We start from the raw sequence: 56,013 nt of genomic DNA on the forward strand, positions 1-56,013 counted from the left end.
ATTAAAGTTATCCATCACTACGACAGATATCCCTGGACCTAAAAAAAAAATTCTGTGAATGAAGGTCCACTTTAGCAAAAAAAAAAGAACCCCCCCCCACCATTTCTCACCCTGGCTACAGGCCTGAGATTTTAACTTGTTTTGAATTAAGTAAAGTATGTTAAAGTCTTAAGATAATTTGATGTTGCATTAGAAAAGAGCAGCAACGGTTAGTGAGTGAAATATAATCTGTTCAGCAGGAAAACAATTTGATCTCTTAACTATCGCCACCTTGTTTTACCTTAAACTCGGATGCAATCACAAAAGATTTTTTTTAGAAAAACGTCAATGGTGAACAGATAAAGATAAGCATTCGGCATTCAAAATACGATCATGCCTGGTATCAAATCTAAAACCACCTTGCTTTCTGTACCAGGTCCACGGTGGGCGTCCTGGAATCTGGGAGTGTTCATCTGCATCCGGTGTGCTGGCATCCACAGGAACCTGGGCGTGCACGTATCCAGAGTCAAGTCCGTCAACCTGGACCAGTGGACCATAGAACAAATCCAGGTACTGTTTGCAGAATGCAATCCGGTTTTTCTGCACGTTACCGGGAGGTGTTCAGGAAGGTTCATGAGGTTTATTTCTTTAACACGCAGCTGATTTAAGTGGACTCTGACAGAACTTTGCTCTCACAAGACACAGTTTTGTTCTGTGAAGGATGTTTAGCATTAGCGCAACCTGCTCCTCTACCACTGCACCAAATGTCTCTGTATAAACTCATGGTTTGAACCAGTGCTGATCTGTGGCATTCTGGGAAATGGAAATGCAATTTAATGTGACTTTGAATACATTTGTTGTGAATGATGGGGCCAGCAGACAGTTTCAGTAACACACAGTTATATTAGCGCCCCCTAAAAAATGTCATTAAAAACATTCGAAGTGGATATTTTGCCGGATACGGCAAACATGCACCTAGTGCTATTTGACCGGACCTCCTTGCTGATTGGCTAGTTCAAATGACGTCATTGAGTTTATTTCAACATGGCAGTGCCCTCAGCATTGAGTGTTGGTGCTAATTATTCATCTTTTAATGCCGTTTTGGTGCCATAAAGTCATTTGAATCGGAACAGAAAATCACCTACTGGTAGAGGGATTCTCGGATGCTAAAAGAAGCTCAAAAACGTGGCATAGCCGTGCCCAAAATTATTTCCACTGGCCATTTTGGGGTGCCATAAAGTCCCTTTGAATTGGAACAGAAAATCATCAACTGGCGGAGGGATTCTATGCCGTTTTGGGTGCCACCACTAAAAGGAGCTCAAAAACGTGGCTTAGCCATGCCCGAAATTATTTCCACTGGCCATTTTGGGGTGCCATAAAGTCCTTTGAATTGGAACAGAAAATCATCAGCTGGCAGAGGGATTCTATGCCGTTTTGGGTGCCACCACTAAAAGGAGCTCAAAACGTGGTTTAGCCATGCCCGAAATTATTTCCATTGGCCATTTTGGGTGCTATAAAAGTCATTTGAATCGGAACAGAAAATCATCAACTGGCGGAAGGATTCTGTGCTGTTTTGTGTGCCATTGCTAAAAGGAGCTCAAAAACGTGGCATAGTCGTGCCGAAATTATTTCCACCGGTGCTTTTCATCACGCGGTGGAAATAATTTTTGCAGTCTTTTTTTGGCCTTAAGTGGTCTCATTTTGTGTAGCTAACATGGTAAGATATTCAAAATGCCACATGGTAAACAGAAATAATCTCTTAGATTGTGATTTTCAAAACCTGCAAAGTCAAGACAGAATAAAAACGAAAATACAAAGTCCATGTTGGCACGTTTGTTTATCCTGTTTTTTCTCTGTGTCGTGTCTGCAAAACCTTCGATCAGTCCACCCCTGAAAATAATGAATGGTAAAATATGCCAATTTTCAATAATGAAAATCACCAATATCAAGCTACTGTCATGAATGTGAAATAAGGAGATCTTAAACTCTGATCGCCTTTAAGTTCCCACCCGACTGCAGCCGTTCCGTTCAGTCTGTCATGACTAAATTAAGACAGCCAGCAAAACAGCGCAACCCGCCGTTTTGCCAGTGCCCATACAGCAAAATATCATCCAGTTCAACTTTGCTCAGGGCACCGCCATGTTGAAATAAACTCTTTCATGATGCCATTTGAACTAGCCAATCAGCGAGGAGATCCAGTCAAATAGTGCGAGGTGCGTGTTTGTCGTATCCGGCAAAATATCCACTGCCAAAAACATTTGGCCCTTTTCACAAGAGAGCAAAGTGATTTTTATTAAAAAATCAAACATTTATTTGACATCTGCTAATAAACAGCAGTATTTAAATCGTGGACATAAAATCTTTAAAAATTATTTTTTCATTCAACCGTCCTGCAGATTGTGACAGTTGTGATGGGTGTCAATCTTTTTTGTCTTGTGTCCATGTATATAAATACTGTTTCTATTATTATAGTTGTTGTTGTTGTTATTTCAAATATTAAAATGGTGCTGTAAATGAATGTGGCCAGTGGAGTTTTATTAGCAGGACTTGACCAAATGTGCATCAGGTTTGTCCAGTATCCTCAATGCTCAGTGTTTTTCACCGCTCTGTTAATGATCCAGTGATTTGGATCAGTGTGCACCTGCGTCACCTGAGCTGAGGCTTTTACTGTGTGTGTGTGTGTGTGTATATATATATATATATATATATATATATATATATATAGACAGTTGTATGTAAACGTTTGGGCCCCCCTGATGATTTCCATGATTTTCCTTTATAAATCATTGGTTGTCTGCATCAGCAATTCAGTTAAATATATCATATAGCAGACAAACACAGTGATATTTGAGAAGTGAAATGAAGTTTATAGGATTTACAGAAAGTGTGCAATAATTATTTAAACAAAATTAGGCAGGTGCATAAATTTGGGCACCCCAACAGAAAAATACATCAATATTTAGTAGATCCTCCTTTTGCAGAAATAACAGCCTCTAAATGCTTCCTATAGCTTCCAATGAGAGTCTGGATTCTGGTTGAAGGTATTTTGGACCATTCTTCTTTATAAAACATCTCAGGTTTGTTGGTTTCCGAGCACGGACAGCCCACTTAACATCACACCACAGATTTTCAATAATATTCAGGTCTGTGGACTGAGATGGTCATTCCAGAATGTTGTACTTGTTCCTCTGCATGAATGCCTTAGTAGATTTTGAGCAGTGTTTAGGGTCATTGTCTTGTTGAAAGATCCAGCCCCGGCGCAACTTCAACTTTGTCACTGATTCATGAATATTGTTCTCAAGAATCTGCTGATATTGACTGGAATCCATGTGACCCTCAACTTTAACAAGATTCCCAGTACCTGCACTGGCCACACAGCCCCACAGCATGATGGAACCACCTCCAAATTTTACTGTAGGTAGCAAGCGTTTTTCTTGGAATGCTGTGTTCTTTTTCAGCCATGCATACCGCCCCTTATGTCCAAATAACTCAATTTTAGTTTCATCAGTCCACAGCACCTTATTCCAAAATGAAGCTGGCTTGTCCAAATGTGCTTTAACATACCTCAAGATACTCTGTGGTGTGTACGCAGAAAAGGCTTCCTCTGCATTACAGCATGATACAGCATCTCTTTGTACAAAGTGCGCTGTATAGTTGAATGATGCACAGAGACTATCTGCAGCAAGATCATGTTGTAGGTCTTTGGAGCAGGGCTGTGGGTTGACTAACTGTTATCACCATCCTTCACTTAAGCTTATCTGAGATTTTTCTTGGCCTGCCACTTTGGGCCTTAACTAGTACTGTGCCTGTGGTCTTCTATTTCCTCACTATGTTCCTCACAGTGGAAACTGACAGCTGAAATCTCTGAGATAGCTTTTTGTATCCTTCCCCTAAGCCATGATGTTGAACAATCTTTGTTTTCAGGTCATTTGAGAGTTGTTTAGAGGCTCCCATGTTCCTACTCATTAGAAGAGATGCAAAGAGGGGAAACATTTGCAAATGGCCACCTTAAATACCCTTTCTGATGATTGGATTCACCTTTGTAAGGAGGTCAAGGGTCAGTGAGCTTACCAAACCAATTTGTGTTCCAAAAATTAGTGCTAAATGTATTCAAATCAATAAAATGACAAGGGTGCCCAAATGTATGCACCTGCCCAATTTTGTTTAAATATTTATTGCACACTCTGTAAATACTGGAAACTTCATTTCACTTCTCAAATATAAGTGTGTTTGTCTGCCATATGATATATTTAACTGAAATTTCTGATCCAGACAACCAATGATTTATAAAGGAAAATCATGAAAATTATCAGGGGGGCCCAAACTTTTACATATGTCTGTCTGTATGGACTAGGTGGGACGAGCATTTCACCAAACTCCTAAATCGTCCTCCTTCAGTTGACAAGTCAACACTGCCGCAACTCCCACAGAGGACTATCCAGGAAAACCTTGGCCTACCACCGTTTGAGGAGGAAGTGAACACTGCCATCAGACAAATGAACAATGGCAAAGTGCCAGGAAAAGACGGAATCCAAGCAGAACTGTACAAGTCCTTGGGTACAGCAGCTTTCCAAGCTTTCCATGATATCCTATCTACGATCTGGGAAAAAGAATGCATGCCGTCATACTTCAGAGATGCCACAGTTGTAGCACTGTACAAAAACAAAGGATCAAAATCAGATTGTGGTAACTACAGAGGAATATCTCTGCTCTCCATCACTGGAAAAATCCCATCCTCCTTAACAGATTGATCAGCACCGTGTCTGAGAGCAACCTCCCCGAGGCACAATGTGGGTTTCGCCCAGGTCGTAGCACCACAGACATGGTGTTCACTCTGCATCAAGTCCAGGAGAAGTGCATCAAGCAGAGAATGGACCTCTATGCTGTGTTTATCGATCTGACCAAGGCTTTCGACAGCATCAACAGGGACGCACTGTGGACTATCCTCACCAAACTGGGATGCCCACAGAAGTTTATTACACTAGTGAGGCTATTCCATGACAACATGACAGCACAGGTTCTGGTCGGTGGGGACTTCTCCAACCCCTTCAATATCTCCACAGGTGTGAAGCAAGGTGTACTCGCACCAGTGCTATTCAACTTGTTCTTCACACAAGTCCTTCTACACACTGTGAAAAAGCTTGACCTCGGGATATATATCAAATACCGCTCAGGCGGATCGGTCTTTGATCTACGTCACCTGCAAGCCTGAACAAAGATTGTGGAAAGACTTATCCTAGAAGCTCTGTTTGCTGATGACTGTGCTCTTGTGGCACACATGGAAAATCACCTACGACACATTGTACCGTTTTGCGGAAGCGTCAGAACCCTTTGGCCTAACAATCAGCCTTGGAAAAACTGTGGTGTTAGTGCAACCTGCACCAAATACAACTTTACCTGCGCCTAATATCACCATTGACTCAGTCTTACTGCAAAATATGGAACACTTGACATATCTTAGACGTATAGTCTCAGCAGATGGATCGCTGGATAAAGAAATCACATGCAGAATCTGGAAAGCCAGTCAGGCATTGGGCAGATTGAGAGTTAAGGTTCTTCAGTACAGAGGAGTCAGACTGTCCACAAAGCTTAAAATCTACAAGGCCGTAGTAATCCCTACACTCCTGTACGGATGTGAAACATGGACTCTGTATGGCTGCCACATAAAGCAACTAGAAAAATTCCACATGAGGTCACTGCGTACAATCATGAACATCTGCTGGAAAAATTACCAACCAGGAAGTACTGGATAGAGCCCACTCAACAAGTATTGAGGCATTGCTACTGAAGGCTCAGTTACATTGGTCTGGTCATGTCAGTAGGATGGATGACAGACGTATCCCTACGCAGCTGATGTACGGGGAGCTCAGGTTGGGCTCCTGCCGGAGGGGTAGACCTAAACTGAGGTACAAAGACCTTCTAAAGAAAAACCTTCAGTGGTGCAGTATCCAGCCATCTGAGTTTGAAGCAGCTGCCACTGATCGACCAGCCTGGATTGCTGTCATCTCTAAAGGAGAGGAGGAAACGTTTAGAAGCTGCAAGGGACAGGCGGCATAAAGCAGCATCGGCCAACCCAGTTACATCAACCCATCAGTGCAGGAGGTGTGGAAAACTGTGTGCTTCAGCCTTTTGGTTGAGAAGTCATCAGAGGATCCATCCCCCCGAGGGTCTGCACAGATGTCATCATCCAAAGCGATGGACTACCAGAGAGATGAGATGTGTGTGTGTGTGTGTGTGTGTATATATATATATATATATATATATATATATATATATATATATATATATATATATATAATATGAGTGTGTTTTTTCCTCAAAATTCTACTCACAATACCCCATAATGACGAAAATGTGAAAAAGTTTTTGTGTGTGTGTGATTTTTGTGAATTTATTAAAAATAAATAAAAACTAAGAAATCACATGTACATAAGTATTCAGTCTTTGCCCTGAAGCTCACAATTGAGCTCAGGTGACTCCTGTTTTCACTGATCATCCTTGAGATGTTTCTACAGCTTAATTGTTGTCCACCTGGGGTAAATTCAGTTGAATTGAACATGATTTAGAAAGACACACACCTGTCTAAATATAAGGTCCCACAGTTGACAGTCAGAGCACAAACCAAGCATGAAGTCTAAACTGAGCAATTGGGGGAGATGGGCCTTTGTCCGGGAGGTGACAAAGATTGAACTCTTTGGCGTCATGTTTGGAGGAAACCAGGCACCATCCCTACAGTGAAGCATGGTGGTGGCAGCCTCATGCTGTGGGGATGTTTTTCAGCAGCAGGAACTGGGAGACTAGTCAGGATTGAGGGGAAGATGAATGCAGCAATGTACAGAGACATCCTGGATGAAAACCTGCTCCAGAGCGCTCTGGACCTCAGACTGGGGCGACGGTTCATCTTTCAGCAGGACAATGACCCTAAACACACAGCCAAGCTATCAAAGGAGTGGCTTCAGGACAACTCTGTGAAAGTCCTTGAGTGGCCCAGCCAGAGCCCAGACCTGAATCTGACTGAACAGCTCTGGAGAGATCTGAAAATGTCTGTGCACCGACGCTCCCCATCCAACCTGATGGAGCTTGAGAGGTGCTGCAAAGAGGAATGGATCAAACTGCCCAAATATAGGTGCACCAAGCTTGTGGCATCACTTTTTTCATGTTGACATTATGGGATGTTGTGAGTAGAATTTTGAGGGGAAAGGATATTTTCTCAGTTTTGGAATAAGGCTGTAATATAACACAAAGTGGGGAAAAGTGAAGCTCTGTGAATACTTTCTGGATGCTCTGTAGTTCAGTTTGACACATTCATTGTGCTGATGAATCTGTTCTGTTTCCCTCCACACCTTTCTGATTTCAGAGTATACAGGATATGGGTAACACCAAGGCCCGGCAGCTTTATGAGGCCAACCTTCCAGAAAGCTTCAGAAGACCTCAAACAGACCAGTATCCTTCACTGCCAGCAGGCAGAATGCTTCCTTATCAAACATACGCCCTCACTGTGCCTGTATCTGCCTTAACTTATACTCAAGAGCCGTGGAATTTTTCATCAGGGACAAATATGAGAAGAAAAAATACTACAGCAAGAATGTGACCAACGGAAGCAGCGTGCGTAACGTCTGGTTAATTCTCACGTGAAAATATTTAGTGAGAAGCTGGAATTCATGACTGCTGGGTTTGACCCATTTTGTTGTTTTTAGCCAAAAGATACAAAGAAAGAGAAGGATTCAGAGAGTGGCCACAAGGTGGCGTCCTACAGCAAGGTAAACTTTAAAAAGCTCCACGGGTGTCTCTTCTTCTTACGTGTTTGACTTATCTGACCTGTGACTTTTTATTTATCTTTAGAATGAAGACTCTCGGCCGGTTCCTAAAATCAGTCCAGCTAAGAATTCAGAACCCTCAGTGAACCTTTTAGGCCTTGGTAAGTGTGGTTCCTGCTTCAAATCGATTTTATCACTCAGCAACCACGTATAAACTCTGCTTCCCCGCATCAAACACTGAATGTCTTTCTCAAATAAAACTGCACAAGCAGACGTCCAGATGTGAACTTATTTGACATAAGTCACCGAAGTCCAAAATGAGCCATTTTTGATTATAGCAGGAGAATCTCTACAGTCTGGCTCAGGATTGGGCTGAATTTTAAGTACACAATTTAAAATATATTTGATAATTGGTTTCGTCTGGTTTTGATGTTAGTTAAATGGACTGCATTTATATAGCGCCTTTCTATCTGCATCAGATGCTCAAAGTGCTTTACAATAATGCCTCACATTCACCCCGATGTCAGGCTGCTGCCATACAAGGTGTCTACTACACACCGGAAGCAATAGGGGATTAAAGACCTTGCCCAAGGGCCCTTAGTGATTTTCCAGTCAGGCTGGGATTTGAACAGAGGATCTTCTGGTCTCAAGCCCAATGATTAAGCACTAGACCATCACCTCCCCCCTCTCCAGGTTATGTGAGGATCACTCATAAGTTGTTAGTGTGACTGTGCTGTGTTACAGTAAAAATGGCCGGTGCTGTTCTTTGTGTGTGAGCTTCTTCAGCACCCGTAAAGCCGGTCTGTGTGTGTGTTTTGTTTTTTTTATGTTGCAGATGCACCGGCAGCCGCGTCCTGTAACGACAGTAGCACAAGCACATCCCAGAACAACGACCTGGATATATTTGGCCCCATGGTGTCCAATCCCCTGCCTGCTTCCACATCCACAGCGGCATTTCCTCAGGTAATGTCCAGCAGCACTCGCACGGTAAGAAGACCGTAAAGGCTGCGGCAGAAACTCAGAGGGAACTGAAGAATGAACAAAGCAGAAGTTTATGATTCTGCAACTGCAAAAACTGAAGTCATTGTGTGCAGGACTCTTTGTTTGGTCTATTCAGGGTGGGGGGGGCAGGTCATGGTCACAACCTTGAATAAGTTCTGGACCCCCCTCCAAGAAAACAAAGCACAGAAGGTGTGTAGGACTCCTGTTAGAATTCTAAGGATTATTAGTTATAGTTTTGCTCCTGTCACTGTCGGCTCACTTTTCCCTGCACCTGCAAGTCCTGCACCTCTGTGGAAACTGCTCTGACCTATATGGATTTTTTTTATTATTTTTTTTTTTTGGTGGTGGTGTTGGGGGGGGGGAATGGAATGGTGAAAAAAATAAATAAATTACAATACCAATTTATGTTTGCTGATACATTATCAAATTCTGACTAAAGAATGTTACTTGGGTTTGATGTTGAACGGTTTAAATGTGAACTTTATTATAAATTACTATAAATACAACCAATCAAAGCACGTCTTTATGCAGCTGTCACTCAGATTTTAAGTCGCCCTGCCATGGGCCGAGGATCCTCTGGTCTCCACCTTTCGAACCACTAATTTTACTAAAATTGGACACATTTAGACATCTTCAGGCAGTTTTTTCTCTCGCTCTCTTTAAACACAAAAACTTTGAACTTGTTTCAGGTGAGCTCCAGTCACACAGCCAGCACACCAACACAAGCTCCAGTAACAGGAGGCGGAGCCAGTTCAGGGGCCGGCCAAGCAGAACTCGACTTGTTCAGTGACGGTGAGAGCAGTAAGGTGGACGACTCGGCGAAGAAGCCGCTGTCCAAAGACTCCATCCTGTCCCTGTACGGCACAAACACCATGTCCCAGCAGCCCCCCGCCGGTGAGAACATGCTGATGATGTTCAGATGCAGCTTTTCTTTGGTTGCTCAGTATTTTTATTTTTGTCTCACTTCAAGAGCAGTCTGATAAAATGCAGCGTGCTCTTTGTGGCTTGACAGGAGCAGGAAATCGCTTTCATCACTTTATTGGATTATATTTGTTTGAGACCGTGACCTGTGTTTTGTCTTCTTTCTCTCTCAGCCGGCATGTTCATGGGTCCGTCCCAGATACAGTTTCCTGTCCAGGCCACTACGGGCTATCAGGCTTTCCCTGGTATGGGGGCGGCTTTGCCACCCACCACTGTCATGGGTGCCATGATGGCTCAGAGTGGGGCAGCCATGATGGGGCCCAGCGCGGGAATGATGGTTGGGATGACGATGCCCAACGGCTTCATGGGAAATGCCCCCGGCACCGGTGTGATGGGCATGGCCCCCAGGGTGATGGGTGCGCAGGGCGGAGCCATACCTGCAGGCATGATGCCGGCTCAGGGCATGTACACCATCCAACCTGGACCTCAGGCTCAGTGGAACATGGCTCAGGTACGGCCGGCATTCTCACACTCCCTTTGTCAGCTCATTATTATTATTATTATCATTATTATTGTAATCTTCATTTTCATTTAATGTGGAAACCTGACTCTGACTCAACCGGTCGATTCAAACACGTGACTGTAATAAATAACACACAAAGTGGTCAGTCTTCATCATGTCAGTGGTGCAGCTGAATGCACTCCATGTCTTGAACATTCAACCTGACCTGTGCGTGACTTTTTCGGCTGTGTTTCCTGTGTGTCTCCTTCAGCACGCTGCAGCCACAGCTTCCTCTCGCTGTTCCTAAAGACTCTGTTTTATTTTGAGGCCAGGAATCAGCTAGATTCTGCTGGGAAAAGGTCAAAAAAGCCTTTACTGCATTACAAATACAAAGTGCTGTTCAAAAAATATCACATCATTTAAGAAAAATGGCAAAGATTTTGCAAAATTAATAAAATCCTAAATATCAAACAGTTTCCACTGGTGTGAAAGATGAAAGATTTAACTTTTACATCCTTTACACAGACTTAACACTTCTATATTGCTTGAACATTATGTAGTGAAACTGAAGTTTAACTGACCTAAAATTGTTTTTAAATTTGTTAGATTGATGTGTTCCTTAATTTGAATTTTTCACCAGTTAAGGCAGATTTTCATGGAAAACTGAAAACTTTCTGCTTATGTGTTTGGTCCTGAGTTGGTTTATAAAGTGAACGCATGAGCTGAGTGACCAAATGCTGTTTCTCCTTATCACCGGTGACTTAGAAAAGGTTGGAAGCTGCAGAGACTGTGTCTGGGCGCTAGGGGGAAGAACGGAGACAACTAGATTGGAGTGCCTTAATAGAGAGAGTGGCGTCAACTAAGAGCATGGCGCCATTTTGGTTCCAACTGCGTTGAACTACTGAATGAACCTTTAATGGTTTCAACATTTTTTAAAAATCATGTAACCACATACATCAACACATCCATGTACAGGTGCTATCAAAATAAATAAAAAAATAGTTAAGCTATCAAATTAACATAAATTTACAATTTCTAATGATTTATTTAATTAATTTAAAGGCTGATTTATGCAGCTGCAGTTCTGTAACTCCATGTCTTATAATGACGTGACAGTTTTAAAGTTCTGTCTCTGGATTACACTTTATTCTGGATTAATTTGATCCTCAACAAGCTTTTCTTTCTACAATGATCACCTCCAAATCAAAGACAAGCTGAACATTTTCCTCCTTTACCGACTTCGTGCTGTAAATGTGCAAACTTTTCTGATCCATTTATCAGCATGTGCACTGTTAAAAACTAACCCTAAAATATGAATGAGTGAAATGAAAGCAGCAAAGTGTCAAATCACAGCCTTTTGTGTCTGATTTAACAGGTGCACGTCAGGCTGCGGGTCCGAGTCTGAACACAGTGTGGGAAAAAAATAAACAAACACTCAGACTTTTAATCACAGAAATGACTCTGGTCCCACTTTCCTCAAATTGGCGCGTGTCAGAGCTGAGCTTTAATTTGTACCTCTGTTATTGTGCACATCCAGACTGCTCGGGGTTTTTAATGGAAATACATTGTGATCGGACGAGACATTTTATCCGATGTGAGCAAAAAATCTGTTGTACAAAATCTGATACATATGGTGCTTATTACATGGAAAACAACACAAAAACATCTGGACTTTTTTGTCCAGTGACTATCTGGTTTATACGATGACAGTTTAGGTGAGTGATGATGAAGTCGCTTCCATCCCACACTGCTGACTTTATTTTCCCCAATGTTTCTTCTGTTCGGATCTGAAGGGAGTCTGTGTATCTTGAAGCCCTTGTTGTGTCTATTTGTGCTTCCAAATGCACAACAACCCGGCATTTTCAGCGAATAAATAAAATATCTGGATTTACATACATTCACATTAACAGTGAACACTATTTTGTATCCAAGATGGCACCTGGAGTCACATGACCGATTTTGTTTTTTTCAACTCATCATGTCACCACTCTCTCAAAGCACACTAAACCAGATCAGATGTGACTGGGCAGAGTTTTTGAACATATTGTGGTGTCAGTTTTTCACAGCAAGCGGTGAATGTGAGAATGTGATGGCCTGGTCACACGGCACTAACGAAGGGCAACGAAGCCCAAACGAAACAAGAAATCTGGACTTTCATTTACTTTCTTTGGCGTTATTTAACCTTTGCTCAGCTTCATTCCGGCAGCTGGCACTTTGTCGGGATTTTTAAACTGTTGAAAAATTTGAGAGGATGCCGCCGAAAACCTCAATTCGTCCGTGTTTCGTTTTTCTGCAATTCTTGACGTTTTTTTATTGTTTGCTTAGTTTTTGTAACGTTAGCATTTCGTTCAGCTTTGTTTACACTTCGTTCAACCTCACAAGTCTGACGTATTGAATTTTTGCTGTGTGTTTATGCCACACAACAAAAAAAAACATTTCCTTCTCTGCTGCAGAGAAGGGCCGGCACTGGTGACAGAGGTGGGAAGACACATAACTCCTTCTTGTTCATCAGTGGAAAACACATGTGCTAACCAATCACAAGTCGCGAACACCATGTGTGTTTGATCACAGCCCACTCACCTCATGTGGTTTTGTTTGTGGGTGCACACTTCGCACATGACGCAAATAAGCGGAGTTTCTTAAATCCTGGTCCCACTGAATAATGAACAGTGAGTAATGAGCCATGCAGTATGTTTTTGTTTGTTTGTTTTTGGTACAAGTCCAGTTATTCAACAGTTGTGGTAGAATGGAGGCTTTTAGAGGCAGAATATTCGGCTAACGAGGCTCATCTCTGAGCGTGGTGCTGATTTCAAGAAGTTCAAAATTTTGCAACAACAGCGTGGGACAGTTTGTGCATAAGGTACTATGAGGACAAACGAGGATTTTAGAGGCATGCGTGGTGAGGACGAGGCTGTTAAAAGCCCGTTAACCGAGCACCTGGTGACTACGAGGACCAGACAGGCTATTTTTGGAGCGGCTCAGCCCTGCTTTGTGCACTGGACAGTGGACACTGTATATAAAATAATTATTTTGTAGCTGATTAATCATTTTTTGTCAGAGCTTGGATGTTGAAAACGCGTCTAATCACTTCTGGAGCCACAGAGGACTGTTTCATCTGGACCCTTTTTGTCCCTCTCTCTCTCTCCTGCTCCATGAAGTTGAGAGCATATTTTGGAACAGCTTTAAAGGTAATTATTAATTATTGTAATGGCTTGGTAAAACAGTTGCATGTTCATTCCTTCTTTGTAAGCTGCTGTAAAATTATGTTTATGATAGATTTAACATCTTGTTAATGGATTAGATGAGGCGCGCTCTGTGCGCACTGATGCACTTCCTTCCCTCTCTGCCAGAAGCAACACAAGTAAAAAACAAAACATGAATTTGTCATCACTGGTGGAAAATAAACTACATAAGTCAATAACAGTGATCCCCAAGCCACGTAATTTGTTTGACAGAAGGAATATTGTGGATGATTCAGTGAGGTTTGGTATTTGAGAGATTTGAGAAATATTTGGAGTGTGTATTATTTTGGTAGAGTATTTAGCATGTGTGTGTGGTGGTGTTTTTGTTTTGTCAAAATGAGGCTTCTTATAACTTGAGCAAACACTTTTTTTTTTTATTGTAGCAAGACAGCGCGTGCTGCGCATCATCGGGGTCTGAACCAGACAGTGAGGATTCTGATGATGGAGATGATCCCTCTGTTGCTCTGAATGAGGAACAACAGCAGTTGGATCCACTGACGTGCACACTGTGCACAGATCTCCACAGTGGGTCGGATCGCGCGCTTCTCTTTGCAGCTTCTCCAGGACTTAGTTGCTACAGAGCTCCATCCCAATGCAGAGTCCTGGGATGCAGACACACAGTGCTCCAGCAGTGGCTCCAGGCGCATTTTGTTTAAAGTGTGGAGATCAACATTAGCTTCGGTTTCATTTTGTTCCTCTTTCATTACGTTTGCGCTCTCAAGTCACAGGTTATTCGGTGATGGGAAAAGTCATGAGCTCATTCGTCCACCTTTTCTCAACGATTTGTGACTTTGTGGCTTTATTCCTTTGTTCAGGAATCGTTGTATGCCATGTGACCGGACTGAGATACGTTATACAGGGGCGCGTTTGTTGTTTATTTTTGTTGGGTGGGGGGGGGGGGGGGGGGTGATTCATCACAACTGGGCCATCTGCTCATTCATGGAATGAGAGTAATGTTACTGATATTAAAAAATATATATATATATACTTTTAGTTACTAGTAGTAATTAACTCTTTTCACTGTGAACACTAACAAAGTCAGATTTGCAAAGTAAGATATTTATTTTTATTGTAAACCACAAAAGTGATTTGGCACAATATGAAGCCTTTGTAATTATCCTTTTGGATTCTTTTTCATATCTGCCCATTGAACATTAAAATCTGGATGAAAAATATCACAAATCAGACTATTTTACATGGTTTTAAACCTGTAAGAGCTCCATGTGGCTATTGATTAGGTTATCAAACTCAGACATGGGTTGTTTCAGCTTTACTTTAATCAGAAATACTTTAATCCCATGAGAAAGTATTAGGGTTTTTTTTTTTTTTTTGAGAAGTTCACACTCAGAAATAGAAAAGAAATATAAAGTACTTGCATAGAAAAGAGAGAAAAGATGAAAAATTAAAAGTACTGTGTGTGTGTGTATTGTAGTGATGAGTTAATGTTTCTCAGTTTTCAGTGATGGTGTAACTGTTGCTCTGCCTGCTGTTCTCAGGTCAACCAGCAGATGTCAGGGCTGACTCTGAACAGTGCAGGGGGCCAGATGGCGTTCGGTCAGCCGGCGTCAGCGATGGGGGGTTGGGCTGCAGCCGGACCGGGTCAGACTCTCAGCACACAGTTATGGAAGTGAGCCTTCAGTTACGGTGGGGGTGGATGAGTGGGCGGAGTAAGAGTCGAGGAGGCGGAGTTGTGCTTCTCTACTCCTGACTATGAACTGATGCCCTCTCGCCATTCACATGAAGAAATTGTGTTTCCCAAACACACACACACCCCCCCCCACCCCCACCCCCACCCCGTGTAAGTGACCTGGGAGTCATACGATTACAGCCTGGCAGTTTCTGCCTGTCATACTCTTTTTCATCATAACTTTATTTTCCTTTTTTTGGGAAAACCAAACAGTCCCGACATAAGATGATATTGACATATCAGGAAGGCTGCAGGACCAGTTACACAAGCTTTTATTGTATCATTCTGAGATTATAGAACATTGTATGACTTGTATTTAAGGGAGAGGAGTTGCTGCTGCTTCTCCCGGTGTACAGCGCTGTATAACCTTTTAAAGTACTTGTGGTTCCCTGATAAAATAAAGTGCTAATCAGTCATTTCTTTTCATGTTACTGCTGCCTCTGTTGTTGTTTTTGTTGTTGTTGCAGTTTTTAAAAAGCTTCTCCATCAAACTGCACACAGGTACGTATGCTGACCTTTGACCTCACTCTCTGATGGGAGAAAAAGTTTATTTTTCCTTTGGGTGCAGTCAGGTTCACATACATTTTAGACAGGTTTGTGTGACTTTAGCTGTTTGAGCATTTTAGCTTTAATTTGAGGCTAATTAAATCCAGATCAGGTGAATGTTTTCATTGTGTCACTGCAGAAAACTCAACATGAAGAACCTGGGTGTATTTCTTTAGGTATTGGTGTAATTTGAGTGTTGACCGTTTGCAATTCATCTCCATCAGGTGCAGTGATGATAGCATCCACATGGTGGCAGTGTTGCACCTTAAATGGAAGCTGAAGCCGTTTCAATCTCAGATTGTGGATTTTATTCTGGAAGGAGTTGCTGCCTGAATTTGTGTTTCTGCTTTGATTTCTCAACTTTTTAAAGTATTTTTCTATTCATTTTGAAATCAGGCGGTTATATCTTCAATGGCATCTGGACTTTATGACGTCAGCTTCCTTCCTTTCTGCAGCTCTGCTGTTAAGTCACATTTACAAACTCAGGATTTGGAAAGTCGCAGTCATCCTACATGCACACTGTGCACGTTTGTTAGGAAAGTGCGTCACGACGTTTCTGCTGCTGTTTTCTTCAGTGGTTCTCTTCAGCAAATTATACCATTTATAGCTAATTAATTTAAACAAGAACCTTATCTTTGATTTGAGTGGAAAATAACCCGATTCCAACATTAGTATATATCATAACTAAATCATCACTTGTTACTTAAGACTTTTAATTTGGATCATGTTGTAGCTTATTTAAACGTTTTAACTGTCTTAATTTAAAAAAAAGAGAAACTTTATTGTTTGGAGTTGATTTAATTGATATATTAAAAAAAAAGCTGAAGCCGGTGAGTATATTTTACAAGTGCTGCCTACTCGAAAAGTTTAAATAGGTGTCACATGTTAGTTTCTTTCTTTGCCTCACCCTCTGCATGCTGGGATAAGTTGAAGCCAATTTGTTTGAGCAGGGCGTGGCAGGGGGCGTGTCCCTGCAGTGCTGCTGGTCAGCACTCCCACGTGAACCCGCTCACACCTGCATGCTTCATTAATGAAGGCCCGCCTGCCTGGTGCGGTCGGTTCCGCCCGTTCTGGACGTGGCCGCGGTCTGTGTTTGTGGCCTTGCAGCAGCTCGTCAGTTTCACACTCAGATCTGATAAGGTTTGGTGTCGGGAGCTTCAGCATTCCTCTGAGCTGATGTCACACTGACACGACTCCAGCCGAGGCTGCAGCATTCCTGCAGATATCAGCGCTCACACTTCTTACGTTAACCCCTTACCATCTGAGGAGCACAAAAAGCATGTGGGACAAAGCCTCTGAAGTAAAACAGTCAGCTCCTCTGTCAGCTTTTAATTTCCTAATGTGCGTCCTGTAGCCTGATGGCCGTACAGGCGGTGAAGGTTAGTCCCACCGTTTCCTAGGTGTGGCTGGTTGTACCTGTCTCCTGCACTGCTCCCAACTCCAAAGAGGCTTACGTCCCCATTTGCTGCTTGGTTGATCAATGAGTTTTGCAGTGGGATTCAAACCAGTGACCTTTTGCAGCACAGTCATTTGCTCTAACCGCTCAACCACGCATCCCTCCATCGACTGCCTTTGATTGTAACTGAAGTTTTTACAGGATTAAATTGGAGACCACAGCAGAGATTTATGGATCAGTTCTGACTGTTCTGTGTCCATCTGGATCAATAAGTATCTGGCCATAGTTTTAATTAAAAAACAAACTAATTAAAAAAGCACATAGTTTTTGTTTTGCAAGTGGTCCAATCAAACAGACGCAGCACTCTGTGGGTGTTAACGTGCTGACCCTTTCTGCACTGCAGACTGAGCTTTAACAAAGTTAAAAAAAAATTGAATTTGTGGTTCTAAATGGACTGCATTTATATAGCGCTTTTCCATCTGCATCAGACACTCAAAGCGCTTTACAAATAATGCTTCACATTCACCCCGATGTGAGGGTGCTGCTATACAAGGCGCTCACGACACACCGGGAACAACTAGGGGATTAAAGACCTTGCCCAAGGACCCTTAGTGATTTTCCAGTCTGGATTTGAACCGAGGATCTTCTGGTCTCAAGCCCAACGCCTTAACCACTAGACCATCACCTCCCCCGAATGTGTCTCCTAAGTCAGATTCAGAATCTTGACTTAGGAGACAACTGGAAGTCTTTCGTACCAGGTGTCTTTGGAGGATCCTTGAGTATCGCTTTGGATCAAAGTACAATGTATAAAAGTTTGGGCCCCCCTGATGATTTCCATGATTTTCATTTATAAATCATTGGTTGTCTGGATCAGAAATTTCAGTTAAATATATCATATAGCAGAAAAACACTGATATTTGAGAAGTGAAATGAAGTTTTTAGGATTTACAGAAAGTGTTCAATAATTCTTTAAACATAATTAGGCAGGTGCATAAATTTGGGCACCGTAACAGGAAAAAATACATCAATATTTAGTAGATCCTCCGCTTGCAGAAATAACAGCCTCTAAATGCTTCCTATAGCTTCCAATGAGAGTCTGGATTCTGGTTGAAGGTATTTTGGACCATTCTTCTTTACAAAACATCTCAGGTTTGTTGGTTTCCGAGCATGAACAGCCCACTTAACATCACACCACAGATTTTCAATAATATTCAGGTCTAGGGACTGAGATGGTCATTCCAGAACATTGTACTTGTTCCTCTGCATGAATGCCTTAGTAGATTTTGAGCAGTGTTTAGGGTTGTTGTCTTGTTGGAAGATCCAGCCCCAGCGCAACTTCAACTTTGTCACTGATTCATGAACATTGTTCTCAAGAATCTGCTGATATTGACAGGAATCCATGTGACCCTCAACTTTTCCCAGTACCTGCACTGGCCACACAGCCCCACAGCATGATGGAAACACCTCCAAATTTTACTGTAGGTAGAAAGTGTTTTTCTTGGAATGCTGTGTTCTTTTTCAGCCATGCATACCGCACTTATGTCCAAATAACTCAATTTTAGTTTCATCAGTCCACAGCACCTTATTCCAAAATGTTGTCCAAATGTGCTTTAGCATACCTCAAGAGACTCTGTTTGTGGCATGTATGCAGAAAAAGCTTCCTCTGCATTACAACATCACACAGCATCTCTTTGTGCAAAGTGCGCTGTATAGTTGAATGATGCACAGACACCATCTGCAGCAAGATCATGTTGTAGGTCTTTGGAGCAGGTCTGTGGGTTGACTATGACTACTCACCGTCCTTCAGTTTATCTGAGATTTTTCTTGGCCTGCCACTTTGGGTCTTAACTAGTACTGTGCCTGTGGTCTTCTATTTCCTCACTATGTTCCTCACAGTGGAAACTGACAGCTGAAATCTCTGAGATAGCTTTTTGTATCCTTCCCCTAAGCCATGATGTTGAACAATCTTTGTTTTCAGGTCATTTGAGAGTTGTTTAGAGGCTCCCATGTTCCTACTCAGAAGAGATGCAAAGAGGGGAAACATTTGCAAATGGCCACCTTAAATACCCTTTCTGATGATTGGATTCACTTGTGTAAGGAGGTCAAGGGTCAGTGAGCTTACCAAACCAATTTTGTGTTCCAAAAATTAGTGCTAAATGTTTTCAAATCAAAATGACAAGGGTGCCCAAATTTATGCACCTGCCAAATTTTGTTTAAGTAATTGTACACTTTCTGTAAATACTAGAAACTTCATTTCACTTCTCAAATATCAGTCTGCTATATGATATATTTAACTGAAATTTCTGATCCAAACAACCAATGATTTATAAAGGAAAATCATGAAAATTATTAGAGGTGTCCAAACTTTTACATACACATGTACCTGATCACTGACTGAGGGAACATCAGCAACAACATTTTGTCCATGTGGTGTGTTTCTCTGGACATAATTCAGCATGCAAGTGTCTCAGTGTTGAGGACCCCAGAGACTGGAAAAGAACGAGTACAAGCCCGCGCTTCATCCAGCTGCAGCAGATAGATGGTTAAGTTGGAGAGTTTGCAATGGACCAGTTCTCTTTCTGCATGGCTGCCATCCAGGACCCCCGGTGTTTCCTTCGTTTTCCTTGAAGCACAGAACCAGTCTGTGGTCTTGTCTTGAATCTTTGTACACCATGAAGGAAATGTTGCTTGTACTTGTCCGGTTTTTGGAAACGCTGCATAAAGACTTTATGAAGACGAAATGAGTCAAGCATGCGAGTTCACGTGTTGTCACCTTGTCTGTCTGTCATATGTTTCTGGCTTCAGGCACCTTTTAGAAACCAGACGACAACAAGACACTGAAAACAGGCTCCACGCAAATCATTCTTGGCAACTTTGCAACATTCAAGCTGCAAATAAACTAAAAAGCAGATCCTGATCCAGCTAATCTGTCAGGATTCTTTTGTGTTGACAGTTTATTTTGTTCCTGATGACAGCTTGCCACGCCCACCACGTGACCACGCCCATGCATCTGTTTCTCAGTAATGATTGTGACCTTCTGCAGCTTCCCCGTGGCATCTGATGGCAACTAAAAATATAACGCAATGCTAATAAATATATATATGTGTGTGTGTGTGTACACACATAATTATCATATTGTCTTAATTACAATTTGTACATATGTAATAAAACCCCTCTATCAGTCATAAACAATATTTGTTTGAGCTTTTGACAAAAGTAGAGGTTAGCGGAAGTTAGCCTGCTTGCACACTGACGTCCGTAAAATGTCTTGTTAATCCTTCCAGAAGTGTTATCAGGTTACAGAAACAGCATTTTCAGTTTTAGAAGTGTTTATTTCTCACTAGCTTTTACATAATATGTGAGAAACAATATATATAAACACACACAGCGGTTTTGGAGAGACCAGCTACTGATGTCACAGTGCAGCTGTGCTCTGATTGGCTGTCACCCCCGCCACTCAAAAAAAAAATACAATGAGATTTTGTAATCTCTTAAAATAGGTCAATGTTGGCCATCTTTGAACTTGTCCAAGGTCTGTGTCCCAAGATATATATATATATAGTAGTGCTATGTGACTAAAGATTAATCCAGGTTTTGAGTATATTTCTTATTGTTACATGGGAAACAAGGTACCAGTAGATTCTCACAAATCCAACAAGACCAAGCATTCATGATATGCACACTCTTAAGGCTATGAAATTGGGCTATTAGTAAAAAAAAAAAGTAGAAAAGGGGTGTTCACAATAATGGTAGTGTGGCATTCAGTCAGTGAGTTCGTCAATTTTGTGGAACAAACAGGTCTGAATCAGGTGTCCCCTGTTTAAGGATGAAGCCAGCACCTGTTGAACATGCTTTTCTCTTTGAAAGCCTGAGGAAAATGGGACATTCAAGACATTGTTCAGAAGAACAGCGTAGTTTGATTAAAAAGTTGATTGGAGAGGGGAAAACTTATACGCAGGTGCAAAAAATTATAGGCTGTTCATCTACAATGATCTCCAATGCATTAAAATGGACACAAAAACCAGAGACATGTGGAAGAAAACAGAAAACAACCATCAAAATGGATAGAAGAATAACCAGAACGGCAAAGGCTTAGCCATTGATGAGCTCCAGGATGATCAAAGACAGTCTGGAGTTACCTGTAAGTGCTGTGACAGTTAGAAGACGCCTGTGTGAAGCTAATTTATTTGCAAGAATCCCCCAAAAAGTCCCTCTGTTAAATAAAAGACGTGCAGAAGAGGTTACAATTTGCCAAAGAACACATCAGCTGGCCTAAAGAGAAATGGAGGAATATTTTGTGGACTGATGAGAGTAAAATTGTTCTTTTTGGGTCCAAGGGCTGCAGACAGTTTGTGAGACGACCCCCAAACTCTGAATTCAAGCCACAGTTCACAGTGAAGACAGTGAAGCATGGTGGTGCAAGCATCATGATATGGGCATGTTTCTCCTACTATGGTGTTGGGCCTATATATCACATACCAGGTATCATGGATCAGTTTGGATATGTCAAAATACTTGAAGAGGTCATGTTGCCTTATGCTGAAGAGGACATGCCCTTGAAATGGGTGTTTCAACAAGACAATGACCCCAAGCACACTAGTAAACCAGCAAAATCTTGGTTCCAATCCAACAAAATTAATGCCTCGCAGATGTAAAGAAATCATGAAAAACTGTGGTTATACAAATAAATACTAGTTTAGTGATTCACAGGATTGATAAAAAAGCAGTTTGAACATAATAGTTTTGAGTTTGTAGCGTCAACAGCAGATGCTACTATTATTGTGAACGTCCCCTTTTCTACCTTTTTTTTTACTAATCAATCAATCAATCAATTTTATTTATATAGCGCCAAATCACAACAAACAGTTGCCCCAAGGCGCTTTATATTGTAAGGCAAGGCCATACAATAATTACGTAAAAACCCCAACGGTCAAAACGACCCCCTGTGAGCAAGCACTTGGCGACAGTTGGAAGGAAAAACTCCCTTTTAACAGGAAGAAACCTGCAGCAGAACCAGGCTCAGGCAGGGGCAGTTTTCTGCTGGGACTGGTTGGGGCTGAGGGAGAGAACCAAGAAAAAGACATGCTGTGGAGGGGAGCAGAGATCAATCACTAATGATTAAATGCCGAGTGGTGCATACAGAGCAAAAAGAGAAAGAAACACTCAGTGCATCATGGGAACCCCCCAGCAGTCTAAGTCTATAGCAGCATAACTAAGGGATGGTTCAGGGTCACCTGATCCAGCCCTAACTAAGCTTTAGCAAAAAGGAAAGTTTTAAGCCTAATCTTAAAAGTAGAGAGGGTGTCTGTCTCCCTGATCTGAATTGGGAGCTGGTTCCACAGGAGAGGAGCCTGAAAGCTGAAGGCTCTGCCTCCCATTCTACTCTTACAAACCCTAGGAACTACAAGTAAGCCTGCAGTCTGAGAGCGAAGCGCTCTATTGGGGTGATATGGTACTATGAGGTCCCTAAGATAAGATGGGACCTGATTATTCAAAACCTTATAAGTAAGAAGAAGAATTTTAAATTCTGTTCTAGAATTAACAGGAAGCCAATGAAGAGAGGCCAATATGGGTGAGATATGCTCTCTCCTTCTAGTCCCTGTCAGTACTCTAGCTGCAGCATTTGAATTAACTGAAGGCTTTCAGGGAACTTTTAGGACAACCTGATAATAATGAATTACAATAGTCCAGCCTAGAGGAAATAAATGCATGAATTAGTTTTTCAGCATCACTCTGAGACAAGACCTTTCTAATTTAGAGATATTGCGCAAATGCAAAAAAGCAGTCCTACATATTTGTTTAATATGCGCATTGAAGGACATATCCTGATCAAAAATGACTCCAAGATTTCTCACAGTATTACTAGAGGTCAGGGTAATGCCATCCATAATAAGGATCACCATGTTTCTAAGATTTGTGGGGCCAAGTACATAAAAGCAGGAAAAGCCCAATTTCATAGCCTTAAGGGGAGCCTCTGCTCCCCTCCACAGCATGTCTTTTTCCTGGTTCTCTCCCTCAGCCCCAACCAGTCCCAGCAGAAGACTGCCCCTCCCTGAGCCTGGTTCTGCTGGAGGTTTCTTCCTGTTAAAAGTGAGTTTTTCCTTCCCACTGTAGCCAAGTGCTTGCTCACAGGGGGTCGTTTTGACCGTTGGGGTTTTACATAATTATTGTATGGCCTTGCCTTACAATATAAAGCGCCTTGGGGCAACTGTTTGTTGTGATTTGGCGCTATATAAAAAAATTGATTGATTGATTGATTAAGAGTGTGCATATCATGAATGCTTGGTCTTGTTGGATTTGTGAGAATCTACTGGTATCTTGTTTCCCATGTAACAATAAGAAATATACTCAAAACCTGGATTAATCTTTTTAGTCACCTAGCACTACTATTATTCTGAACACTACTGTGTATATATATATATATATATATATACACTCAACAAAAATATAAATGCAACACTTTTGGTTTTGCTCCCATTTTGTATGAGATGAACTCAAAGATCTAAAACTTTTTTCCACAATATCACCATTTCCTCAAATATTGTTCACAAACCAGTCTAAATCTGTGATAGTGAGCACTTCTCCTTTGCTGAGATAATCCATCCCACCTCACAGGTGTGCCATATCAAGATGCTGATTAGACACCATGATTAGTGCACAGGTGTGCCTTAGACTGCCCACAATAAAAGGCCACTCTGAAAGGTGCAGTTTTGTTTTATTGGGGGGGATACCAGTCAGTATGTGGTGTGACCGCCATTTGCCTCATGCAGTGCAACACATCTCCTTCGCATAGAGTTAATCAAGTTGTCAATTGTGGCCTGTGGAATGTTGGTCCACTCCTCTTCAATGGCTGTGCGAAGTTGCTGGATATTGGCAGGAACTGGTACACGCTGTCGTATACGCCGGTCCAGAGCATCCCAAACATGCTCAATGGGTGACATGTCCGGTGAGTATGCCGGCCATGCAAGAACTGGGACATTTTCAGCTTCCAAGAATTGTGTACAGATCCTTGCAACATGGGGCCGTGCATTATCCTGCTGCAACATGAGGTGATGTTCTTGGATGTATGGCACAACAATGGGCCTCAGGATTTCGTCACAGTATCTCTGTGCATTCAAAATGCCATCAATAAAATGCACCTGTGTTCTTCGTCCATAACAGACGCCTGCCCATACCATAACCCCACCGCCACCATGGGCCACTCGATCCACAACATTGACATCAGAAAACCGCTCACCCACACGATGCCACACACGCTGTCTGCCATCTGCCCTGAACAGTGTGAACCGGGATTCATCCGTGAAGAGAACACCTCTCCAACGTGCCAAACGCCAGCGAATGTGAGCATTTGCCCACTCAAGTCGGTTACGACGACGAACTGGAGTCAGGTCGAGACCCCGATGAGGACGACGAGCATGCAGATGAGCTTCCCTGAGACGGTTTCTGACAGTTTGTGCAGAAATTCTTTGGTTATGCAAACCGATTGTTTCAGCAGCTGTCCGAGTGGCTGGTCTCAGACGATCTTGGAGGTGAACATGCTGGATGTGGAGGTCCTGGACTGGTGTGGTTACACGTGGTCTGTGGTTGTGAGGCTGGTTGGATGTACTGCCAAATTCTCTGAAACGCCTTTGGAGACGGCTTATGGTAGAGAAATGAACATTCAATACATGAGCAACAGCTCTGGTTGACATTCCTGCTGTCAGCATGCCAATTGCACGCTCCCTCAAATCTTGTGGCATTGTGCTGTGTGATAAAACTGCACCTTTCAGAGTGGCCTTTTATTGTGGGCAGTCTAAGGCACACCTGTGCACTAATCATGGTGTCTAATCAGCATCTTGATATGGCACACCTGTGAGGTGGGATGGATTATCTCAGCAAAGGAGAAGTGCTCACTATCACAGATTTAGACTGGTTTGTGAACAATATTTGAGGGAAATGGTGATATTGTGTATATGGAAAAAGTTTTAGATCTTTGAGTTCATCTCATACAAAATGGGAGCAAAACCAAAAGTGTTGCGTTTATATTTTTGAGTGTATATATATATATATATATGTGTGTGTGTGTGTGTGTGTGGTTCCAAATTCTCGAATAAGTTGCTCAAATTCTGATGACATAGCGTGATGGCTCCCTCCAAAGCTGAGCAGATTGAGGGCTCAGTACCTTGCTCAAGGACACTTCAATACTCAGTCGTAACCTGTAATCAAACCTGCATGTGGAGTTCTGTTGTCACAATGACAACGTTAACATTCAGTTCAAGGTCCTTTGAAGTCACTGTTAAACAAAACTAATACAAATTGTACAACCCAGTCTTTTGTTGTCCCGTCCCAGCTTTTTTGAAACGTGTTGCAGGCATCCATTTCAAAATGAGCAAATATTTGCACAAAACAATAAAGTTTATCAGTTTGAACATTAAATATCTTGTCTTTGTGGTGTTTTCAATTGAATATAGGTTGAAGAGGATTTGAAAATCATTGGATTCTGTTTTTATTTACGTTTTACACAACGTCCCAACTTCATTGGAATTGGGGTTGTAAAGCTATAAGAATTATTAGTAAGAAACCTTATCGTGAGCCAACAAATCCTTTGTTTGTTCCTTTGCATCTTTTGAAATTTTGGGATTTGACTGTATCATAATACAAATTACGTTTACAGTTAAAAATAAAGTTCTACCACAACATGTCCAGGACCTGTTCAAAATGAGGGGCTCCAGTTATAATTTACGAGGAACATTATTTCAGAAATCAACTTTTACTACTTTTACTACTGTAAAAAGTCACTGTGTTTCTGTTAAAGGTGTTAACATTTGGAAAAACTGCCCAGATAACATAAAATCACTTGATCCTTTGGTTGGCTTGAAAAGGCTCTACAAAAACGGTTTGATTACTTGCTATAGTATGTTGCTGGAGCTGTTGCCCCGCGACCCGTTATTGGAATAAGCGGTTGAAGATGAGTGTGAGTGATTTTTGTTTTGTTTTTGGTGCACTGCTGTTTGCATGTTTGTGTTTTTGACATTTTAGTTCAGGGATCAATTTATACTTTTTATTAGCTATCATGGGTATATGTATAATTTTATATACTGATGTATAAGCTGATAATTTTATATGCATATGTATAATTTTTAGTTTTGGTTGCGGGAGGGGGGGGGGTGCGGTTGTTTACAAGCTTTTGCTTCTGCCTACACCCTTTCATGCACATGGGTGCATTGTTGGATAATTTTCTTTCTTTTATTGTATGTTTTTTTTGTTGTTTTGTTTTTCATTCAAACCGGGTCTCATCGCAGGTTTGCCCAAATTGATCAGCTCCTGGGGGCACCTGCCCATGTTCTCCGCCTACAGCTAATTAACTGACGGGTGTGCTCAGCTAATGAGGAGCTGGGAAACACCAGAGTTAAATACTCAGGTGTGAGTTGAGCAGGTGGATGTTAAAATGTGCAGGACAGTCAATATGTGGTCAACTTTATTAGTGTGAAAGACAAACAGGTTTTGCACAGTATGACCCCTGACCTGTGTTCATTGGGTTTAACTGTCTGACCAGCTTTTACTTTCATAGAAAAATGTGATTTCACCTTTTCTCCCTTTTTTCCAAAAGTCATCTTCTCAAATGAAGAAACAGTCGAGACTTTGCCACACATTTGAGCAGCTTTTGTCACCATCTAGTGTTCGATGTGAGCATTTAGGGCTTCTGGTACACTTCCTCCTTGAAACCCAAAAATTGAGTAACAAAAAAGGCAATTATAAATGTCAGGAATGCATGATTTTTTTTTTTTTTTTTTTTTTGCAGAGCTTTGACCTCCTAGTATCAATGGATTAAAAACTTTGATTTTCAGAGTTTTATGGTTTTATGGAGTTTTAAGATATGAAAGTTTGCAGAGAGGGCGGATTTCTCCAACTAAGTTCAACTTGTGAATGAACAATATTTGTGAGTTTTTCCATTTGCTGACGAACAAGATCCAGCACAGAGGTTCTGTTGTTAAATGGTAAACAGACTGCATTTGTACAGCGCTTTTCCATCTGCCTCAGACACTCAAAGCGCTTTACAGATAAGTCATTGTGGGGATTTGTTTGTTTGTTTGTGACGAAGATTACTAACAAGCACGCAGACCGATTTTCGTCACCCTGCCTTGACTGGTGGATCAGCAGTGTGCCGATCTGGATCCACAGCTCATGGAGTGCGGCCCTGATGTTTGCAGGTTTCCAGCTTGATGGGGTTCACAGGGTCAAAGGTCGTGCTGCTCTTTGACTGAGGTGTAGATGTAGTTTTTTTTTTTTGTTTGTTTGTTTGTTTGTTTTTTTAATGGGAGGTTCAGGTTTTGTTCTGAAGGTGTTGTTGATTGTGATGTTTGGGAGGTTGTTTTGGCGTTTTGCAAGGCCTCAGAGCCGTTTGTGGGCGTGGTCTCAAAAGGACATCCTCGGCCGTGTGAGGCGGCTTTTCACAAGTCCATCTGTGTTTAAGTCTGAAGTCCCTCTTTGTCTCTGGACATGTTCTGTGACTCAGTGCTGTGTGTGTGTGTGTGTGTGTGTGTGTTGGTTACTAGGTGACCGGGTTCAGGGTAAACATTAGTCAGGCGTCTGGGTGTGTCTGCGTTTTCAAACCCTGCACTCACTCCACTTTTCCTCCACTTTTTCTGAGCAACCTTTGCTCCAAATCTCAAACTATTGTTTAGCCTTTCCTGAAAACTGAGCTGTTGCGTAACGTAGCCCCCCCCAAACCCCTCCTCCTGCAGAAATGCAGTTACCATGGCAACAGCACAAACAGGGGGAGGAGGTGGAAAAAGATGGTCAGGTTTTCTTTCTGCTCCAAAAATGTTTTTAAGGTTGTGACACCAGCATGTTTTAGGTCTGTTATTACCATCCTTACCTATAGGGGGCAGTTTTCTCTGCAGTTGTCAGTCTGTAAGAGTTTTGAACAGACCAATGACAGGGTCAGTGGGTGGGGCTCAGTACTTTGATTAATCTCAGTGGAATGATAGATTTTATTGAAAAGAGAGAGTTACTGTGTTCTGGTGTGCATCAGGATCCAGGTTCTGGATTGTGAGAAGCTGCTCCACTCATCAGGGTGGGACCAGACACAGATGCATGTGGTGCTGTTGAAACACACCAAACATCTGCAGTCCTCTTAGAGAAAGTAGGAAACTGGGTTTAGGTTCAGGTTAGATTCCAGGTGTCCTCAGCCTTTGAGATCCAGAGACGCCTAGGAAGATCTTCTGGAGTCATGAGGTCAGAGGTGTTTGGTGATGTTGATGTCTTTGCAGGAGAACCAAGGTCCAAGTCTTTAGGATGTTGTTGCTTACTGTCTGTCAGACTTGGACTCTAACCAGTGACCTTACCTGAGGACTGGATGTCTTTGGTCCCAGGTCTCTGTGGAGGATCTTTGGGTCCTGCTGGAATGATTTTGTGTCCAATGAACTGTTACTTAGTGAGACTCTGATGAGGAGGATCACTGACCCTGTGAGGGAACATCAGACACCACCATGTGGAGAGTTTCTGTGGACTTGATCCAGGACACAGGCATTTGTGTTGAGGACAAGAGTAGCTGGAGAAGGCCAAGGACATGCCCACATCTCCCCTGCTGCAGCTGATAGATGGTTACTTTGAGGAGGTAGAGATGGACTGGGTCATATATCTGGGTGGTTGCCGTCCTGGATAGGGTGAAACATGACACCTGCACATGCTCACAGACTTGACTCATCTGTAATTGTATATTTCTGGAAGAATCTTGTTATATTTCAGACCCCTGAAGTGGACCAAGCGTTTTTTTCATGTTAATTAAACATCGTGTGTGTCCGTCTCACTTCATCATTAAAATGATTCATTGAAGCTTACAGTTCAGTGTGAAGCACAAGCCAAAAAGAATAGTGAGGTACCCCGGTTCTCAACCTGGGGTACGATACCCCTTCGGTGTTCCCAAAGGTCAAAGGTGGTGCCTCAATGTTTGTCCACATGTTCAATAAAGTTATAATAACAGACTTAATCACAAAGTAATTAACCTGATCATTTTCTTGGGATGAATCAAAGAGAAAATGGAGGGGAATTGAAGTAATCCTGTTATTTGTTTGGGGTGCGCATGAACAGGGTCACGACTAATGTAGCAGGTTAACGTAAGTAGCTAACTAGCTTGTTGAATAAACTTTCATATTATAAAAAGTTCAAACTAACTTGTGCCTTACAAGTTAACGTTAGTGAGCTAACATTTAAACTATAACTTAATGTAAAATTTGGCCATTGGCTAACATTAGCTAGCTAAAGCTAACATGTAAGACATGTTAGCTTTAAGTAGCTAACCGTAGTTAATCTCCAACTTTTGCCTTGTTGTATCTTAACTGCCTAAGTTATAGTTTAACTAGCTTTAGCTAGCTAAAGTTAAATATCTGAGGTGTTAGCTTTTAACTAGCTAACAGTAATAAATCTGTAAACTTTACCTTAACCTCTAGTTTAACTGACAAAAGGTTCAAGGCCTTTTTGTGTGTGTGTCCTAACCCCCCAATTCTTCTAAATGAAAAATTGTCAACTGAGGATACAATTCTGCCATAGAATTCTTCTGAATGATGCTAAATGGTTGTGGTTGCTGCTAGTTTTCTCATTTTTAGATGTTAATGTGTAAAACAGCTCTGCAGACCTTTTATTGATTGATTGATATTTTTATTAAGTTGGGTTCAATGAGAAGACGACACACTGATGTTCACCAGCAGGTTTATTTCTCACAAACGTCACATGAACTTTGACTCAGTGTTTCCGAACAGACTTTGTGGGACTTTGTGCGTCGCTGCCGTCGGCAGGCATCTAGCTGGACGTTCGCAGTGTGGTGGCCGTCACTGTGGTTTTACCGCCACCTGTTTGGAAGAAGAAGAAGTAGTAGTCAGTATGCTGGAGGTTTGAGCTTCCTTTGGATGTTTAGGATTCACACATCACTCACCTGAACCAATGGGCCTGAAAGAAGAGGAGAAAAGCAGCCATGAGTATGTATTTAGGATAAATGTGCAGCTTTTAGCATCGAAGGCTGCCACGCTGTGGCGGGATTACCTGGACTCCTCTGTGTCCAGCAGGCTCCTGTAGGTGGCGATCTCCTGCTCCAGCCTGGACTTGATATCCAGCAGCATCTTGTAGTCGTGACCCTGCTGCTCGATGCTAGCCCGCACGTTGGCTAGATCTTCCTCCAGCATGTTGATGGTTTGTTGGAAGCCGGTGAGCATGATGCTGTATCGGGCCTCGGTCTCCGCTAGTGTGTTCTCCAGAGCCCCTTTCTGAAAGGAACAGGCAGGAAGCACAGGGTTAACTGCCGTGTGTGTGTGTGTGTGTGTGTGTGTGTGTGTGTGTGTGTGTGTGTGTGTGTGTGTGTGTGTGTGTGTGTGTGTGTGTGTGTGTGTGTGTGAAAGCCATGCCCTGGGTTGGCGTGGTTGGTGCACGGGCTCAGGAGCAGTGTGCCCATCTTCAGAGCGTCTGATGATGAACTCCAGCTGGATGCACATAAACCCAGAACATTCCTTCTCTCTAAGCTCCTTTATTTCCAGCAGATGTCTGTGAAATGTTTCTCCTCAGGTTTTGGACTCCCTCCCTTCATACTCTCACTAAGCCCCCCCCCCCCCCGCTCTGGACCCTGTGGGGAGTTCAGGGTTTTATGGTCATATAAGGATAAAGCAGCTGGTGTGTTTTGTGCTGTGGCTCACCATGCTGAGCTGTGACTGCAGTTCGATCTCCAGCCCCTGGAGGGTTCGCCGCAGGTCGCCAATCTCTGTTTTAGACGTCTGGATGGTCTCCGTGCTGATGGCAACGTCTTTGCTTAATTCTGCTGACTGCAGTGAGACATAACAATGTCATGGTGAGGCTTGACGTGTCCTCGTGTCACTTCAGTGACAGACTCAGAGGTTTTGTTCACCTTGTTGGTGAACCACGCCTCTTGGTCACGGCGATGTTTGTCCATGATGGTTTCGTACTGGGCGCGCATTTCCTCCAGCAGCTTGTTCAGGTCCTGTTGGGGTGCGGCATCCACCTCCACGTTGACTGTGCCGGTCAGCTGAGACCGCAGTGCCGCCAACTCCTGGAATGAGTCACAGAAGCATCGATGCACACTCAAAAAAATGACTCAATTCAATTATGTGCAGGATTTCTGTCTAATGAAATGCAATGCAAGAACGTGTAATTTAATTCAGTTGGGACTGCATATATTTATTACATGGAAATCCAATCCAATGAGTTGGGTGCTGGTGTCATAATGATCACAGACGGGTCAAAGAATCACCTCTGCGTGGTTCTTCTTCAGGTACGCCAGTTCATCCTGCAGGCTCTCTATCTGCATCTCCAGGTCAGCTTTGTTCAGCGTGGTCTGGTCCAGCAAGCGGCGCAGGTTGGCGATGTCAGCTTCCACTGACTGGCGCATCATCAGCTCGTGGTCAAACCTAATTTGTTTAGAGAACAGAAAACATTAGTACAAGTTCTTGTTCTTGTTGGACAAGATGATGATAGACTTACTTGGTTTTGAAGTCATCAGCAGCCAGTTTGGAGTTGTCAATCTGCAGTAGAATGTTGGCGTTGATGATGGTGGCGGCGTTGATCTAAAGAGCACAATGACATCAGCAGTTGGTGAGATTCTGCTGCAATGTCAAACTTTTAGATTTGACTTCTTTTAAAACATCACATTTAAATCTGAGCAGCTTTTGTTCACATAAAGTTCAAATCTGGCAACATTGAGGTGTTCTGGAAGTGATTCATTTCCACAGAATGAAGCCGACACGCCCTTTGACGTCTGGTTTCTCTCCTAAGCTTTTGGATTCCGGTCAATCATTAACCGTTGTGCAAACATACCTTGTCCTTGAGGTCGTTGATGATGGCCCAGTAGTTGCTGTAGTCCCGCTCAGCTGCAGGTCCCTTCTGCTCATAGTACTCCCTGATCTGCTTCTCCAGCTTGGCATTGGCCGCTTCCAGGGAGCGGACCTTCTCCAGGTAGGAAGCCAGACGGTCGTTCAGGTTCTGCATAGTGATCTTCTCGTTGAGGGCGACGTTACTCTGATCGAGGGCGCTGGACAGGTCAAACCCACCAGCACCGCCCCCATAGCCGCCACCGAAGCCAGAGGAGACGGTGCGTGCGACGGAAGAAGCAATGCGAGGGCCTGCCATGCTGAACCCTCCAGAGACGCTATAGGCCTTCCTCTGCTGTACGGGGGCGCTGTAGGAGAAGCTCTGCCTGAAGGACCTGGGGTTACTCATGCTGAGAGTTTGTCTGCTGGTCAGGAGAGACAAGGAGGACAGAAGAACGTTACGCCGCTGTAGACTGGAGCAGGACTGTAGGGTTTGGTGGAGCCAGGCGAGGTCCTGATATAGTGTTGGACCCGGGGCGGGCCAGCGAGGGAGGGGACGGGGGAGGAGGGAGGGAGAGAGGGAGAGAAAAGGAGGGAAGGAGGGAGTTTCCTTAAGCCTCGGTCGCCATGTGTTTTCCTTTAACAGCCAGTTTCTTTCCACTTCTGTGAGGAAACTGTGTGTGTGTGTGTGTGTGTGTGTGTGTGTGTGTGTGTGTGTGTGTGTGTGTGTGTGTGTGTGTGTGTGTGTGTGTGTGTGTGTGTGTGTGTTGGACTCACTTGTGGGTCTGAATAAATCCTAACAAAGAGGCTGTTTGTAGCTTTGAAAGGCTCCAGAGTCCAGCCATGATGACGGCGGCAGTCTGCACGGCGTTGATTTGGTTTTAACGTCCCACCATAAGTCAACACTCACATTAAGCGCTTTGCAAACAGTCTTCCATCAGTGCTCTTTGTTCCAAACATGTGAAGATAAGATCAGGTTCCACTTAAACCAGGTGCTGATAGAAAGTCCTCCTCCTGCCTTTACTGCTTTTTAATCACATCAAGTTATCAAACGATATGAAAACACGCCATCATATCGTGTAAGAACACTTTAGCAACTAAACCATCACTTTCACAGCCAGTTACTAAAAAATTATTCACCATTTCATGTTTCATTTAGGTGATTTTTTTTACTTGAAGATTAAAGATCATATTTCATTTAAAAGCTAAAGCACTGTATTTTATAATCCAGTCAGGCTGAAGTGGTTTAATAACTGTGTCATCATTAGTTTTTAAAGTCATTCATTTCCAGGTACAGCAATAAATTCATGTTTTTAGTGTCAAACGATGATAGTTTTATATTTTATCAAATGAATTAAAACAGATGTTTCTTGTCTTAAGTCTCTGAAGACATTAATTTCACTTTCACGTCACTCCATTGTTCACTCTGTCACACAGAACGTGCCCTGAGGTCCTCACACATCCGCATGTGTGTTCATGCATGTAGACAAACACACATGCACAAGCGTGTGTGCAAGCACAAGCACGTGAGCATTTTATTGATTTTCCATGGCGTGCAGCCTTCAAAATAAGACCTGAACTGCTGTGTATGTGTGTGTGTGTGTTAGTGTTGGAGGTGAGGGAAGCCACCAAGTTCCCCATGAAACATACGAAGTCTGTTTTTTTTTTTGGGGGGGGGGGGGGGGTTGGATTCCATAAAACTTGTTGAACTTTTTCGCAGCTTCCTTGTGTGATACTTGTCTTTACATGTGTTGTCATGACAACCAGGTGTGGCACAGTCACTGAGACTGAAGGAAAGCCTTTTTTTTTTATTCTGTGTGAAGGAATCAAACTCTCCCTAAAGTTCTACCCGACCACCCAAACACTGCAGGTCTTAACTGTTGTCTCTTTGGACCAAATCTGACTTTGAAAGCCTCCTAATCCGAGGAGAGGACTAATTTTGGGAGTTTCCATCTGTAGCTCTCAGCTTCCCTGCGGATTCAAACACAGCTTCAGTTTGTTTGTACAGACGGTAATCACTGTTGCGTCTTCTGACGGTACAGAAACCAGGTGGGCGCTATGAAGAGGTCAAAGGTCACAGAGGGAGGCGACAGTGTGCGGCGTTCACCTGAACACGTGGGTACCAGCAGCGTGTTGATCCGGCATCGAGTTCACCTGAAGTGACTTTTTTTTTCTGCAGAGATGCAGCAAAGGTCAAATTCCTTATCAGCTTTGTTTGCTCAAAGATGGAGATGAATCTCAACCCGCCGAGGTTGGGCGGATGACTTGTTCAACACATAATTAAAATGGTTTTTAACACCAAGTGGTGCTGTGACATGTTCATTTTTATCATCATGAACTTTAGTTCTTTATTTTACAGAAAAATTGAATGTTAAAAAAAACCCTGGCAGGCAAATAAAAATCACTTTCTGCTTTTTCAAATAGCAGAATCAATGTTTAAAAACTTTGTTTCCACTTTTATTCCACTTGAGGTTTCTTCCTCAGAGGGAGTTTTTTCTTACCACTGTTGCTCTGGGGGTTAGTAAGGTTTGACCTTACCTGTGTGAAACGCTTTGAGGCAACTCTGTTGTGATTTGGCACTAAATAAATGAAAATAAATTGAAAAAAAAATTTCTTGTGTGTTTCAGATAAAGTGCTGCTGCACCCGACCGCTCCTTAAAGCCACACGGACGCCAAGTCAAATGCTGATAATCTTCTCTGATAAACACACTCTCTTTACAAAGGCAGGGTTTTGGGTTTTTTCGGGGTTTTTAACTGCAGTATTTGCTGGAGTTTGTTCCATTCTGCCTAAACAACGCCTTAATTACAGCGCGCTGTTCTGCAATTAACGAGGAACGCAGTAAACTTCATAGAGCAGCAAAATGATACGTTAGCAGGAAGAAGCAGGGTGACCGTCGGGCCGGTCGCCAAGGGTTACGCCGCCACCGGCCCAGGCGCTGTAGGCGTGACTTAGCAAATTTACTAAACTAGAATAAGTCAAACTGTCATTTCTCCTTGATGTGTTGGTTAACTGATTGTTTCGTCTGTCTTAAATCCGTTGACTGCTGTTGATGCAGCAGTGAGTCGCTGAGCTGAAATGGACTTTGCTAATCCAGTTTCACGTGTTTTTTCTGTGCCAGACAAAGAGCCGTACTTAAAGCGGGAATAAGATGCACGAAACCAAACGCACTCATCTTAAGAACAACACAATCACGTTTAGAGTGAACTCAGAACCCGACAGACAGCAGACCGGATCACCGTGGATCCGGTCTGCTGTCTGTGATCTGATCATTCGGTTTTACTGCACCTGAACTGAGCCAAATCCAAACTGGCATCCTGCCACTCAGTGGGAATAACAGCTGCTCGATTTTCCCAACAGACCCATCGATTGTTTGTTTGGATCTAACATCCGCTCAGATTTCCACCTACATGACACAACTGTCGGGATAAACGACACATTGTTTATTTTCATCTACACACATAAAACCTCCTGATGATCTGGACTTTTTATATTATGTCAGATAGATGCTGCAGCACCCCCTCTGTTCAAATGCATTTTTTTGCAGGTAGGTTTGACATCATCACAGAGCATTCCACTGCACACTCAGTGAATAACCAAAGTTGCCGCAACACACTGAGGGCTAACCGAGGCTCCGTCCGCGCTCTGAGGGGGCTAACCGAGGCTCCGTCCGCGCTCTGAGGGGGGTAACCGAGCCTCCGTCCGCGCTCTGAGGGGGGTAACCGAGCCTCCGTCCGCGCTCTGAGGGGGGTAACCCAGCCTCCGTCCGCGCTCTGAGGGGGGTAACCCAGCCTCCGTCCGCGCTCTGAGGGGGGTAACCGAGCCTCCGTCCGCGCTCTGAGGGGGTAACCGAGCCTCCGTCCGCGCTCTGAGGGGGTAACCGAGCCTCCGTCCGCGTTCTGAGGGGGTAACCGAGCCTCCGTCCGCGCTCTGAGGGGGGTAACCGAGCCTCCGTCCGCGCTCTGAGGGGGGTAACCGAGCCTCCGTCCGCGCTCTGAGGGGGTAACCGAGCCTCCGTCCGCGCTCTGAGGGGGGTAACCGAGCCTCCGTCCGCGCTCTGAGGGGGGTAACCGAGCCTCCGTCCGCGCTCTGAGGGGGTAACCGAGCCTCCGTCCGCGCTCTGAGGGGGGTAACCGAGCCTCCGTCCGCGCTCTGAGGGGGGTAACCGAGCCTCCGTCCGCGCTCTGACATTATATCTGATTTTATCTGGATTGTTCTTTCGATTGAAGCCACTTGAATGAGTAGTGAAACATCTTTAAGCCTAAAGCAGATTTGTTTGACAGAACTTGTAAATCAACATCTGAGGTAGCCTGGCTAGTTAGCATGTAGCTGACTCCGAAACAACATGTAAATAATGTTTTCTGTTTTTACATGTTCTTTGGGTCACACGAGGCTGCGGTTCTATTTGATGATTTCATGTTTGACTTTGTTGATGATTCGCTGTTCTCACGAGAAGTCACTGCTTCACAAAGCTTCTGGCCCCGCCCATTTCTCCGGACTCAGGCTAAAGTTAGACAGATTGACCGCAGCAGCATTCTAAGGCTACACCCTCCCGAGAGAGCCACGCCCCCCCAAAAGGCCACGCCCAGCCTTGTGGACAGTAAAGGTTGGTTTATTGCCACGCCCAGCACATGCTCTCACAGCCACACCGCTGCATGCATGCTGTCTCTTTCCTCATGTTCACTTAAATCTGTTACAAAACACACAGATATTCAGATTAATTTTTCATAATTAACAAGCTGAAGTCGGAAAATGATAATAAAAAAACTCAGAACAGTTACTGACTTATCAAAATGGTTCATGTAACAACCGAGTAAACGTTGAATTCAGCTTTTTGTCTGGTGCAAAGAGGGAAGAATGAAAACTTTGACAGGAAACGAGTTGAATCATCGTGGAACAGGAATATGGTCCCAGAAAATGGGACTCGACCACAAACTCACCTGATTTGGATTTAATTTTAAGTTGAAGCTGACCGTCAGTGAGTCTGTGCTCAATGTGCTTTGATTGACAGCTGAAATAACAGAGAGGCGGGCTCTCGAGCGCTTCATGTCACGTGGCCACGCCCTTCCTGTAAAACACACTGCTGACATGTGGAGGCGAGCTCAGCAGCGCCATCTGCTGACATCCAAAGAGCTTTAAAACAAGGCGGCTGCTTTCCTTCAGCTCACACCCTGGGGGGGGCACAGACAGGAAGTTGTCAAAATAACAGTTTGACGTCACCAACTTGGACAGAAAACCAGATGACTAACCAAATGACGTCAAACCTGTTATAATCCAGTTATCACTTTACTAAAGTGCATTTTAACCCGTCAAGTCATTATTACCGTTACCTGATTACCGCTGGTCATCAGGTTACTGTGGTCATTTAATGTGTCACTTCAGACAGGCCACGCCCCCACTGACCAAAGTTAAGATAGGCAGCGACGCTCGAATCCGCGTCCAACAAAGAAAAACATAATTTAGGTCCAGATTCTGTGCAGGAAACACAGGAGCCACCAGAGGGAGCCACAAACCTTTTTGATGAGACAACTAGGTTTTGTGTTAGCTAATGTGTGCTAATGTGTTAGCTAGCTAATGTGTTAGCTTACATAAACATGCAGCTTGGGAAATGACGCATAAAGGAGCCAGACGCAATTATTTACAGGTCACGTTAGGTCAGAGTGCGCAGTGGACCACCTCTCCGATGGTGACCTTTCTGTGGGTGACGTCACTCAGGGTCAACTTTATGAGTGTGACCTCTCCAACAGTGACCTCTCTGTGGGTGACCTTTCTGAGGGCAACCTCTCTCTGTGGGTGACCTTTCTGAAGGTGATCTTGCTGTGGGTGACTTCTCCAACAGTGACCTCTCTGTGGGTGACCTTTCTGAGGGCGACCTCTCTCTGTGGGTGACCTTTCTGAAGGTGATCTTGCTGTGGGTGACTTCTCCAACAGTGACCTCTCTGTGGGTGACCTTTCTGAGGGCGACCTCTCTCTGTGGGTGACCTTTCTGAAGGTGATCTTGCTGTGGGTGACTTCTCCAACAGTGACCTCTCTGTGGGTGACCTTTCTGAGGGCGACCTCTCTCTGTGGGTGACCTTTCTGAAGGTGAGCTTGCTGTGGGTGATCTCTCTGAGGGTGACCTCTCTCTGTGAGTGACCTTTCTGAGGGTGATCTTGCTGAGGGTAACCTCTCTCTGTGGGTGATCTTGCTGAGGGTAACCTCTCTCTGTGGGTGACCTTTCTGAAGGTGATCTTGCTGTGGGTGACCTCTCTCTGTGGGTGACCTTTCTGAAGGTGATTTTGCTGTGGTTGACCTCTCTCTGAGGGCGACCTCTCTCTGTGGGTGACCTCCCTGTGGGTGACCTCTCTGTGGGTAATAATCTGAGCCCCTGCAGTCTGCTTGTGGAATACAGACAGCATTTACTAAAGTGACACTGATGATGTCATAGATGGATGGACACTGACCCTGTACCACAGGAGGCTGGACTGATCTCACGACCTCCTGCCTGTGGCACCAATGACTGCGTGTCCATCTCAATAATGCACTTTGTTTTTCTTCAGGTTGGTTAAAGTCTTAGAACGGCCTAGGCAGCATGTCGCCCCTCTGAATCTGGTCTGCTTGAGGTTTCTTCCTCAGTGTAATAATTTTGTTGCACCTGTCTCCTGTGTTCTTGCTCGGGGGAGGGGTTGGTGAGGTTTGATCTGACTCCTGTGAAGCACCTTGAGGCAGTAATGTTGTGATTTGGTGCTACATAAATAAAAAAATATGAAAAAATAAACAAGTCAACTTGTTTAAAAGAGCTTAGCATGAGCAGTTCATGGCCCTGCGCACAAGTTGCCATGGTGATACAGTAGCCCAAAACGGACATACTTAGTTGTTTTAATTTGGCTGACTGGTTGCTAGCTAGTGCAGGCTAACCTGGTTAAGAACCCTCATTTTTGTGAATTTGAGGATCATACATATTTCTTATCACGAGGGAAGACAAGAGCACACAAACCCACCTTACCTCAAAGAAAATCCTGAACTGAGACGGTTTAATGCAATCTGCGATGCCACCACTAGATGGCACTACATGTTACACACTGTAGCTTTAACCCCTTAACGCCTATTGTCGCATATATGCTACAATATTTGACTCAAATATGCAACATACCAAACTGACCAGTATGCCTGTTGTCGCAAATTTGCAACATACCATTATTATTATTAGAACATTATAACATCAATTATTACCAAAATACCAAAATTACTATTTGGGTGATTCTTAGACTACGGGCACTTATTATGTCCTTTGATCATATTGTATGAAAAACAGAAAAAAGGGGAAATTTCACACTTTTATAGTTACCTTTACAATGAAAGTGTGTTAAGAAATTTGTTCTAGTAGTCTATGACGACTTTTTCACCTTTTTTCAGCATCATTATATGCAAATATTGCCGTTTTGTGCTTGTCCCACACCCAGACTTTTGATCTTCAATGATAAAAATGAACGGTAAAGAAACGTTTTTTCTAATGTTTTAAAATATCTCTGAATAAAATATCAGTAAAATAATCAAAACATAATTGGGGTATTCAAGGTCATACAACTGTTGTGAATTTTTTTAAACAAAATGTAGTTGTCCCACACTATTGCCGTAATTTCCACCACAACACTGTAAAGTCCCTTTAAACATGAAAGATTGTTTGGGTAGTTTTTATGGAGATAAACAGTGACATCAGAGCACATGTATATAGTGCCATATCACAACAAACAGTTGCCCCAAGGCGCTTTATATTGTAAGGCAATGGTGTGGTGGAAATTACATTTACAAGGCCAATAGTGCCCGTAGTTAAAGAATCACCCATTTATTTTTTGTGCAAAAGTGTAATTAATAATCTCAACATTATTTACCATCTACTTAAAGGCAAAAAGACACACAAAACATTTTTTATATACGGCTATATAAATTCAGGCGTTAAGGGGTTAAGTATAGGCCACGCCCCTTCTGGCAAAAAACATAAAAGAACAATAATAGCAATCTTACAAAAAGACCCCGTTTGCCATAATATGCCTGCGTGGAGCTGCAGCCAGCCACAAAGAGGCGCTAGAGAGTCTGGCTTCATGTTTGTTTGTTGTGTTTATTACAGAACGATAACAATGTGTGAATGAGTGCAGTTTTTCTTCTCTGTTAGTTTGCACCCACTCAGCCATAGACCACAGTGGGTGTGGCCTGAGGTGGTGGCTCTGTGCTGGACTCTGATTGGTCAGAAGCAGTTTTCTTTTTCCCCTGACTTGGCTGCAGTTCTTTAAACTGACGTCTGGTCGTAAAAACCGTTTCCAGAGTGACTTTTCCTCTTGTGGAACAGGAGCTCCTAAAGACCCACCTACTTGTTAGGTCTGATTTTAAAGGTGGTGAAACACAAAGAAAGTCCAAGTGAAGCAACATGAGTTATTGATCCAGTTATGAGAGTTATGTGTTATCTTACAATAACGTTTCTCACTTAAATCTTATTTGTGGCGTGATAATAATTACAGACATGAATGTTTGTGTCTGAAACCCTGATCCTTCTAAACACGCCAGGAATGTGAAGGTGCGCCACGTGACTCACGTAGTGCACAAGTCAGACCATCACTTATGTTTAAGACAAAGTTTTGCCAGGAGACAACAAAGGACACATTGTCATTTGAGAGACAAAACATTTGAAGCATGTTTCTGGTAGCTTTGGAAGTTTAACAAGATGCTGGATCATCTGATTTTGACCAAACCTGGCACGTGCTTTGGGTGTGTGGATGAGAAGAAGTGATTTGGATTTGGTGAAGGTCGGTGCTCAGGGTCAGAGGTAAAGGTCACATGGTTAATTTGGTGGAAATGAGTTTGACTGTTGCTGTTTCAAAGCTTTGAAATGTGGGCGTGGCTTCTTTGGCTGTGTCTTTTTCTAAAGTCAGGAGAATCAACATGAATCGCTGTCGGTTGACGTTCCCCTTTTTACTCCGACGTCTCCCCTCTTTGTCTCCGTGGTTTTCAGTGATGTGGTTGGATGACACCCAGGTGGCTTTATGAAGTCATCTTTGTGGGAAGATGGTTCCTCCAATGACATGGTTTCTGACAGCAGTCATCTCCAAACATCTGTCTGTTTCCGTGTTTTCCCATGATGCTTTGATTTCAGTCTGACCTGAACTCTCCAGCCGTTTCTTCACTCGTCTGTTCATTACGTGCTGCAGCTTTTTGTAAAACTGACTTTGTCTTCTGCTTCATTTGTTGGAGCACATCACAGAATGTTGTAGGGTTTGGAACGAAATCTTGCCCAGATTACAATTTATGGCTTCTTTTCACATGAAGAGCCTGCTGGCTTCTTTTGATGTGTGGGGTCCCCCCCCCCACACACACAGTATAACTGTGCTTCTGTTGTTGTGATTCTGAAGATGACTGAAGCCTTTTGAGTTCATTAAAGTTTTGCAGATTTCTGTGAGTGTTTTATTTCTTTTATATTTTGTCTTCATGTATATTTGGGGGTTTTGTGTGTTTGGTTTGAAGCTCTGATCTCTGGCTGTGGATCATGTGTTCGGGTGCAGAGTGTAACATCACGCCGCTCTGCTCTTCTGTATATTTTATTATGTTAAAAACTCATCACTGAGATTCTGTGGACTTGAACCATCAACTGTCTTTATGAGCTTCTGAGTAAAACTGAGACGGAGATGAAGAGACAAAAAGATAAAGATTTTAAAAATGCCAACAACAGGCTGATCTGATCATTTTCTCCTGATCGTGTCCACTCACACCATTTAATAATAAAATAAAACTATTCTCTCCACAGAAACTCAAAACAACAAAATTTGAAGTTTTCACAACTATCAAGTCCAGGTCAACTCTGGCCTCTCTCTACTCTGACGCTATTTCATAATAACTTGTTATTGCCTCACTTGTCTTTTTCACCGCTGTCATAACATTTCATAGTAACTTCTTATTGGTGGCTTCCCTCACTGGTCTCCTTCGCTGCTGTGTCATAACATTTCATAATATCTGATTATTGGGGCTTCCCTCACTCGTCTCCTTCACCGCTGTCATAACATTTCATAGTAAGTTGTTATTGGTGGCTTCCCTCACTCATTTCCTTCACTGTTGTGTCCTAACATTTTATAAAAAATTTGTTATTGGGGCTTCCCTCACTCGTCTCCTTCACCGCCGTGTCATAAAATTTCATAATAACTTGTTATTGGTGGCTTCCCTCATTCGTCTCCTTCTCTGCTGTGTCATAGCATTTCATAATAACTTGTTCTTGTGGCTTCCTTCACTCCTCTCCTACACCACTGTGTCATAGCATTTCGTAATAACTTGTTATTGGTTGCTTCCCTCACTTGTCTCCTTTTGCTATTTGTCATAACATTTCATAATAGTATGTCCCTTCGGCTGCTCCCTTGTTTGCACTCGGGGTCGCCACAGCAAATCCAAGGTGGATCTGCATGTTGAATTGGCATAGGTTTTACGCCGGATGCCCTTCCTGATGCAACTCCACATTACATGGAGAAATGTGACAGGGATTTGAACCCGGAACCTTCTGCACTGAAACCAAGCGCATTAACCACTTGGCCACCACCCCTGCTCATAACATTTCATAATAACTTGTTCTTTTTGGCTTCCTTCACTCATCTCCTCTGGTGCTGTCATAACATTTCATAATAACTTATTGGTGGCTTCCCTCACTCATCTAAACACAGCTGACTGTGAAAGTGATTTATTTTTCTGATATTAAAGGCAGTGAGTCGAACAGTCATTTATTTTATTTTTAATTTACATCATGCTGCGGTTCTTTTTACAATGTGACAATAAATAATTATTTTGAAGTTAATGATATTTATTTCAAGTTCATTTTAAAGCAGAACATAATAAAACCTTTAAAATTATTGAATGTCCACTCATTTGGGTCTTCATGTGTCATTAAGTTTAATCTACAGTTTGTCCACAGCGTTCTAGACAAACTGGCTGCACCAGTCTGAGGACTTCGAGCACCAAAGACGTTTTTGAAGATCACGACTTGAATCAGTTTGTCTTAAGAATCTTAAGATGAAGAGATCAGTTAACATGCTGGAAAAAACACCATGAAAATGTGGACTCTCAGTCTGGGCCTTAAAAGCGAAGGGATCTGTCCACCAGTCACTACGGCGACTGATGGGGCGAGTACCCGGGGGGGTATGTTTTGCTTTTCATAATAGCTCCTCCCACTTTGATATCTGCCAATCATATAACAACAACACAGACTCTTTCAAACACAGGTCACATCCTGAGGTCACTGAGAGCCAAAGAACCATGAGCATCTACGGCGGAGCAGGTGGACGTGGCACCAAGATCTCTTGGTCCAGGATGAGCTACACACAGCCTGCAAGCTTCAGCCTGACTGAAGCCATCGACCTGCATGTGGGAGTAAAGGAGAAGGCCACCATGCAGAACCTGAATCTCCTAGCTGGAGAAGGTTCACACTCTGGAGAAGGAGAACCAGCGATTGGAGAAGCACATCAGAGGATGGTACCAGAACAGAATCATCTTCTCCCCTGACTACAGCAGCTTCTTCACGATTATGGATGACCTGAAGGAGAAGGTAAGAGGAAGTGAACAGCAGTCTGTCCATCAGGAGCAAGATCTCAACAACTGCTCAGTGTGGTTCTTCACAGCCGGACCTGATGCCTGACGGGTCACGATGGAAAGAACTTCTGAATTTGTGGGCATAATCCAGCCCAAAATCAGAAAAAGCCGGGACAGTGTCAAAAAATATGCCAAAAAACAAAAACTTTTAACACACACTGAAGACATCATGAACCAAAGATCGTTCATCTGTTATCTGGTCAACTTTTCATTTTGTCATATTCATCCATTCAAAAACAAAGAAACTAATGATTTCATTCCTTCTTACGACACGTAAAAGTCATTTCCCTTTGAGGACATGAAGACATGAAATGTTTCAGGTGTTATTTTGTCTCATTCTTCCTGCCAACACGTCTTAAGGTGAACAAGAGGACGAGGCCGTCATTTTTATTTCAAATTCTCCACGTTGTCTGTTAGGCTCAGATCTGGACCGCAGGCAGCCAGTACCTGGACCTTCTGCTTATTCAGCCGGGACTTTCACTTAATTTCATTTGTTCATCCATAAACTTCCTCTTTGTCCTCCCTCTTCTCCTCCATCCTCAGCATCTTTCTCCCTATATACCCTGGGTGCCTCCTCTGCACATGTCCAAACCATCTCAATCTCACCTCTCTGACTTTGTCTCCAAACCGTCCCACCTGAGCTGTCCCTCTATGTTCATTCCTAAACCTGTCCTTGTTGTCACTCCCAAAGAGAATCTCAACATCTTCAGCTCTACCTCCTGTCTTTTTGTTAGTGCCACCGTCTCTAAACCATACAACATAGCTGGTCTCACTACTGTATTGTAAACTTTCTCCTTCACTCTTGCTGATATTCTTCGGTCACAAATCACTCCTGCCACCTTTCTCCACCCACTCCACCCTGCCTGCACTTTCTTCTTCACCTCTCTACCACACTCTCCATTACTTTGAACAGTTGAACCCAAATATTTAAACTCATCTACTTTCACCACTTCTACTCCTTGTACAATAGTGTTCAGAATAATAGTAGTGCTATGTGACTAAAATATTAATCCAGGTTTTGAGTATATTTCTTATTGTTACATGGGAAACAAGGTACCAGTAGATTCAGTAGATTCTCACAAATCCAACAAGACCAAGCATTCATGATATGCACACTCTTAAGGCTATGAAATTGGGCTATTAGTAAAAAAACAAAGTAGAAAAGGGGTGTTCACAATAATGGTAGTGTGGCATTCAGTCAGTGAGTTCGTCAATTTTGTGGAACAAACAGGTGTGAATCAGGTGTCCCCTATTTAAGGATGAAGCCAGCACCTGTTGAACATGCTTTTCTCTTTGAAAGCCTGAGGAAAATGGGACGTTCAAGACATTGTTCAGAAGAACAGCGTAGTTTGATTAAAAAGTTGATTGGAGAGGGGAAAACTTATACGCAGGTGCAAAAAAATTATAGGCTGTTCATCTACAATGATCTCCCAATGCTTTAAAATGGACAAAAAAAAAACAGAGACACGGGAAGAAAACAGAAAACAACCATCAAAATTGATAGAAGAATAACCAGAATGGCAAAGGCTCACCCATTGATCAGCTCCAGGATGATCAAAGACAGTCTGGAGTTACCTGTAAGTGCTGTGACAGTTAGAAGACGCCTGTGTGAAGCTAATTTATTTGCAAGAATCCCCCAAAAAGTCCCTCTGTTAAATAAAAGATGTGCAGAAGAGGTTACAATTTGCCAAAGAACACATCAACTGGCCTAAAGAGAAATGGAGAATATTTTGTGGACTGATGAGAGTAAAATTGTTCTTTTTGGGTCCAAGGGCCGCAGACAGTTTGTGAGACGACCCCCAAACTCTGAATTCAAGCCACAGTCACAGTGAAGACAGTGAAGCATGGTGGTGCAAGCATCATGATATGGGCATGTTTCTCCTACTATGGTGTTGGTCCTATATATCACATACCAGGTATCATGGATCAGTTTGGATATGTCAGAATACTTGAAGAGGTCATGTTGCCTTATTGCTGAAGAGGACATGCCCTTGAAATGGGTGTTTCAACAAGACAATGACCCCAAGCACACTAGTAAACCAGCAAAATCTTGGTTCCAAACCAACAAAATTAATGCCTCACAGATGTGAAGAAATCATGAAAAACTGTGGTTATACAACTAAATACTAGTTTAGTGATTCACAGGATTGCTAAAAAAAAGCAGTTTGAACATAACAGTTTTGAGTTTGTAGCGTCAACAGCAGATGCTTCTATTATTGTGAACACCCCCTTTTCTACTTTTTTTACTAATAGCCCAATTTCATAGCCTTAAGAGTGTGCATATCATGAATGCTTGGTCTTGTTGGATTTGTGAGAATCTACTGAATCTACTGGTACCTTGTTTCCCATGTAACAATAAGAAATATACTCAAAACCTGGATTAATCTTTTTAGTCACATAGCACTACTATTATTCTGAACACTACTGTAACTGCACTATTCCACTGGGCTCCCTCTCTTTCACACACATGGACTCAGTCTGAGTCCTGCTGACTTTCATTCCCCTGCTCTCCAGAGCATATTTCCACCTCTTCAGACTAGACTCAACCTGCTCTTTACTCTCACTACAGATCACAATGTTATCTGCAAACATCATAGTTCATGGAGACTCCTGTCTGATCTCATCTGTCAACCTGTCCATCACCACTGCAAACAAGAAAGGACTCAGAGCTGATCCTTGGTGTAATCCCACCTCCACCTCGAGTGAGTCTGTCATTCATAATGCAAGTTATAGAGACCACACCAACCCATCGTTCATTAAATCTCAAATATTAAAACTTCACAATATGATTTTGTTCAAAACTGTTCAATTAATGTACAAAGTGAAAAACAAACAAGTGCCATTTAGAATTCAAGAATTTCTTACTGAGAGAGGGGGAAAATATAATTTATGGGGCTTGTATCATTTTAAAATTGCCGGCGCTCGGACGACCAGGAAAGGTTTCTGTGTCTCTATGTGTGGTCCTAGATTATGGAATAACCTGACGGAGGAACTCAAATGATGTTAAATATCAATCAGTTTAAAAATCAATATAAAGACATGATGTTTTTAAGATATGTATCTGCTGAAGAAGGTTGAGTTTTGTGTGTAGCCAGTTGTAAATGTAAATTTGTTTGGTAACATTTGAATTGTGTCCTTTAAACTGAAGAGTTTGAAGTGGTTGAAAATGGGAGTGGGAATGATGCCCCCCCCCCCCCTTTTCAGGCTAGATAATTTTATTTTGGGTTAATGGTCGGCGTTAATAAGCTTTGCTTCTGCTTATAACCCTTTCAGGCACACAGATGCATTGTTAATCCATTTTTTTTCTTTGCTGTAAGTTTTTGTTGTTTTGGACTGTGTACTGAATAAATCATTAATTGATTCATTCATTCCTGCTCCACATCTCACTGCTGTCACACTGTCCTTGTACATGAAAATTAGTAAGCTATATCTTCTATTATACATTCCAAATCTAAGGTGGAACTCTACTAGTGTTTACTAAGGTACATCTAAATATCTTATAATAAAAAAAGTAGAGTAGAGCCACTTAGGTACCTGGTCTTGAGACCAGGGATGGTAGATGTGAAAAGCTTTTTTATCCCATGGGAACTCTCCTTACCCACCTAAGCGGCTCAAGAATATGGACAACATGTATATAAGTGACATTTACACAGTCAGGGCATAAACACATATACAAGACATATACTTATACATAATATTATAGGAGTTAGGTCCTGAATCCTAAGTTCATACAGGAGAAGATTGTAGTGTACATCTACCTGGTCTGTAGACTAAAACTAAATTATAGCTAGCAGGCTAAGCTATAAATCTGTTTATATTATTACAGAAACAGAAGCTATGATGTAATATGTTTAAGGTTTCTATCTAAAGTTCATCCTGCTAGCTAGGTAAATTCCATACTCTACATGCTTTCTAATGGAAACCCAAACTTACTATTGATATCTATTAAAGAAACTTTAAACTGTAAAATAAAAGTGGCAAATCTTGAAAGTAGGCTAACTATAGCCAGATGAGCTATCGTTAATTTAGCCGTCACTAGCCTAGCATACCTTGCTAGCCAACAAAGCTAATCAAGCCGGTAACTGGCGTATAAGCATAATAGCGTTTCTGTGTAGGCTCTCAGTTGTCCAGGTGGTTTCCATAGTAGAGAAGCTTGAAATCTTCAACTGGACTGGGTTGCTTGACCGAGGGCGTTTCGCTTCAAATCGCAGAAGCTTCCTCAGCTAAAATTCTTGCTCTGGTAGTCTGACTTCTGTCTTGACTCTTGTAGAGAAGAATAAACAGAAGCCACAAAAGCTGGAGTTTTAGGACCTAACTAGACCCCTCATACCAAGAGGCAGACTGCTATTGGCTAGTGACTAAACAATAGCTCTAATTAGCACCTATTGTGCTCTAGTTAGCACTCTCCTAATGACAGGGCACCTGTCCCTCCTAATGATGGGACGGACGCCTCTTCTGACAGCTTCCCTGATGACTCTCCTGATGATGTGAATGACTCATTACCATGAACAAAAGACTGAAACTGCTTTGACCTGATTACCCCATTGTAAACAGGGGACAAAGCATGTCTCGAACCCCCTCCCCGGTTAAGGCTGGTTTCAACTGTTTCACATAAAATGCCTCCTTCATCCCTCTCATCAAACCATTTCCTTTCTCTGGCTAAGATTTTAACTTCCTTGTCCTCAAATGTGTGGTTAGTGTCTTTAAGGTGGAGATGAACTGCAGACTGAGGTCCACCGGTGCCCTCTCTGCGGTGCTGGTATAGCCTTTTGTGTAACAGCTGCTTAGTCTCACCTATGTAGTGTTCGTTACTTTTCCTGACATCTGATGGAATACACTACATTGCTCTGTTTGTAACTAGGGATCCTGTGCTTAGGGTGAACTAATTTCTGTCTCAAGGTGTTAACAGGTTTAAAGTAAATTGGGATTTTGTACTGTCTGAAGATCCTCTAGTTTTCCTCTACTCCTGCTAAATAAGGGAGAGACACTCCTCTTCTTCTTGGCTCTGTCTCCTGTCTGTCTGGTCTCTTTGTTCTTTGAGACTTCCCTTATCCAGGGACCATCAATGGTCCCTTTATAAAGTGCAAAAGGCTATACCAGCCCCCGCAGAGGAGGGCGCCGGTGGACCTCAGTCTTTAGTTCATCTCCACCTTAAAGACACTAACCACATATTTGAGGACAAGGAAGTTAAAATCTTAGCCAGAGAAAAGAAATGGTTTGTGAGAGGAGTGAAGGAGGCATTTTATGTGAAACAGTTGAAACCCAGCCTTAACCGGGGAGGGGGTCTGAGACACGCTTTGTCCCCTGTTTACAATGGGGTACTCGGGTCAAAGCAGTTTCAGTCTTTTGTTCATGGTAATGAGTCATTCACGTCATCAGGAGAGTCATCAGGAGAGGCGTCCGTCCCATCATTAGAAGGGACAATTGCCCTGTCATTAGGAGAGTGCTAACTACAGCACAATAGGTGCTAATTAGAGCTATTGTTTAGTCACTAGCCTATAGCAGTCTGCCTCTTGGTAGGAGGGGTCTGGTTAGGTTTAAAACTCCAGCTTTTGTAGCTTCTGTTTATTCTTCTCAGACTAGAAGGACTAGAAGGAGAGAGCATATCTCACCCATATTGGCCTCTCTTCATTGGCTTCCTGTTAATTCTAGAATAGAATTTAAAATTCTTCTTCTTACTTATAAGGTTTTGAATAATCAGGTCCCTTCTTATCTTAGGGACCTCATAGTACCATATCACCCCAATAGAGCGCTTCGCTCTCAGACTGCAGGCTTACTTGTAGTTCCTAGGGTTTGTAAGAGTAGAATGGGAGGCAGAGCCTTCAGCTTTCAGGCTCCTCTCCTCTGGAACCAGCTCCCAATTCAGATCAGGAGACAGACACCCTCTCTACTTTTAAGATTAGGCTTAAAACTTTCCTTTTGCTAAAGCTTATAGTTAGGCTGGATCAGGTGACCCTGAACCATCCCTTAGTTATGCTGCTATAGACTTAGACTGCTGGGGGGTTCCCATGATGCACTGAGTGTTTCTTTCTCTTTTTGCTCTGTATGCACCACTCTGCATTTAATCATTAGTGATGTGATCTCTGCTCCCCTCCACAGCATGTCTTTTTCCTGGTTCGCTCCCTCAGCCCAACCAGTCCCCAGCAGAAGACTGCCCCTCCCTGAGCCTGGTTCTGCTGGAGGTTTCTTTCCTGTTAAAAGGGAGTTTTTCCTTCCCACTGTCGCCAAGTGCTTGCTCACAGGGGGTCGTTTTGACCTTTGGGGTTTTTACGTAATTATTGTATGGCCTTGCCTTACAATATAAAGCACCTTGGGGCAACTGTTTGTTGTGATTTGGCGCTATATAAATAAAATTGATTTGATTTGATTCTCTACAAGAGTCAAGACAGAAGTCAGACTACCAGAGCAAAAATTTTAGCTGAGGAAGCTTCTGCAATTTGAAAACGAAACATCCTCGCGTCAAGCAAACCCAGTCCAGTTGAAGATTCAAGCTTCTCTACCATAATAGCGTTGCTTTACCCTACAATAACGGGAGTAACAACAAATATGAGGTCTATTAGAAAAGTATCCAACCTTATTTTTTTCAAAAACCATATGGATTTGATTCATATGTTTTTATGTCAGCCAAGCTTGAACCTTCGTGCGCATGCGTGAGTTTTTCCACGCCTGTCGGTTGCATCATTCGCCTGTGAGCACGCCTTGTGGGAGGACTGGTCCAGCCCCCTCGTCGGATTTTCATTGTCAGGAAATGGCGGAATGATTTGGGCTTTTTTTCCATCAGAATGTTTTCAGAAACTGTTAGAGACAAGCAGCTGGAAACCATTCGAAAAATTTATCTGGCTTTCGGTGAAAATTTTACGGGTTTCACAGAGAATAAGGAGTGTTACTACATCTTTAAGGACGCCCCACAATGGCGCACGGCGCGCCGCGCTCTGAGCCGCCATCGAGAGGCAGAAAACATCACGTCATTTCTAAACGGATGGCTGTGTGGAGCCGGGACCGTCGTGAGCAATTTCTCTGGTTATCACAAGAGCTGGACATCAGCCATTTTCCGGCAGATTTCACTTTTAACAAGAGATTTTGTCATGGAAAGCTGCACAGAGGCTTTGTGCGTCAGGACCGATTCGCTGATCGAGCCAGACAAAGGAACACCTCCGTTTCTGAGTGTTAGAGGACAAGTTGGGACATGCCTATCTCGGCTTTCAGTGCTTACCAGTTGAGTGAGTATAAGAGATGAGATGGATGAGATTTATTGTCATTGTCATTGTCATTACACAAGTGCAACAACAACGAGATTACATCCACACTCCAATTACCTACATACAACATACATATAACAACAAATGCAAATAAAAGTGTGTATTAACGTTAGCTTTCCAAACAGAACCGACTATGTGGTTAGCTATGACAAATGGTGCTGCAGCCAGCTTGATAAGCTAACGTTAGCTGCTAGGTTTAGCTAATTGTACCCCACTCCTCCCTTGTTATCACTAATATAATAATATAAAAAAAAGAACAACAAAAAAAAGACATTTGTATATATTCAAAACCTTAAAGCGTGCTGAAATATATATGAAGACAAGCTATAAGTACCGTAATGAAAGGATACTGAGGTGGAACCACTTCCGGCTAAGGAGATCTCGGGTTCTGCATGTGCTGCACTACCCTCACATGCTTCTCTGCCACTCCAGACTTCCTCATACAAAACCACAACTCTTCTCTTGGCACCCTGTCATAAGCTTTCTCTAAATCCACAAACACACAATGTAACTCCTGCTGTTCTTCTTTGTACTTCTCCATTAGTATTCTCAGAACAAACATTGCATCTGTAGTGCTTTTTCTCGGCATGAAACCATATTGCTGCTCACAGATCTTCACCTGTTTTCTAAGCCTAGCTTCTACTGCTGTTTCCCATAACTTCATGCTGTGGCTGATCAGCTTTATCCTCTGTAGTTACTGCAGCTCTGCACATCACCATTGTTCTTGAAAATAGGAACCAGCACACTTCGTCTCCACGCCTCAGGCATCCTCTCACTTTCCAAGATTTTATTAAACAATCTGCTTAGAAACTCTACTGCCATCTCTCCAAGACATTTCCATGCCTCTACTGGAATGTCATCTGGACCAACTGCCTTTCCACTCTTCATCCTCTTCATAGCTGCCCTCACTTCTTCCTTACTAATCTGTTGTACTTCCTGATTTACTCTCACCACATCTTTCTCATTTTCTTCATTCATCAGCTCCTCAAAATATTTCTGACTAACGTCCACTTTTTCAGCAGCTGTGAGATTTTTTGGTGGTTTATGTTTGATTTTCTTTGGTGGTCAAAAAGATCATCACAGTGGATGTGAATAAGATTAAAGAATAAATTATAAAAATCAGCAAAGATTTGACGGCTGAATTTATTCATGAATAAATTCTCAGATGGATAAAATTCTTGCTCTGGTAGTCAGACTACCAGAGCAAGAATTTTAGCTGAGGAAGCTTCTGTGATTTGAAGCGAAATGTCCTCATGTCAAGCAACCCAGTCCAGTCGAAGATTCAAGCTTCTCTACTATGGAAACCACCTGGACAACTGAGAGCTTTCTCAGATGGATGTTTTAATAAAATGTCTGACCTCCAACCTCAAAGACTGTACCTTTTTTTTTGTCTCAGTAAAGCTGCACAAATGTTTAACCTGAACGTTTATATTTGACATCAGTTATGTGACATGAATACACATTCCTGAAATGCCCAGAGGGTGGCAGTGTTCAGCAGGTGGCAGGCAAGAAACAAAATTGCTTTTTTTAGCTGATCGGGTGCATTAAAAACAATCTGTGTAAAATTTTGCACAGCAGCAAAATTTTCTTCTCAGTTGACTGTGACTTTGACCATTTAAAGGTGCGGTAGAAGATATAACTTTGCTACACTCGTCACACGCGTGACCAGCGTCTGCGGCACTGTTAGCCAGCGGTCCCATGTTAGCAAAACCAAGAGAGCTCTTTACACGGTGGCAGTCGCAAAAAGAAAAACGGTTCTTGTTCTTTCGATGTCTGAAGGAAGCAACTTGGAATTTTTTTTTTTTTTTACTATTTTTTTAAAGTCTTACTGGATCTCCGTCCACATCTTTAATTTTACCTCAGACTTTGATTTGTCATTCATGCTAATGCTGTAGCCCTTCACCGATGGGTCTGGTACCACATCCACAACACAACAGACCCGACTCAGGTCCTAGGAAGCAACCACCCTGGTCCATTCTGGTTCATTCTCACCTCTCCAACTGATATCCAATATCCAACTGACTGCTGCAGCCAGGTGAATTGTGGGCGTGTCCTTGGTCAGGTGGAAATGTGGGTGTGTCGCTGGGCTCTGCTACATTGACACCTGTCTGCTGGGTCATGACCAGAGAAAGGTCACATGACCAAAATGTGGCAGCTGATGTTCCCTCACAGTGAAAGTGTCAATAAGGAACCATGTGTTTGACACAACGGGCCTCCAGCGGTACCTCAGGATAGACCTGGTCCCAAAGACATCCAATCGTCCTGCTTGTCATTAACAAATGAAAATGGAGCATCACATCTTCAGTGGTGGTGTCAAAGGTTTGTGTTTGATATATTTTTATGTAAATGTGTTTTCTGAGCTCGTTTTGTTCTTTTCGTGTCCCGGACTCAGACGTCTCGGGACACTAATGAAATATTTTAAATATATATGAAAAGTCTTATTCTGCTGCCAGCTTAGCTGTAAATTAATATCTTTCTCTTTGATTATTGCTGTAAATGTGAGAATTATGATCTTTGATAGAAAGCAGACAAATGAGGCAAAAAAGGGAGGCGTGGCTAAAAGGCAGTCAGCAAACGGAGGCTTTTATTGGTTTTTATTCTGATGTGAACATCGGCTCCAGATGCTGGTTTATCTGGTGGTTGTCACGGAGGAGACCACTTCACCGTCTGTGATTTCCTCTATGGAAACAATCACATTGGACTTCTTTCCAGATGAGGCGGTGCCACTGCAGAGAGAAGAACCAGGTCAGTGCCCATGTTTCACTTTATCACAGTAAGTGATCAGACATATAACTGAAGTCATCCACTCGTTTATTTGTAGAACTCTGACTTTTGGAGGTTTCTTTGTTTCATAAATGAAACGTTTTGGAGAGTAACCTTCCCTTGTTTCCTTTCCTACCTGCCCTCTGAATCCAGCAGGCAGCTGTAGTGTTGGATTTCCTTCTCCAGCCGAGTCTTGATGTCGAGCAGCGCCTGGTACTCTTGGCCCTGGCGTTCCATGTCGCTCCGCAGGTTGATCAGGCATTGTTCTAAGCTGGTCACCTGCTGCTGGAGTCCCTGGAGTTGCATGGCATACCGGGCCTCTGTGTCGGCCAGCGTGCCCTCCAGGGACGCTTTCTGGAAGAGGAGATCAGAGGGAAGGTTTATGAGTGTTGTGCTGGTGCTGCCCTACAGGAAAGAGTTTGTGGTGGGACTGTGGTCTACCATGCTCAGCTGGGACTGAAGCTCTATCTCCAGGCCCTGGATCGTGCGCCTGATCTCAGTGATCTCTGACTTGGAGGTTTGCAGTGTTTCGGTGCTGGCTGCCACCTCCTGGTTCAGCGCCTCAGTCTGCAGCAGAAACAGAAAAATGTCAGATTGTGTGGAACTCACAGCTTCTTCTCAGCAGAGGAGGAAAGACGACAGTTCTTGACTGTAGGGCCAGTCTTACCTTTTTCTGGAACCATTGATCTAATTGGCGCTGGTTCTTTGCAGCCACGCCCTCATACTGCTCGCGCATCTCACTCATAATGGCGACCAGGTCGACTTGGGGCTTTGAGTCCACCTCCACGTTGATCTGACCGGTCATCTGGTTTCTCATGGCTTCCATTTCCTGTTAACAGTTTGGGAAGACACCATCCTGACTCTGCAGACTTTCATTGTGTGCAGTGAAGCTTTGCATTTCTACGCACCTCATCGTGGTTCTTCTTCAGGTAGATCAGCTCCTCCTTCAGACCTTCTATCTGCATTTCCAGGTCTGATCGAGAAAGCGTCAGCTCATCCAGCAGCCTCTTGAGCCCGGCGATCGGCCTCCACCGACTGACGCATGGCCAGCTCGGTCTCGTACCTGTCAGGCAGCACCACAATTACAGAAAACACTCCTCCTTTAGACGTGTTCTGTGTCCAACCCTGATTCTTACTTGGTTTTGAAGTCATCTGCAGCCAGCTTGGCATTGTCAATTGCCAGGTAAATGCCTCCGTTGTCACTTGTGGCTGCCTGGATCTGCAGGAGAAGACAAAATCGATCAGACTCAACATTACAGGCGCCGCCGCACTGCATCCGATACCTGCACGGCTAAGGACATACCCCACTGTGACATCATCAGCCGGGATTCTTACCTTATCTTGCAGATCAGCAATGGTGGCTTCAAAAGATGAGTCTCGGGCAGAGGGGCGGGTCTTATTCTCCAAGAACTCCCGGATCTTCAGCTCCAGGTCAGCATTGGCCTTCTCCAGGCTGCGCACCTTGTCCAGGTACGACGCCAAACGGTCATTCAGGTTCTGCATAGTGACCTTTTCATTGGTAGCGATGCTGAGGTCCATGTCAGCGTCCCCAAAGCCTCCACCGTCTCCCATACCGTAACCAAAGCTACTGCTGCCGCTGGCACCCCGCCCATACCGTAACCAAAGCTACTGCTGCCGCCGGCACCCCCGCCCATACTGTAACCGAAGCTACTGCCACTGCCCATCCCCATACCATAACCGAAGCCGCTGCCAGCACCAGCTCTCGCACCCCTGACACAGAGCTGACAGCAAAACCTCTGGAGGCAGACATTCTCGGGCTGTGGAGAAAGCCGCCAGGCAGACTGGCAGCAGACGTTTTGATTGTTTTCTTGTAGAATGGCATGGTGTCCAGACGGCTGGAGAGCTTCCTGCGGTGAAAGGCAGCACACTGAGATGTGCAGTCCTGCTCAGCCTCCTTTTTATCCTCCTCCAGGCTGCTGGGTGTGTGCATGAGGGCGGAGCTTTGGACAGGTATGTAAACCCTTCGGGCTCATTTTGTGCAACTACAAGAAAAAAAGTGCTGTGTTGCCCAATACACTTTTAATCTCCATATTTCTGACAAACTGCAAACCTGTGCCACCATTATGGCCTACAGCTTTTATGCTGTACATTACCAAATATTTAGGAGAAGATTAATATTTGACACAGCCTGGTGTTCCTGTGAGCCTGAGGTCGGGTTTCCTCATGATCACTGATCTCTTCTTAAACAGTTCATTTTGTGCATGTCAGATCAGTGTCGTTGTGCAAACAGGTTGATTTTAGGGTGTTGTTGATGTTGTTTTTGTTGTTTTGTCATCCGAGGCTACGCGCTTTCTGAGCGCTCACACGGTGGAGTGTTTCATTTGACTCCCAGCCAACATTCTTCTTTGTGTCTTTCTCCACATTCTTCTTTATTCTGCAGCGTTTTTCTGCAAAGACAAGACGAGGCAGCTTCTTTATTTTTATTGGAGACAGTGATGTCAGTTTGAAGAGGTCTCTGCTGATGTTTGCTCTTTTTTTTTGTGCCTTTCAGCTCTGGCATGTGCGTCGTGTCCCAACACGAGCCACGTGTTCGGTGCTGCTTTTCTTCTC

At 43.2% G+C, this 56,013-nt stretch overlaps 3 protein-coding genes across 3 annotated transcripts; 1 reads left to right on the forward strand and 2 right to left on the reverse strand.

The window, feature by feature from the left end:
- Positions 1–372: 372 nt before the first annotated feature.
- LOC117506158 (stromal membrane-associated protein 1-like) lies at positions 373–15,517 on the forward strand. The gene is made up of 9 exons (XM_034165660.1): positions 373–549; positions 7,337–7,422; positions 7,509–7,584; positions 7,677–7,739; positions 7,822–7,897; positions 8,572–8,699; positions 9,428–9,632; positions 9,833–10,170; positions 14,900–15,517. Exons 1-9 carry the CDS (start codon positions 373–375, stop codon positions 15,032–15,034), a joined length of 1,284 nt encoding a protein of 427 aa, XP_034021551.1. The 3' UTR covers positions 15,035–15,517.
- Positions 15,518–29,705: 14,188 nt separating this feature from the next.
- On the reverse strand, positions 29,706–32,329 carry LOC117506159 (keratin, type I cytoskeletal 13-like). Its single transcript, XM_034165661.1, has 8 exons — positions 31,832–32,329; positions 31,499–31,581; positions 31,269–31,425; positions 30,906–31,067; positions 30,697–30,822; positions 30,053–30,273; positions 29,946–29,959; positions 29,706–29,862 (listed from the first exon to the last, which is right to left on the reverse strand). The coding sequence occupies exons 1-8, from the start codon at positions 32,231–32,233 to the stop codon at positions 29,813–29,815; spliced, it is 1,215 nt and encodes a 404-aa protein (XP_034021552.1). The 5' UTR covers positions 32,234–32,329; the 3' UTR covers positions 29,706–29,812.
- Positions 32,330–53,236: 20,907 nt separating this feature from the next.
- LOC117506160 (keratin, type I cytoskeletal 50 kDa-like) lies at positions 53,237–55,142 on the reverse strand. Its single transcript, XM_034165662.1, is given in 9 exon segments — positions 53,237–53,405; positions 53,579–53,796; positions 53,884–54,009; positions 54,110–54,271; positions 54,351–54,462; positions 54,464–54,505; positions 54,579–54,661; positions 54,778–55,047; positions 55,050–55,142. Coding segments are annotated over 9 exon segments (1,194 nt in total). The 5' UTR covers positions 55,134–55,142; the 3' UTR covers positions 53,237–53,308.
- Between the last annotated feature and the right edge of the window lie 871 nt (positions 55,143–56,013).

This window comes from Thalassophryne amazonica, unplaced genomic scaffold, assembly GCF_902500255.1.
Source record: "Thalassophryne amazonica unplaced genomic scaffold, fThaAma1.1, whole genome shotgun sequence".
Lineage (NCBI taxonomy): Eukaryota > Metazoa > Chordata > Actinopteri > Batrachoidiformes > Batrachoididae > Thalassophryne > Thalassophryne amazonica.

Excerpts from the sequence above, each read along its gene's own strand:
- LOC117506159 (XM_034165661.1), bottom strand. The coding sequence starts at position 32,233 with ATGAGTAACCCCAGGTCCTTCAGGCAGAGCTTCTCCTACAGCGCCCCC. Across the intron at positions 30,823-30,905 it reads AGGCGTGGTTCACCAACAAG|TCAGCAGAATTAAGCAAAGA; the intron begins GTGAACAAAACC and ends GTCTCACTGCAG. Across the intron at positions 30,274-30,696 it reads TGCAGTCACAGCTCAGCATG|AAAGGGGCTCTGGAGAACAC; the intron begins GTGAGCCACAGC and ends TGTTCCTTTCAG.
- LOC117506158 (XM_034165660.1), top strand. The coding sequence starts at position 373 with ATGCCTGGTATCAAATCTAAAACCACCTTGCTTTCTGTACCAGGTCCA. Across the intron at positions 7,585-7,676 it reads ATGTGACCAACGGAAGCAGC|CCAAAAGATACAAAGAAAGA; the intron begins GTGCGTAACGTC and ends TGTTGTTTTTAG. Across the intron at positions 8,700-9,427 it reads CCACAGCGGCATTTCCTCAG|GTGAGCTCCAGTCACACAGC; the intron begins GTAATGTCCAGC and ends AACTTGTTTCAG.